Source organism: Theropithecus gelada, chromosome 13 (assembly GCF_003255815.1).
Source record: "Theropithecus gelada isolate Dixy chromosome 13, Tgel_1.0, whole genome shotgun sequence".
Classification (NCBI taxonomy): domain Eukaryota; kingdom Metazoa; phylum Chordata; class Mammalia; order Primates; family Cercopithecidae; genus Theropithecus; species Theropithecus gelada.
Genome location: NC_037681.1, coordinates 36661619 through 36733707, shown reverse-complemented (window position 1 = coordinate 36733707; position 72089 = coordinate 36661619).

Here is a 72089-nt window from a genome sequence, read left to right as displayed (position 1 = left end):
GCCAGGACACTTTTCCTCAAGAGCAGGATATTTGCTATTTTGGGTTTTGCAGGCCATATGTTTTCTGTTGGAACTACTCAAGTCTGCTGATGTAGCTCTAAAGTGGTCATAGGTGATATTTAAATGATGGGTGTGGTTAGCTTCCAACATAGCCCTATTAACAAGTATAGGTGGCTTGATTTGGGCCATAGTTTGCTGACCCCCTAGTGGTCTAGGGTACAGTCATGGGATAACATTCTCAAATCTGTTCTCTACGTGTAAGTTCAAACATTTGGCCCAATGTTTGAGTTGGAAGATAGAGCTCAAAAACTTTGGAGATGAAAAAAAAAATCAGGAAGAGTTTTTCCTGATGTTATTTGCACCAAAATCTCAGAAGTCACCACTAAAGAACTTACCCTTGTAACCAAAACCACCGGTTCTCCCAAAACTATTGAAATAAAATAAAATTTAAAAAGGAAGAATCAAGAATTCACTTCTACAGAGATCCAGTGAAGTGTAGCATTTACCAGCCTGTAGACCCCAAAGGCAGGGAATGAAATTTATTTATCTCTATTATGCCACCATCTAGCCCCAAGCTAGCACATGGTATAGTAGGTGCTGTCTTTCGTAACTACAGAGCACTACATGGTATAGTAGTGACTGTTTATTGACAGAGTGAATGACCAAATAACCATTCTCACTCTCCAGACTCATTTCCCTTGGTTTCTCAGATAAAACTGGCTCTTCTGTGCTGCCCCTTGATAAGGTACAAGGAGAAGATTTGAAGCTAAATGAAATGATGATTATTATTTTTTGCACTAAATAATTACCACCCATTGTTGAATAAAATTATTGGTTAGGAAGTGAGTGAGGCTTTTTCAATGAATTAATGCAAACTCATTGCCACTGGGAACAAACTGAAAGGATAGATGTTACTCATTGCTGAGCATTGGGATTATCTTTAGGATGAAGAAGATGATGATAGCAATGATTACGATAATGGCGATGATGATGATGGTGATGGTGATGATGGTGTTGATGATGATGGTGCTGATGGTGATAATGGTATTGATGGTGCTGATGGTGATAATGGTGGTGATGGTGGTGATGATGATGGTGATTATGGTGATGATGATGGTAATGATGGAGGTGATGTTGGAGATGATAGTTGTGAGTTTGGTGGTTGTGATGATGGTGATAATAGTAATGCTGAGGGCATTGATGAGGGTGATGATAATGATGATGGAGAAAGTGAAGGAGGAAAAGTGGTAGCTGCCACTACAACAGCTCTTATAATCATTGCTTCCTTCTGCTAACAGGCAAGGAATATCACAGAGCTAGAATCAGAAGGTTTGGATTTGAATTCCAGCCCTGTGACGTGTTAGCCCCTCATCTATGAGCTGATGACTTTGGCTTTCCAAAATATCACAGCTTCCTCATTAATATCATAGTAACAAATATAATCCTTGCTTGCCTAATAAACTCAGTGAGCAACAAATCAGCACATGCATTAAAATGAAAAGCACTGCATGTACCAGGCTCACAATTACTATCATAAGTCAGACTTTCCCTACTGAGTCCTTTGTAGGATCTCATTCTTCCTCTAGATGATTAGCTTTGAAAGAGAGAAGCTGACCCAAAAGTCACTTAATGTAGCAGCAATTATTATCAGTTCAGGTATCACTGTATAGGAACATATCATATATTTTATCAGTCCTAGTCTGCCCAGCCCCTCCTAGCAACCATTAAAAATACCTACCTGCCTGCAGACTCAGCCCACTCTGACCTTTTTGGTTTTATAGGACTCCCATAAACCTCTTCCAGTGCACTCCAGAATTATTCTCTACTCCCTTAGCAGATATTCATTGGGGTGAACTTCACCACCACACCTGCATTACCCTAAGGCCACAGCCTCCTTATCTTACTCCTATTGTGTGGCAGTAATTTCTCTGCCTGCCCAGACTTCCAGCAGGTGGCCATTTCTTGTCAGTTTCCACTTACAGCTGAATTCCAACCGTGAGCCCTAGGCTGATGAGCAGGGGCCTTCGCCTCTAATCAACATCCTGACAGCCCCTTTCCAGAGTCCCTTTCCTGGGTACGGATGGATCTTCTTGATCTATGCTTGACATAGAAATCCTTACTCAGCGCTGAAAATGGCTGGTGCCAAAAAATTCCATGCATTGCCCCCAAATATCAACTCATTGGTACTGCCACAGATTCCCATGCGCTTTGGAGATTATAAACTCCTGCCTGGAGCACAGGCAACCCTATGCCCTGGGCTACTCTGTTCAGGAACCTGCATTCCAACAGCCTTATCTCATTTCTCTTCCCTCCTGAGAACACTCCTATGCCATGGGTACAGAGCCAAGGGACCATCTGTAATGTGGCCTATAGCAGAGACCATTTCTGCTTAGCAAATATTTCATGTGCTCCCCTAAATTTTCCAGTTTCTCTTGTGATTAGAATATGGTCATATTCACAGTTTTGGTCAGAACGAATGGAAGTAATTTATATCACTTGTGGCTGAAGCTATCCCAGGCGTGTATGTCTCTTACTAGGTTGTCAAAATCTTCGATGAACTGTCCTCACATCATGGCCACAAGATGGAGTAAGGATGCTCACCCTCATCTGGTGTCCCCTGAGTGAGGAATAGCTCTTCTTGTGTTAAGCTATTTCAATTTAGGGGTTTGATTCTTGGGACTGCTAAAACTAATTATCCTGATGATCTATCCTCCATCTTAGACCCAAGGAGGAGGATGTTTTCAAAATATTTGCTCCTACCATGTATGTAAATATTTCAAGAAAATGCTCCCTTGTGAAAAAAAAAATTTTAGGACACGGTTATGTCTGCTTCTGTGAACAAAAACTACCAAGAGAATACCTGCACATCTTTTATATATCAAAGTCGCAAGCTCCTTGGGCTGCAATTCTATCAACAAATGTTACAAATACATTTGGATTCTTGATCTCATAACACAATATAAATACACAGCGGTGAGATCTTCTTCAGTGCTTTTGCAGTGCTAAATACAGTGATGAAAATAAAAATAATGTTTTTTGTAACCAGATACTCTATGTGGAAAGAATTATATTGCTTAATCATTTCATTAATGGCTTCTTTTCTTTGTCCTGGAAAACGTTGTTTTGTCTCTTCTTTTGATGTCCTTCCCCAGCATGTTTGCTATAAGACGACTCTAACCCTCCCTCCAATCTGCTTTCCTAACCAGAATTGCAGAAGAATTCTGTGCAGATGCTGAAAGGCAATATAGAAAGAGGAGGTGGTCTTTGAAACCGTGTGCCAGAAATGACCACATATCCCCAAAGCAGCATTGGGAGCCACAGCAAACATTTACTTAGCACCCACCTTATGCCAGGCACTTTGCTAAGAGCTTTATCCCTTGCCCCCATAGCAACTCTACAAATTGGGCCTGCTATCACCATTGTAAGAGAGAGGACACTGAGTCTCAGAGAGGCTTAAAAACGAAGAGCTGTCACACTCCAAAGCCATGCCTTTTCCATGACATCATGGGCCTTCCATTCAGATGCCTTTGCCACTAGCCAGATGCCTCCAAGACATCTGGCTGTTGGCCAGTCTAAGAAGGGAGTAGGGTGGGGACAGGAGCTAGCCTCCTGAGCACCTACTAAGTGCCGGGGCTGTGCTAAGTAAGGCTTTCCCCAGCTCAACCTGCTGCCTAACCTTGCGCCTGGGGATCAGATGACTCGGGGCCTCCTTCCAGGTCACACGCGCCTCCTTTATTAATGTGATAGCTGCCACTGCACTTCTTTTTAGTGAAATATTTTGGGCCACTCAGTCGGTTGTTTGGGTTCAATGAGAAATTGATGCCTCTTTATTCAAAGCTCTGTCAGGAGCTTGGAAAACATCATGCTACTTTGAAAAATGAGGGTTTTTTAAGATTAAAAAAAAAAGCCCCGATGATTTAAGAACTTCTCTGGTTGCCAGTTGGCCCCACTCCTCCTCTGGGAGCCAATCGGGAGCGACCATGGTAATAAAAGAGTCCCTCTCCCCCTTCCTGGCTGCTTTCAAGAGTGATTAGTGGAGGGGATTCATAGGCCTTGGTTTTGTGTTGTTTTGTTTTGGGGGGGTTCTTTTTTCCTTGCACTTGGAGAATAAGTTAATTATGATTGGTTAAAATTTGTGTGTTTTTGCTTTTATCCCTGAACCACAATTAGAGCTCCTGACAGCCTCCTGGCCCTCAGAAATTCCAGCTGGTATAATAATTGATAACCGTGGTTATGAATAGATTGGAAACAAGACTGTGAAAGAATGCCCAGCCACTTCAGAGGGTCATTTATAGCACGCTGAAGGGAAAAGAGAATTTCAGGCCTGGAAAGCTTAGAAACAGAACGAGTTTTTATCAGTTTCCTTGACACTGGCAGATCAAAGCCTGGGTTGCGCTCTCTAAGGGTTACAGATAATGGGGTGGCCGCTAATTCATTCGGCTGCTGGAGCTGAGGCCTATTCAGAAGGATAAACCAGGCAGTTTTCATGGTGCTGCTTTGTAGTCTTTATCATAGGACCAATGCAAGAATCACCTTTTTATTTTAATGAGACATTTGAAAAGTATTTGATTCCCTCTGGCTAGGGGCTCTTTCTCCCGGCTGAGACAGTAAGAAAGGATTGCCCAGTGGAGCCGGATTCTCTGAAAGCAAGAGTATCTGCATTCTACCCACCTGCCCCCCTTGTCAGTTTAATAATTTCAGTGCAGGCGAAAGCTGGGCACGTGGGAAAGGAACAGAATTTCAGAGAATATCCTGAAAACAGAATATTTGCACTTGCTTTTTTTCTAACAATGAGGTTGGCCACAGAGACACAAGTTCGATCCCGTCTCCGCCGTTCTCTGTGTACAACTTTGGGAGTAGATTTATATCCCTTCCTAAACCTCCTCTCCCTCATCTGTGAAATGGAAATAATGACAACAAGCCTGCCATGTTGCTGCAATGTTCAAATGTATCTAAAGCACTCAAGTATCTAAAGGATGCATCTTTGGTCAGCATTTTGTGATTGAAAGAATGAATGAGTTGTCTCCATCAAGCCTCACAAAACTCCCTTCACTGTAGTGAGTAGATACTTTTAATACTATAAACATGTGTTAAGCATTGTCATGAGCTGAATTATATCTCCCCTAAATCTGTATGTGGATGTCCTAACCCCCAGAGCCTCAGAATGTGACTGTATTTGAAGATAGGGTCTTTAAAGAGGCAATTAAGTTAAAAGAAGGTCATATAGGTGGGCCCTAACACATTATGACTGATATCCTTTTAAGAAAAGGAGATTAGGACACAGACACACAGAGGGAAGACCACGTGAAGGCTCAGCAAGGAGACGACCATCTACCAGCCAAGGAGAGAAGCCTCAGAAGAAACCAATTCTAGCCTCAAGAATTGTAGAAAATAAATTTCTGTGCTTAAAGTGTCTAACCCGTGGAATTTTGTTATTAGCAGACTAATAACAAGCATCTACTATGTTATTGTCTTTAGTTTACAAATTCTAATACTGATGGGTTTTTAGGCTCAAGGGACTTCTCTATTTTCGCACAAAGGGACATAGGAATTGCAGATAGAAGACTTGGGCTATGGTCCCAGCTCTGCCACTGTTTTCAGAGCAAGTACAACATCCTAACTGAGTTTCAGTTCCCTCACCTAAGAAACTGTGAGGTTAAATGAACAATGAACAATGTCTTATAACAGAGAAAGGCTGCACACATGTCATTGTTCCCAGGATCACCCCAGGTGGAACCCGCAGTTCACTCAGACCTCCCATCTCCTGGCCTCAGTTTCTCTTCTCAGCACATCTCACAGGCACCTAAGATGCAAAGCTCACCACTGTCCAAGAGCTGCCTCAAACTGTAAGGCATCAGATAACACCTAGACTGCTGATTTCTCAGGTTACAGGAAGGAAAAAACCCAGGGGGGTTGTAAAACCAAATGAAACTTGGTCATCTATTGCTACTATTGGAAGAGTCAGTGAGAGGTTCCACCTGCTCTGGGTGGGCAGCTAGCTGTGCCCCATGGTGAGCCCTTCTACCTCCAGGAGAAGAGTACAACCTGACACCCATGGAAGCATCATCTCTGTGTGTCTGTGATCCAATCAGGTGTAATTATACAGGTGTCTATGCCCCAACAGTTCTGAAACTGTTCCACTGAGGCGCAGCTCCCAGTAGGATGTCAGAACTTCAATGCTAGTTCCACTAAAGGTCTTGCTCAAGAATGATTTCCAGGGCTAGAAAGCATCTCATTCCCAAGGTCCCTGTCCCAGAAGTCCCTTTTCTCTACTTTTCTCCACTTCAGAACCCAGCTGCAAGATGCCTGCCAGCCAAGACTTCTGTCAACTCAACCCAGAGCCCAGCAGGAAAGATGAGTCTCCTGGGACTAGGATCATTCATAGATTTCACCCACCCATGAGATGGGAAAAAAGCCAAAGGGGAACAAATCCGCATCTTATGCCTTTTCTTTGTCATCCGCATAGTCTCGCAGCATGCTGTGTGCACAATCAGTGCTCAGTAAATATTGTGAGCTGCATGTAATTTCTCATAAGTTTGGTGTTACATGTGAAACAGCTTACTGGCATTTTCAGTTTGATTGTAAATAAATTTAAACACACAAAGTAGTTTATGAGTGTAGATACTCATAATGATTCAAAATAAATTCTGACCTCATGTGTAAAAGGCATCACAGAGTCCCAGAAATTGTCATTCTGCCTCAGAGATTGGAAACGGATTATCCTGAACCAATGCAGCTGTCCCCTAACTGTACTGTCTACCACAATCCCCAGTCCATCCCTCCAACTGCTTCTGGGAGGGGCAATGCAAAATCATAAAGCTGATCACACCATTCTCTCAGCTTAATACCTTTCTTTTCCTAGGAGAAAAGCCAAGTTCCTTATAAGGCATTGCAAATCTCTACAGCATCAAGGCAGTCAACATCTCCATCCTCATGGGCTAACTTTCTGAGCTTCTAGCACATCCCCACATACCTTTCTCTGAATACACTTTGCCTATGACCTCTGTGGAGTTGTTCATGTGCTTCTTCCAGGCTGGAAGGCAGTTGCCTACGTTCCCTACCTATCCAAATCATTCTCGCCTGTTCAAGGCTCAGCTCAAACTCTACTTCCCATTTGTAGTTCTGATTGAGAGCTTGTGCCTCCTTCTTCACTTGTTCAGATGTTCCATTCATCCTTGCATCCACCATATTGTTATGGAGTGGAAAGGAAAGGTGGATGGGGAGGAGATAAAGATGAGAATGAGACTCAGATGCTTTCTAGATAAGCCAACTGGTTCCAGGCAGGGCTCGTAAGAACAATATCATGATGGAAGATTGTCTCCTTCATATTTTGACCCTGATCTGTTGACATTCCCAGAAGAATCTCAGTGGCAGAATCAAATTAACTAAAAGTGCAAAAGGTTATAAATAATCAGAATGCAAATCCAGTCATTGATAAGTGAGGATACCTATGTGTGGGCACGAAATTACTTGAACACCTTATTGAAGATATGGCATACTTTGCCTCATCCTGGCATCCTGGTACCTTAGAATTAAAATTATTTCCACACATGTTGTTTGGTGATCCTATATTCAAAGAAGAGAAGTAGAAGGATTGGGGGAGGATATTACACATGGACTCAGGAAGTCAGACATGATGTTCCTCAAAAGGGCAACCTCCACAGTAACCTAATGGCTGAGGGCTCAGGTGCCCATCACTCGGACACTGTGAGATGGATTCTGACATTTGTCCCTCTTAATCCTGATTTTCTATGTCCATGATCTTCCTATTGGTACCCTTTCTTTAAATGTATTAATGCCACATCAAATCATAATCAAGTGACAGGTCTTGGTCTGGAAACATTCTGCTACCTCCTATTCATTGAATATTTATTTAATCACTCTAAGAATTCTAGATGTCCTCAATGGAGCTGTGTTTGGTATTAGAGTTATTTGTCAATAAGTGGATGCCTCCCAACCTTGACGGAGGGCCAAGTGAAGAAAGAGTTTGCGTTCTATTGTCTCTGTTTCATTCAATTGTTAGCTCGGTGCCTGGCATAAAGCACATGGTAAATAGACTTTGAATGAGTAGACGGCATAATGGATGGACGTGTCAGTGAAGGAAGGCCTGGATGGATGAGTGGATAGATGAGCAGATGGATGAGGAAATAAATGTTACTGGAATCCTAATTCTACCCTTGCTTTAGAAAGAGAGTCAGTAAGAAAACAAACAAAAAGCTTTGATGTGCTGCCATGATGGATGGCGTAGAATTTCCCACAGTGATAAAGTGGATAGTTTAGAAAAATCCAGTTAATGCTTTTACCCCATACCACCTAAAATTACCATACACTTACAAAACACCAACTTTCTAGTTTGACCAGGGAGCCGTGTTTCTCACTGATCCAATGAATTTTTAACAGAGAGCCATACTGGAATTACCAGAGTTCAAGGCATCCACATACAAGAAAACATGGAGCACAAAGATTACACAAAGATCAACTGACTCTGTCTCTGGAAATTCAGAAGCCCTTTCAGTCTCTTTCGAAATATGAATTTGAATCTGGAAAATCAGCATCTAAATCCTGACTCTGCTATTGACTAGCTGTGCAGCTCTGGCCAGTGTTACCTCTGTGACAACAGTTTCCCCAACTGTCAAGTGAGGGTCATAATTTCTGTCCTGTAGAGCTGGTGGAGTTAGTTGTTGAAGAGTGACATCCCTAAAAGCCCACTGCATGTGATAAAGTATTAAAGGAATGACCTTGTATAGGAGATGCATGTAGTTTACCCATCATGTCTGCCTCCTTTGGGAAAATGCCACTGTCTCCTCTGACTGCATGGTGCAAATACTCCCAGGACAGCTCTGGCTTCTCACAGATTCAGCCTTGCTGCACATCTGTGGCAGACCCAGAAAAGAACACACAGCCCATCTGGGTGCATCAGTGCCCTTCCCCAGCTTATTTAAACTGGGACCAGAGAGAGACAGATGCAGTCCCTGTCTGACAATAACATTGAGATCTGTTGGGCCTAGGGGGAGCAGTAAGCAAAATGAAGAAGGACAATTTGAGCAGCTGGAGCCTGTTCAACAAGGGAGGCCAAGAGGAGGAGAAGAAAGCACAGTCTAGCCTGCAGTGTCTGGATGGCTCATTCCAGACATCCCTGAGACCAGCTACACTGCTCTTCACCTAGATGGAAGAGGAAACATGTGTTCCCTGTCCACGTTCCAGTGAATCAAGCCATGTTGTTTCCACCCCTGAAACAAAACATCCTTCCCAGGAAAACAGGATCATTGACAATTAATCACTTATCACTTCATTTAAGCTACATGAAGACATGGACATTTGCAAATTATTTCACTCTCTATTCCCTGTGCCTGCACGTAGCAGGCACACAATAAATAATTGTTCAATAAATCATGATAGTATTATGATTGTAATAACTATTGGAATATAAAAAGCTCTAATTATCAGTAAGCAAATTTAGACAGCTTTTAGAGAACAGTGATACCCTTCTCAAAGTCTTCCTCTGTCCACACAAAGCGCCTGCATTTTCATATTTTGATGTATTGTCAATGAAAAGCAACTAATTCAAAACAGCATTAGCAGCAATGTGGCTGTGGTCCATAATTTTAAACTCAATCTCTCCATAACTGAAGTCATATTTTCACTGGCTACCATGGTGATCAGAACAAGTAGATTAGAAGGCTCAGGTTTGAAGCCCAGCTTTTCACTTGAAAAACTAGTTAAACTCTCCCCACATCTGTAAAATGGGTTTGATATCTGTATCAGGGTTTTTGCAAGGATTTGATTAGATCACAAATACTAAAAGGTAGGCAAGACATAAACTCTCTATTTTACGTATGTTACGTATGTACACATTCATATATATGTGTGTATATATTATATATGTAACATAAACGCACACATAAATATACACACATATATAAACTTATATATATAAGTTTATATATAATATATAAATATATATTATATATAGTATATATAAGCTACTATAAACTTATTATATAAGTTTATATATAAACTTTATATATTAAACACACATATAAAAACACATATAAGTTTATATATATATATATATATAAACTCTGTAGTATGTTATCTTAAGTACCTACAAGCTGAAATTTCTTCAAATTGTGTTCTCAAAGATATTTAGATTCTATCATGCACGCCACCTCCTATCACTGCAAATCAAAAGGGAACTTTGGAAAACTTTCCAAAGCCACCTGAAACAGGTTTCTTTACTGTGAGTTCCTTCCCCAAAAGAAACACTGTCAACTTGTGTCCTCCCTGTGGCCCCTTGTGTGGCCCCCAGCAGAGTGTCATGCTGAAGGGCCGTGCTGTCCCCAGAAGCAGTGCACTGGCCGTGGCTCACCACATTCAGGCCTGGCAGTGGCCCCAGTGGGGTAAACCACCAGTATCCCCAGGCTCCTTTGCTCAAGTGCTGGGAAAATCCCCTGTGTGGTTGCCAGGGATCTGATGCCTTTGAAGAGCTGGTGGTTATCTTTATGGCTCCTTCTGGGCAGAGCCTAAGAATAAGAAAGGTCACGACCTACTCGTCCAGTCTCCCTGAGAAGAGAAAAAAAGGAAATGGCCAAGAATTACAGAAAGAGATTTTAGGTTGATAAATGAAGCCACTTCCCAGGCACGCTAAGCAGATTGACAGCTTTTTGGACAGAGTTGTCCAATGGGCTCAAGCCATCCTCCCCCTCAGGGTTATAGGCCCTAATCTTGTTCTGACAAACCATGGCCTGCTTGGGATCAATTATGTGTGACACAGTTGAGGTGTCTGGCCCTCTACAGCCTTCAGTCAAGCTCGTGTTTGCGGCTGCATGCCAGGCACAAGTGTTTATATTTCCCACAGTGGGTTCTCCTAAGACATGGGCATCTGAAAATAATTTCACATTTGAAATAAATGCATATTAATATGTTTATAATCACATATATGTTTATTGTATGCATATTTATTAATGTCTCTATAGAATATTTTATATTATATTAAATCTGATTGGCATCAGATAGTAAATTGGCTTACAAACTAAATGAGTACATCTTGAACCACTGGATAGGTATATTTTGATATGCATAGTTTCTTCTTCTTCTTTTTTTTTTTTTTTGAGAAGGAGTCTTGCACGGCCGCCCAACCTGGAGTGCAGTGGCATGACGTCGGCTCACTGCAACTTCAGCCTCCCGGGTTCACGCGATTCTCCTGCCTCAGCCTCCCAAGTAGCTAGGATTACAGGTATGTGTCACCATGCCCAGCCAATTTTTGTATTCTTACTAGAGACTGGGTTTCACCATGTTGGCCAGGCTGCTCTCGAACTCTTGACCTCGTGATCCACCGACCTTGGCCTCTCAAAGTGCTGAGATTACAGGCATGAGCCACCACACCCAGCCCCAAATGTATAGTTTCTAGTATGCTTATAAAGCCATAAATAGTTTTCTTATATATATTCGAAAATATATGTATATATTATATGCTGTGCATATAAACACCCATATCTCCATACATAAATACAGACCTTACGTTTAATTAGAATCTAAAAAATTACATCTGGTTGAAACTTTGAACTCTTGATCTAATCTGTATATTTATTTAAAGAATGACAGAATTGACTATTGTAATGTGATTTTAAAATTCTTTTAAGAAACAATGAAACTCCGTGGTAACTATAATTGAGATGAAATGAATGAAATAGCTACTACCTCTTTATACTGACTTTTTATAAGTTGTGGGAACCAAATGTCTTATGAACTTATAATATTTATTGTTCACTCAATAATTATTAATTGTTATTGTTAATAATAATATGATGATAATGATACGAGAAGCTACTATGCAACATTTACTATATGCCGTACAATGCTAGATACATTATAGGCATCATATCTTTAAACCTCGCCAGCATCATAACCATTTATATATGAGAAATCCCAGTTTAAAGGTTATGAAATAGCTTCAGAGAAGTTCAGAGAAGCACACATCTACTCCAATATGCAACCAAGAGTTGAACCAAGCTCTGTTGAACACCAGAGACCTTGTTCTTCCTTCTATGCTGCACCACCCACCACCCCACCCCATTATAAACTGATTGAGCGAAAGACTGGCCACTATTCCCTGCACCTGTGAACATCTAGTCTAGTCCCTGTGGTCATTTTTCAGACGAAGGAAACAGTAATAAGTGAGGCAGAAATGCTACTATTCCTGGCTGAATTAGACTTGATTTGTTAAGAACTCAAGACAAATGTAGACACTGCTCAAAAAATGCTGACTTGGGTCATTTAATGAGTAATCCCATATTTCTAGGAAGGCATAAGAATGAGTTAGAAAGAAAATAAAAAGCAGTAACTGAAAATTCTTATAGTACGAATATGTTTTTGTTTAGGAAGATGCTCTTTAACTTAAATGACAAAAAACAGAATACGTTTTCCAAGTGGTCATATTTTATTGTGAGACAGAGCTCTATTTTCAAATATCTGCTTTTAACTCTCACCAAAATAAGAAAAGCAAACCTTCTATATCACTAATGGTGGATACATCTGGGTATAAAATGCAGTTTTCTAAATTTTGCTTCCCCAGGCAACTTCAACTTAAAAGCTTCATCTTCTGTGCAGAAGATCACTGGGAAGTGGGGGGTTAGAGTCTGAAACTAGTCACTATCCATCCAGGGATCCCTGAGCCACCAGCCTCCAGATAGTTTCACCATGTCAGGTTCCTTCCTTCAACCCTTCAGGACGTACTTTCTAGAGACAAACTGCCTACTGTGTGCCAAACATGAAAAGTGATAAAGGTGACTGGATGGGTGGCTACAAGGAGCTCACATGTGTCTGTCTGGAGGGAGAAACAGACACATAAACACGTGGTCACTAATACAGTGTGGGTGGGGCTGGAAGAGTGCTGCCTGCAGAGGGAAGTGTGGGTTTCCAAGAGGCAGCCACCCACTCAAATTAGGGATACAATATCCACAGGAAGCATTGAGTCCACCTTGAGTGAAACCTATTTGCCAAGAGAAAACAGGGTGAGTCCAAGCAAATGGATGAGACCACTCTCCATAACGTCTCACAAGGCAATGATTAGGCCTGAAGGAGCCCAACCTCCCAGGGTGGCAGACAGAAAGCAAGATACCCATCTATTCTGTACAATCCATCCCAAGACCAGCTTCTCTGAGAAGCCTTTTTCATTTCCTGGAGTGGATGTGACCTCGCTTGCGTGCAACTTCATGAGGCTTTCCTTGTACATCTCTCCTGTGACACACGGCATCGACTCCAGCTTTCTTGTGGCACTTCCTTTGCTCACAGAATTTCCAGCCAGAGATAGGACCAGAAAATGCAACTTATTTCAATGATTCAGTAAATCTTTCCTATACGCATACTCTGAGCCACGTACTGTGCTAAGAGTTGGAAATTAAAGTGCTCAGAGTCTAGTGGAGAGAACACACTCACTAATCTATATCAATTGGTATCTGCTCTATGGCAGTGGGATCCCCGTGGCATATTGGCATAGCAGGGGCACTGGGACACCAAGATAAGCTTTCACACAATAGAAGGTGATGAATTTGGGTCTGGAAGGCCCCACAAGAGTTTCTGGGCAAATTAGTTTAGTTTAAGTTTTCCAGCAGGTAAGTAAGTATTAGCTACTTCAAACATACCGGGATCACAGGCTAGGCATAGATTTTTCACAGTATGGGTAGAGTCAGCTCATGGCCACACTGCAACCCCAGGGAGTAGGGGAATGGAGGCTCAGTAGGGTGGCCAGGTGCCTTGCTGGTTGCCAACACCATGGTCACTTGGCTACTGGCCTCTACAGGCTGGCCAGGCACTACCACCAAACCTCCTTCTAGCCACATTCCCTCTTTCTCCCATCTTCATCTGACTCCCTTACTCAGGGACACCCCCAAGAATCTATAAAATAAAAATAGATTATCCTGAAAACACTGTCTAAAAAAGTTGTGGCATTGTGGAAAACAGAGAAGGGCAGAGCCCCGGACTCAGCGTTCAGGAGCACCAGTGCTCATCCCAGCGTCCCAGATCCTCTGGGAAGCGAACATGAAAAAAAAAAGAAAGAAAGAAAAGAAAAGAAAAGAAAAGAAAAGAAAAGAAAAGAAAAGAAAAGAAAAGAAAAGAAAAGAAAAGAAAAGAAAAGAAAAGAAAAGAAAGAAACAAAAGCATGCAGTTGATTTTGATCTAGACCCTACCATTAGGAAGACACCTCCTGAACCCCTTAATAATCCTTGGTAGCACATGATCTATTACCTCCTTTTCCGACGATTGCAGATATTCAAGAAGGGATTTTTTTCTACCAGTAAAAAATAAATAAAATACCCACACAGATAGCAATAAGCTCTCAGCTTTGATCTTTTCCTGCACCTCTACGTGTTTCCTGTCATTTGCTTTTTGCATTTAGCTACATTTTACAGATGGGGAACCCGAGGCCCAGATCACAGAGACTCTTGCTCAAGGCCACAGAGGAAGTCAATGATGGGGCCTGCAGTAAGGGCCACACTTCCACCATGCCTGGCCCTTCCCCACTCTCTTGGTCTCAACGCCCACTGCAGGAGGGATTTTCCCTCTGATCTGATCTCAGGTCCTGCGGGCTCTGGGGTCTGGGAAGCTCCTATGCAAATACCGACTGCCTTTTCTCCTGCACTGCCCCTTCTCTTTTCCAGGTCTGGCTCAGTCCAGGGATGCCTCCGATAAGCCAGCTTGGAGGCTTCAGGGGGGTGTCCGCACTTGGGTGTGTGCGGCACGTGCACATGACGGGTCTGTCTCACGGTTGTTTGCCTGCCTGTGTGGCCATGTTTTTGGGCACAGAGGTTGGAATATTTCTGCCCTTTGTAACAGATGAGTGTGTGTGTGTGTGTAGATGTCTCCGTGGGGTGTGTGTGTGTACATCTGTCTGTGGGGTATGGATGTATGTAGACGTCCCTGCGGCGGGCGTGTGTGTGTGATGTTCCCATGGTGTGTGTGTGTGTGTGCGCAGTATGTGCAGGTGTCTCTGTGGTATGTAGTTCTGTGGTATGTGTGTGGTGTGGTTTGTGTGTGTGCAGGATATCTCTGTGGGGTACTTGTATGTGTCTCTGTAGTGTGTGTAGAGATGGAGAAATAGATAGAGCTATGCAGATGTCTGAGATCTATGTATATGCCGACATTCCTGTGTGTGTGTCATGGTGTGTGTGTCTAGCTCTAGGGTATTTGTGTCATTATGTGTGTGTGTGTGCATATCTCTATGGTGCTGTGGCATGGTGTCTCTGTGTAGATGTCCCTCTGTGTATGTGTGGTGTGTATATCTATATCTGTGTTTATTTAGATTTATATAGAGATATGTATAGATACAGAGGTGTCTCTGGAATATGTGTGTATCTCTAAGGTGTATATGTGTGTCTCTGTCATGTGTGAGGTGTGTGTCTCTATGGTCTGCATGGTGTGTGTGTGTTTCTATGGTGTGTGAGGTGTGTGTGGTGTGTGTGTGTCTCTATGATGTGTGAGCTGTGTGTCTTTGTGGTGTGTAAGGTGTGTGTGCTGTGTGTGTGTCTCTATGGTGTGTGAGGTGTATGTGTCTCTGTGGTGTGTGAGGTGTGTGTGTCTTTGTGGTGTGTGAGGTGTGTGTGCTGTGTGTGTGTCTCTATGGTGTGTGAAGTGTATGTGTCTCTGTGGTGTGTGAGGTGTGTGTGTCTTTGTGGTGTGTGAGGTGTGTGGTGTGTGTGTGTGTCTCTATGGTGTGTGTGGTGTGTGTTTTCCTCTTTGGTGTATGAGGTGTGTTTGTATCTGTTGTGTGTGAGGTACGTGTGTCTCTGGAGTGTGTGGTGTGTGTGTGTGTGGTGTGTGTCTGTATGGTGTGTGTATCTCTATGCTGTGTGTGTAATGCGTGTGTGTCTTTATGTGGTGTGAAATGTGTGTGTGTCTCTATGGTGTGTGTGTCTCAGTGGTGTGTGTATCTCTATACTGTGTGTGTGTCTCTATAGTGTGTGAGGTGTGTGTGTGTCTGTATGGTGTGTGTGATTCTCTATGCTGTGTGTGTAATGCGTGTGTGTCTTTATGTGGTGTGAAGTGTGTGTGTGTCTCTATGGTGTGTGTGTGTCTCTGTGGTGTGTGTGTATATCTCTATACTGTGTGTGTGTCTCCATAGTGTGTGAGGTATGTGTGTGTCTGTATGGTGTGTGTGTATCTCTATGTTGTGTGTGTGTGTGTGTGTGTGTGGCATGTGCTCCGCTAGGATGACTGCTGAGCTGGCTTCTCCAGAGCGTGGGGACACAGCTGACACAGCAGGAGGCTGAGAGAGAAGCCTGGGGAGGCGGCCACACCAGCCGTTCTTGCTTACTCAGGCTGAGCCACAGAGCAGCTGCTCATGTGTTTTCCAGGGAGGAGAGGGCTCCCAGCCCTCGCTTCCCGGAACCCAGAGAGGGGCAAGGCCACTCACAGTCAGGGGGTCCTGTTGTCCGTCTGAGGGGTCCACGTCCGACAGGCAGGGGCTGGTCCAGGAGGCCTAAAGACGTGCCCTGGAAGGCAGAGGAGTGCAAAGGGCCTGGGAGGCAGAGGAAGGGAGGTGGCATTCTGGGCAGAACTGGAGCTGGGAGGCACCCGAGGCAGAGGCACCTGGGAGGCACGGGGCGGTGAGTGTGTGTGTGTGTGTGTGTGTGTGTGTGTATGCATGTGTGCTGTGTGTGCCTGTGTGCTGTGTGTGTGCCTATGTGTGTACACCCAGACACATTTACCTACAGGCTCCACATAATTTCAATTCTTTCTCCTCCCACTTCTAGTTCACCAAGCAGCGTAGCGCTTCACTTCTGGCAGGGCAGGTCACTCAGCTTCTTTCCTGCTTCTGCCCCCAGCCCTCCCCAAGAAGATGACACCCTGTTACTGTGCAGGCTGCTAGGGACTCCATCGTGCTATTGTCAGGACCCCAAGGCTTGGAGACTGTCAGAGGCCACACAATTTCCAGGCAGGCAGGCCTTTTTTCCAGGTCACTTAAAACGCTTTTATCGGTAGGTTTGCCTTGAACAAAATCCTGTTCAAATGGTACAAACCTGACGATAAACTCAACCTTTCAGATTACAGTTTAAACTCCACTGCCGCACCAGGGAGAAGAAAAAGCAGAATTCCTGTGCGTTTCAGAAAACCTCTCGGAATAATCCCTTGAGCCTCCCTACAGGGCTCCAGTCCCCTAATGGATGCTTTGATGACAGCAGATAAAGGCCAAAGGTACTTTTATTCTCTCAGAAATTGCTCCAAATAAACAACCTTGATGATTAAAGCAATAGAAATCCTCGGAAGATTGATGGCTTGGAAAATGCTGCTGAGTGAATGAATAACTTCCCCCTTTATTTCCAAGAGCTAATATTTGTCCACATTTGCTGCCTTTTAGGAAAAAAAAAAAAAGTGCAACCTTTTTTTGTGCTGAGTTTGGTCAGGGACAAATAGGCACCATCCAGTTATGACTTGAACTTTAAACCAAGCTCCATTTGTGACCCACTGAGGCTGCTTGTCAGTGGCCTCCCACTTGTCAGGCACAGGTATGAAACCTGCACACGGAAACACCATATCTGGGTGCAGACGTTTAAGGTGAGGTCAGGCACCGAAACTCCTTTAGAAGGCTCTAAAATGCTCCATGTGCTCTTCTGCTTCCCCCATATCCCCAGGCACAAGTCTGGAAGCATTTCTCAATGCGCCTCCTGTGTCTAAACAAAACCTGCCATCGAATGCCAAGAAGTAGCCTTCAGCCAACGATGGCAGCTGCTCTGTCCTGGCTGACCCAGGGGCTGGGGCTCCCCAATCACGCTGCTGAGGGCTCCACTGGAGGATGAATTGCCGCCTTCAAGGGCTGTCCCTGGAGAGCAGGTGATGGGATAGGCTCAGCACCAGGAGTCAGGGACTCTGGGAAGAATCTGGCTCAATAGAGCCCTGCAGGGGCTTGATGAGAGTGGCACATTGCCAAATTACCAAAGCCCAGAGGCCGAATCCCTGGCATACACATGTACACTCAAGTTCCCCTGCTTCTCCACACCGGAGGGATACGTGTCCACTTTCCCGAGCCAGCTGCACAGCTTCCTGAACAGCGTCCTCTGGCTGAGGAGCTTGACTCCCAGATCTCAGGATTTCTCCCCACCCTTTCCCTGAGTGACGTCAACCTAGTTCCTGTCACCTTTCCTTCCATCCCATTTCAGTCACCCATTCCCGTGACTTCAACTTGGAACTCGCATTCCCTGGAGTTGCCCCAGATCTGAAACCCTGAGTGCAGACCTGTCTGTCTGATCACAGCTCTCAAACCCATCCAGCTTTTTCTCAGTTCATCCTGCTAGCTCAGTGTTCTGCTAATTTGACTTCATAGACACCACTTATCTCAGCCCCTCTGCTTTCTCCTTGTCCATCAGCTTGTCAGGAGGTCAGCTGTTCTGTTCTTTAAACTTATCTGGAAACATTAAAACCCTGGATCCAGCCAGCCAGCCATCTTCTCTGCACCCACATCCAGAGTGTGGTGCATTCCTGCAGAAAATCACAGGGACACAGGTCGCCATTGTTACAAACTGATAGTCTCTCGCCATCTGGGTCTGTGACGTTGCCTGAAATCCTTCCATGCCTCCCGCACCTGGCCCATGCCCATCCTCCTCAGTCCATATCAAATGACCCTCTCTCTCTTTCAGACCTCCCACCTCAAGAGCTGGCCCTGACTAAGAGCAAGTGTCAGTCATGGTTTCACATACAAATTAGAAACCACCAGAAAGACAGGAATGTAAACTAGTACAACCAGTATGGAAAACAGTGTGGAGATTCCTTAAAGAATTGAAAGTAGAATGACCATTTGATCCAGCAATCCCGCCACCAGGTATCCACCCAGAGGAAAAGAAGTCATTATACAAAAGAGATACTTACATATGCATGTTTATGGCAGCACAATTCACAATTGCAAAAATGTGGGACCAACCCAAATGCCCATCAATCAATGAGTGGATAAAGAAATCATAGTATATATATACATAGTGGAATACTACTCAGCCATAAAAAGGAATGAATTGATGGCATTCACAGAAACCTACATGGGATTGGAGATTATTATTCTAAACGAAGTAACTCAGCAATGGAAAATCAAACATCGTATGTTCTCACTCATAAGTAGTAGCTAAACTGTGAGGATGCAAAGGCATAAGAATGATACAATGGACTTTGGTGACTCAGGGGAAAAGGTGGGAGAAGGATGAAGGATAAAAGGCTACAAATTGGGTGCAGTGTATACAGCTGGGGTGATTGATGGGTACACTAAAATCTCACGAATCACTGCTAAAGAACTTACTCATGTAATCAAATATTGTCTGTTCCCCCAAAAACCTATGGAAAGAAGGAAGGAAGGAAGGAAGGAAGGAGGGAGGGAAGGAAGGAAGGAAGGAAGTAGGTAGGTAAGGAGGGAAGGAAGGAAGGAAGGAAGGAAGGAAGGAAGGAAGGAAGGAAGGAAGGAAGGAAGGAAGGAAGGAAGGAAGGATGGATGGATGGATTCCTAGAAAGAAAATCCAACAACATCTTGCTGAATCCTCCGCAAACTTACCTACATCCCTGGTCTTTCCAGTCTTCCTCAAGTTTTACTAGAAGAGTCAGGAGTTCTCCTGTCTAAGGCCAGACCTTCTAGCCTTATTGTTTCCTTGAAATTACTTTCAAGAACTTCTCTGTTGCTAAGCCATCGGAGGTGTTTCTGCGGTCTTCTTCTTCCTTGAATTCTGCAGTGTTCAAAACTACTGACCCTCTCCCTGCTCGGGGTTTCTATATTCCCCACGCTCTTCAGTTCTTCCTGCTACCTATGCAAGGAGCCCTCCTCAGGCTTCTCCGTCCTTGCCCTCATCAAGGTGGCTGTCTTTTTAGTATACACTTTCTGAGTATTTTCATCTGCTTTGGGGCTCACAGAATGGGTTTGTGCTGAGGACCCCAAATAGGTGTTTCTAACTCGAGTTTCTCCTGATGCCCAGACGGATGCATTTCTGTTCTGCCCAGCATCTCCACATGGAAGCCCTGCAAGCATCTCACATCTTGTATGGTCAAAATTGAACTTTATCTTCTTCCCACCCTAAACCTGGCCCTTCTCCTGAGTTCCTTCTCTCCATGGTTGAGTCAATTCCATCCTCTTCCCGATTCCTAAAGCCAGAAACCTGGGCATGGTTTTTGATCTCTTTCTTTTCCACACTCCTCAGACTAAGCTGACACCTGTTTCTGGCATGTGTGCCCATCTCCTCTTCTATTCTCTACAGTCCTCAAGGGCAAGGACATATCTGAGTTATCTCAGCAGTTTAGCACCCAGCTTCTTGCCAGGGACTAACAAAGCTCTCAATAAATGTTGAGTGAATGAGAGAACCAGGATATTGTCACCCTCCTGATACAGATGACTGAGGCTCAGAAAAGTGAAATAGGTTGACCAAAGTCATACAGTTATCGGAGGAGCCAAGTTTTGTCTAAATCCAAAACTAAACGCTTCTTTTGTACTGTGTCAGGTTTAGGGATGTGGCATTTTCATGTGCCAACAATTCTGCCCAAATTTATGGAAAGGTAAAAGCTAAGCATATAAGAAATTAGTATTTGAACTTGGAAACAAACTTTCACTTTAATCTCTGAAGCTTTAGGATTCCATTCTGTCTCTGCCATGATTTCTGCCAGATACAGCCCAAGACCCTCCATAGCAGTGTGAAAGCTGCCTTAATTACTTCTGCCTGCCACTGGCTCCAGCTCCTCAGCTAACCTCTCCTTCATCCTTCTCTCTAGATAGTGGCTACATACCACCTGGTAGTTGTGACCATAGCCCCATATTATCAAATGTGCTCTATCTCTAAGGGAGAGCAGTAGAGCCTAGAGCTGCCACACACACATGCACGTGCACATACACACACACACACGCACGCGCACACACACACACACACACACTGGGCTGTTCTGGGTAGAGTCAAGGCTGCTGTGCCCAAGCTTCACTATATTGTACAGAAATTGGCTGGGGCCCTAGAGAGGCCAAACTGTTCTTGAGCAACCCTTATGTGCCAGGTCTTGTAGAATAGGAAGAAATGTCCAGCAGACTGGACACATGGCTCAGGGGCAAGTCTAAGTGCAGGGGGAACAGAATTCATTGGCTTGTAACTAGCAACTGCAAGCAGGAGCTCAACCAGGGACAGCAGGAAGAGTAAGAAGAAGAAAGGACCAGAGAGAGACTCCCAGGGAATACCAGTCTTGGGAGAAAGAAGACAGAGGCCTATGGAGATTGGGAGAATCGTCAGAGGATGAGAGCACTAAGATGATAGATATCATGAAATCTAAAAGATGGGAATGGTCAGTGGTGTCAAATTCACCTGGAAGTCCCTGAAATAATGATAGCAACAATTATAATAATGAGGAGGAGGAGGAGGAGGAGGGAAAAGGGAATCATTTGCAGAATTGTTATTCTGTGATAGGTCTGTGTACTCAGCAGTTCCATACATTTATTCACTGATTCTTAAAACAACCTAACAGGCACTAAGAGCTAAGCATTAATATCCCTATCTTACTGAAGAAGGACTGAAAAATATCCATGAATTTGGGCAGCAGTAAGGAAACCTTAGCAAATCGAATCTTATTAAAGGAATGTGACTGGGAGACAGATTGAAATGGGTTGAGCAGCAAATGGGAGGTAAGAGAGGAGACAGACAATAACACTCAAGAAGTCTGGGTGACAAGGAAAGAAGTGAGATCACAGCATGACTAGAAGGAAATAAAGTGTGGGAAGAGATTGTGCTTTAGCGTAGAAGGGGCTTCAACAGATTTCTGGTCTGAGAAGAAAGCAACAGAAAGGGAATTTAAGATACAGGAAGGAGTCGTTGTGGTGAGAAATTAATGCACCTGATACAGTGAAGAAACTCAGGTCAAAGATGTGAGAAGAGATGTCCTCAAGCAGAAGGAAAGGGGCCTCATTCCCAGAGACTAGAGAAAAGGGATGGAGAGGGGTGGATGTATTAAGTTAACTCAGGGCTGATAGATGGAAAGTCCAGCGAGATCTTGGAATTTTCTTTTTCTCTTTTTTTAGACGGAGTTTTGCTCTTGTTGCCCAGGCTGGAGTGCAGTGGCTCACTGCAAGCTCCGCCTCCTGGGTTCAAGCGATTCTCCTGCCTCAGCCTCCCGAGTAACTGGGATTACAGGCGCCCGCCACCATGTCTGGCTAATTTTTTGTATGTTTAGTAGAGACAGGATTTTGCCATGTTGGCCAGGATGGTCTCAAACTCCTGACCTCATGTGATTCACCCACCTCGGCCTCCCAAAATGCTGGGATTACAGGCATGAGTCACCACACCCGACCTCTTTTTTTTTTTTTTTTTTTAATTCAGAGTGTCACTCTGCTACCCAGGCACAGTGGTGTGGTCATAACTCACTGCAGCTTCAATCTCCTGGGCTCAAGTGATTCTTCTGCCTCAGCCTCCTGAGTAGCTGGAACTACAGACGAATACCACCATGCCCGACTGAGTTTTTAATTTTTTGTAGAGATAGAGTCTTGTTATGTTGTCCAGGCTGGTCTGAAACTCCTGACCTCAAGTGCTGCTGCTGCCTCAGACTCTTAAAGTGCTGAGATTACAGGTGTTACCACCATGGTAGGACACAATGTTTTTAATGAAGAAAGAATGGGAATTTTGCTTGAGAGTGAAGAGCTGGAGGAAGATAAAGACCTTGAAGAGAGAAACAAATGATGCGCTTCTTGAGGGGTGAAAGAGAGAGGAAGCAGTCCCAAAAATGAAAAGTCCCACTGATCACAGAGCACGCGAATGTGTAGTGGCTGTAGGCACATTCTGTTTTATTCCTTCAGCTGCCCAGATGCTGGTGTAGAGAGGCAAGTTAATGTCCTGATCTCCAGATGAAATACATCTAAGTGCCTTCAGTGGAAGGAACCAGATGTGTGGTGAAGATGAAATGAGAAGGCCTAAGTTGAATGCCAGCACAGCATTCGACACATCTCCTATGCTCCGTGAATACCAACCTCCTCCCTCTGCAGAGTTTTCTCAGCAATAAAATGAGGAAACTCTATAGAGAGTGCCAGCTCTGACAATTTGGATTTACGTGGGCATCTCAGAGAAGTCTAAATTCAGTGTTTCTCAATGTGTGGCCATATGGCCTCCCTCCAGCTAGAGAGTTTCTAGAAATTCAGATTTGGGGGCTGCTGCCTACAAAGTCAGAATCTTTGAGGGGAGGGCCCGGGTCTCTACATTTTAATAAACACCACCAGGGAGTCCTCCACCGAGTCAAGTTTGAGAGTTACTACTTCCATGGTGAGGTACCCCGGCCCCAACTGACTTATGCAGAAACATTATTTGCCTGTTGACTCCAGTATTCATTGTGAAATGATGACAAGAAACACCAAGACCAGGTATGGCGATTTTGATGTGCAATGATGGAATTCTGGGTAAGTAAGAATCCCAGGATGGAATTTAATATTAGCTCTTTTCCTGGGACTTTCCTGGTAAAATGTTGGGGCGGGTGGCTTGTTTATGGCCCACTGAGTCCTGGATTTACCCCTTTTCTTGGATGTGGGCATTTGTGAAAATGCCCTTTAGTCCAACTTCACTCTTGTCTGTTCTGGGGTTTTGTGTGTAAACAGCATGTCGTATTCATGTTTCTCTCCTTCCCCTTGCCTGGCCACTAGGAAAGGATCCTTAGGAAAAGATCAACACGTGTTTCCTTATGATTCTCCTTCATTCTACTTGCGTATCTCTTTAAAGCTCACAGAGTACCTCAACACCCGTTATTCTCATACCCTACCATTCTGCAACATGTATAAAGATGGTCATTTCCCTTCAGAATTAAGTTAACAAAAGTCCGAAGTGATTAGGCAGTGTGCACATTGTCAAAAGATAAGATAGTAGCAGAGCTGGAGGTCACACTATGGTTTTCTGTCTCCAAGTCTTGCGTTCTGCTCAGACAAATAATGAGTTAATTAATTAATTAATTAAAAGCAGATCAAGACCTTCTGTCACCAGACTCTGTAGCCTACATTCTCTGAAGCCTCCCTGGCCCTCACCTCCCCAGCTCCAGTCTCTTTCCCAGTCCCTCTTTAGGTTGGGTGTCAGCCTCTGGCCTGGAAGGAGGCCAATAGAGCTGTGCCCTGGCCTGGAAGGGCTTTCAGAGGAGCATCTCGGCACACAGGGGTCATGTCACCCTGGCATGGGCAACCACGATCCTTCCGGGCTCTCACTCCCCGACTCTTTACTCCGCTGGAACATGACACCTGATATTGCTATTGAGGCTGCAGTAGAGACCAACAAGAACACTGTGGGGAAGAAAAGGTCATGGCAGAAGCCCATGAACGGGGCTGAAGGAACCCCCACGGAGGCATTTGTCCTGGTGCTGAAGTGCTTTGTCACTTCGGCGGTCGGTTAAAAGGTGTTGGACTATGTAAATGGTTGCTAACTTCATGACTAAAGTTTCAAACCTAATTTTTTGAAACTTTAGAAAATATATTTGAAAAGCTCTTTAAATGGAAACTTTTTCCCTGCCAAGTTCCACCATAGCACACATTTTTACAGCCCTTATAATTCCTTGAAAAAACTCAATGTATAATAGAAGTGCTGACAGTTGCTGGGCCATAGCAGCTCGCCTAACAGCTCAGCTGTATTTATTTTTCATTACACTTGACTCTAATTGGTGCCAGTTTAACTGTGGCTCATACTAGCAAGAACCTTTTAACTCAAACATCAGCCCAGGGAAATTGGCTTTTTTCCCCGTATCTTGGCTCTTAATATTAGCAACTGCCCATATTTCTTCCTCATCAAACTATCTTTATGTTTCTTGAGAAGCAGTCAGAGTCATTCTTTAAAAAGCAAAGGATTCAGAATAAAATACGTATCTACATTCTAATCCAGGCTTTTTCATCCATCAAGTGACCTTTAGAAAGTGGTTTGACCTTTGTGAACCTCAGTTCCTTCATCTATAAATAGAAACCATAAGTTCTGTCTTGTACAGTGTGGTGAGGTTTAGATATAAACCCAGCCAAGTGCCTGGAGCATAATAGGAGTTTGATACTTGATATTATTTTATTCATATTCCATTCATATTCTATTCATATTATTTTATTCATATTCTAAAGTATGAGTATTACAATTCAGGATGATAATATTTCACATAGCAAAGAACGAACTGTCTGATTGGTTCGTGTGGTGTTCTCTGCTACTGTGATGACTTGCAAAGCCACTAACACCTGGAGAGCCACTTTGACAATCCCACACAGACCATTCAAAAGCTAGCATTCCAAGGCAAGACATGGGCCTGAGGTTCAAGGTTGCCTGGGTCTTCCCAGCTGCTCTGAGATGCTCTTAGGTGTGGGAATTCTTCAGATGACTCTCAAGTGGCCTCCTTACAGATGTTGACAGGTCCAATCAAACTCTCTTCTCCTGGGCTCAGAGATGAAAGGAAATGACAGAGGTGTCCAAGAAATTAAAAAGGTGCCCCAGATAATCCCAAGGAAGTTCCCTTGGAACAGAGCGACACACAGACCAAGTTCTGGAGTTCTCGGCGGTATATATCCTCAAAAGAGGCAATGTTCACACAAAGACTGTCTGCTCATTTAAATAAAACTTTTGAATTGAGGTCAGAGGCCCTTTAGCTGTAGGAAAGGGCCCCCTAAGGAAATCCAAAGTGGACTTACTCTGTCCACCTACCTGGGTTTACTTTATAAAAGGCAGGGGGAAGAAGAGCTTTCTCATTTAGTGGCTGCTATGCACAAACGACTTCACTTAGGTTACCTTGACTGAGCCTCACATCAACCACTGCAAATCCAGTATGATTATTTTGCTGCTGAGGATGTGAGACTTGGAGAGGTAGAGTGGCTTATGAAAGCCACACTGGAACAGAAAGGGCCTGCATTTGAACCTCGGTCTCCAAGAATGAAAGCTCTTGACCACACTCCCAGATGTGAAGGAATCGAAGGAATTCAAGAAGTCATGATAAATTTTATTCCACAAAAACATAATAGCCAAAATAGAAATTTTAAAATAAAAAACAGAATCACACAGAATTCTACCACCTTATCGAACCACTTTTTATTTTCTATGCTTCCTTCATCTTGGGCAGAGGCAGAACTGTAATTACACAGGTGAGGATGATTTCGGGAAAGATGTATTAAGCACCTACTGTATGCGGTAACTCCTGGATCTAGATGGTATATGCCAGTGTTGGATGACATGTTCTTTATCATCTACTGGTTGGGACGACATAAGTAGCCATCAGGGTCCCTAAACAAGGCAGAACACTATCTACTGATCATGAAGCACATACCTGAACAGAGAGTGTTAAAAAGAAGAATACCACTGTGGGCTATCATCATGATCTTAGAGGTTTTAAGGAGCCTGACTGCTGTCGTATGTAACTGGCAGCATCAGTTGAGCCCAAGAGTCCCTAAATTTTGGTACAGAAAGGAAGAGACACACAGAAGTGATGAAGTGCCTCTTCCAAGCTCAACACAGTGAGTGGACTTTTGCTTTTATTATGCCACTCACATTTTTCTGCTCATCAATATAATGTATATTCATTATAAAAAACTTAAAGTTTATGAAAGTATTTATTTAGCAATTTAACCATTCATAGTAACACCATCCGGAGAACAGTTGGTATTGTTTTATGTTAGTTCCTTCCAGCCTGTTTATATGCCTATTTTTACTTAGTTGAGATTATATACAAGTACAGTTTAAAAATCTTATCTTTCCAGTTAACATTATAACATTAGAATTTTCAAATGTCATTAAAATTATTTCAAAAACATTAAAAGGCTGCACAAAATTCCATGGTATGAAAGTACTGAATGTAGTTAACCATTTCTCTATGCTTAATATTTAGGTTGTTTCAAAAGTTTTACTATGAAAATTAATGCCGGCTTTCAGTCAAGATGGTCCTGTGAGTTCCCAAATAAACCACTTTATTCCACCTTTGTACTCCAGATGCATATCATAATAATTGGTTAAAAATATGTCAAAAGAGAACCTTGCTTAACAATAATACTGTTAACTCCACGGGCTGTAAATGATGAAACTATACACTGGGAAGATGAAATGTAATCTTTCTGGACCCCATAACCCAAACTGGCAGAAGAAGCAGGAATTAGACATGTTCAGAAGTAGATATGGAAGACCAGAGCAAGCAGGACTACCATGTGTGGTTGGCCAGGTGGTGCACTGCCCAACTGCTAGAGATGCCAGTCATAGCATAAGTAAATGCTTCTCACCCTCATAACTGCCCCCCAACCTTTGCCAAGAAGTCGTGTTAAGAGAGAGTTTCCTTATATGATGAACAGTAATGGAAATCTACCACTTGTGAACAGGAGGCACAAAGAGCAGCAAACCCTCCCCAAAGATACAGCTGATACTAACTTGCTGCCTAGAAATTAGGAACGAAAGAGATATCTGACTGACCAGGACACTGGACTAGCTTTCCCTTGTTTCTGAAAATTGCTTTACAGTATCTTTGCAAGATGAAAACTCAAACCACTAATAATAATACATGACCTAGTTCTGAACAAGGAAAACTACTGCACCAGGGAGAAGGCAGTATAAAACTGTCAGAAACCATAGAGAAAAGAAGAAATGAAATTCACACAGAAGACAAGTTTGCGATTGAAATTATCAAAGCACATGGAAGAAATTTGCATCATAAAAGATGATGACAATTATAAAATAACATTAAAAGCACTCATTCATTGAATGCTCCCAATAGGCCAGAGACTATCATGTTTTACATGTATTTTATCTCTTTTGGTACTAGAACAATCAGATATTGACTTGAAAATCAGAGAAACCAGAAAAACTCAGTGGAACCCAAAGCTGATTCTTGAGAAGATCAATAAAATCGATAAAGCTTCAGTCAGACTGATCACAAAAAATGATAAAAGATACAAACTACAAACATCTGAAAGAGAGGTGACAATGCCACAGACTCTACATATAATAAAATAACGAGAAGAAAATATTATTAATAAATTTATGCCAAAAAATGAGAACTTAGATGAAATGGAAAAAATTCCTTGAAATATACACACTACCAAAATTCACTTAAGAAGCAGATAATCTGAATAGCCAGGTATCTATTTTTTATTAAAACTAAATTTGTAATTTAAAGCTTTCCACAAAAACAACCTCATGCCAAGTTGGCTTCACTGATGAATTATATCAATTAGTTAAAAAAAAAGAAAAAAAAGAAATCATATCAATTTTACAACTCTCTTCCAAACAGCTGTAGAGGCTGAAAGAATTTCCAACACATTCTATGAAGTGATCATTAGCCTGACGCCAAAACCACACAAGAACGTTACACAAAAATAAAACTATATGTTAACCTTGCATCATGAACATAGATGCAAAAAATCTTAACAAAATTTTAACAAAGTGCATCTCTCAATTTATAAGAAAGGTAATATGTCATAACCAAGTGACTTATTATCATCCTGGAAATACAAAGCTGATTCAGCTTTTGAAAACCAATCAATGCAATTCACCATATACCAATAGACTAGAAAAGAAAAACTCAACAAATGCAAGAAAATTGTCATTTTGCATTTGCCATCTCAACAAATGCTAAAAAATTATTTGAAAATTTGACATCTACTGAAAACTGTCATTTTGCATTTGCCATCTCAACAAATGTCAAAAAATTATTTGAAAATTTGACATCTACTTAGGACAAAAAAGAGAGGAAAACTCTCATTACTCATTTTATGGAATTGGTTTACTTTATCCAAAACAAGATAAGTATGTTATGAGAAAATAAGAGTATATCCCAATGTCACCGGTGAATATAAATGTAAAAATCCAAGTGTTAGCAAATTGGATCCAGAAATATACTTTTAAAAGCATAATACATCAGATTAAATAACATTTACCTTGGGACTATAAAGATGTTTAATATCAGAAAAAAATCTATTAATTAAATTTGTCATAATAAATTTAAAGATACATGGTAGTCTCAGTACTTGCAAGAAATAAAATATTTAACAAAATTTAATAGTTATGAATGTAAAACAAATAAAATATCTATAAGCAAACAAGAAATAAAAAGAAACTTCTTTAACTTGAGTGCCTGTGAAAAAGTAGAGCAACATTGCATTAAATGATGAGACTCTGGTAACATTTTCAATAAAATCAGAGACAAAACAAAGGTGCTGGCTAGTATCCTCTGTTGTCCACAGTCCCCCATTATATTGGAGGTCCTAGCCAACGGAGAGTGAAGCAAAGGAGAAGGAAGAGAAGAAGGAAGAAAAGGTATATGGTGGGAAAGAAGAGCCAGGTTTTCCTTATCTGTGGACAGTACTATAGTCCACATAGACAATCCAAAAGAATCAACAAAGTAATAAAACTAACAAGTGGGTTTCCCAAAGTTGTCAATTATAAAATCAATATACAAAGTAAAGAGCAATGATCATTTGGAAATTTATGCAGAAAAAAGAAAAACATCTTATAATAGCAAAAATATATATATAAGGAATAACAACAAAACAAAAAAAATTGCAAGACCATTAAAGAGGAAGGCCAAAACCAAATACATCTTTTGCATATGTGAAAAGACATATACATCTTAATCGTTGGGGCCTGTAGGGTGGGGGGTTAGGGGAGGGATAGCATTAGGAGAAATACTTAATGTAGATGATGGGTTGGTGGATACAGCAACCCACCATGGTACATGTAACAAACCTGCACGTTCTGCACATGTATCCCAGAACTTAAAGTATAATAATACAATTAAATTTAATTTAAAAAAAACTTAATCATCTCTGATTTAATCTAGAAATTCAATGTAATTCCAATCAAAATTTTATCAGGAATTTTTGTGGAACGTGGCAAATTCTTAGGTTCAAGAAATGGCCAACAATAACTAAAATATGCATTTCCCAGATCGTACAGCAAGGCACTTAGGATGCTACAACAAACTGACAAGGGTTCCATAAGGTATTTTTAAATTTCAAGGGAAATCTAGCAACATCTATTGGACATCCCATGAACTACTCAAGAAAGAGTAGTTTCAAGAAAGTTATCAGTTTCAACACCAGATCAAGCTGCATTTCTGTACGTGATGTGATATTTGCAAAGTTGAGTTTACACTGGCTGTTATAATAAAAAGTAAGTACCTCACAAAAACAAACGTGGGACAGCAAATGAGGGTGATGGTGTCTATTCTCATTGCAAGGTTTGAGAAGCTGTACAAAGCTCAACAGCCACACACATTTCATTAGTAAGTGATTGTGGCGTTTATAGATGAAATAAAAATATTGTTTTTTCTTTTAATGTGGGTATATTTTTTCAAATGGCCACTAAGCTGTTAGTACACAAAACCTCATTAAATCGTTGGGAACTTAACTATTTAATAGAAACAATTGTTAGTTACCTCTTTTGGCCTAGGCACTGTGACAAACCTTTATCATAATCCATAAAATGCTAGGAACCTTTTGTCCAAAGAATAAGGAAAATTAAGATGAAGGATAATTTGTCCTATCTGATGTTAAGGCTTATAAGAAAGTAATAGAATGTGATAGAATGTGATTATTCTATTACAAAGATACATGCTCGTATATGTTCATTGCAGCACTCTTCATAATAGCAATTGGGTCAGTCCAAATGCCCATCAATGATAGACTGGATAAAGAAAATGTGGTACATATACATCATGGATTACTATGCATCCACAAAAAGGAATGCGATCATGTTCTTTGCAGGGACATGGATGCAGCTGGAAGTCATTACCCTCAGCACACTAACATAGGAAACAGAAAACTAAACACCATGTGTTCTCACTTATAAGTGGGAGCTGAACAGTGAGAACGCTTGGACACAGGGAGAGGAACAACACACTCAGAGACCTATTGCGGGTGCAGAGGGAGGGAGAGTACCAGGATAAATAGCTAATGCATGCGGGGCTTAATACCTAAGTGATGGGTTGATAGGCGCAGCAAACCACCATGGCACATGCTTACATAGGTAACAAACCTGCACGTCCTGCAGATGCATCCCAGAACTTAAAATAAAATTAAATTAAAATTTTTAAAAAGTAATGGAATGTGATTAAAACACCATAATTAATTAAAGCAGATAGATCAATGGAACAAAAAGAGAGTCCCCAAACAAATTCAAGTATCAACGGGAATTTAGGATATTATAGCTGTGGCATTGTAAATCAGTGGTAACAATATAGACCTCTCAGACGTTAGGATCACTGGTTTCAGTTGTAGGAGAAAAACAGATTCTTACATCAAGTCAAAAACAAAAATTGATTTTGAATGTATTCTTCTCCATTTGGGTGGCTAATACATATCTCAAACTTAATGATACTAAAACTTCTGAACTATCCACACCCTTCCTCCACTCAGCTGATGATGAGTTTATCCACTCAGTTCAGTTGCTCAAACTAAAATGCTTAGAATTATCCTTGATTCTTTTCCTTAATTTACACATTTAATTCATCAGAAAATCCTGTTGGCTCCATCTTAAAAACAGGTCCAAAATCCAACTAGTTCTCACGACCCCTACTCCCACTGCCCTGGCACAACTACCATCATCTTTTGCGTGAATGAATGCAATAGTTTCTCTGTCTCCACAATTACTCTTTTATGATCTATTATCAACAGAGGAGCCAAAACATATTTTTAAGTATATTTAACCAAGTCAGTAATTAGCTCCAAACCTTCTTCAATGACTTCCTGTTTGACTACTTATATGAGCCTACGAGGTGCTCTAGGATCTGGCTCCTGTAAGGTCTCTGACATTCACTCAGTTTGAACCCCACTGGCCTCCTTGCCATTCCTTAAGCCCACCAAGCATGGTCTCCCACTCAAGGCCTTTGCACTTGCTCTTCCCTCCAACTTGACATCTCATGGGAATCCACCTGACTCACCTGTTTACCTCCTTCAAGTCTTTGCTCAAGTATCACTTTGTTAATGAGGTCTACCCTGACCATCCTGTTTAAAAGTTTAACCCACTCAATCTGATACCCCACCTCTCTCAATTGCCCTTATTCTGCTCTAGTTTCTTTTTCTCCACAGCACGATCACTTTGTAAGTAATCTATAATGTTCTTGTTTAAAAATTCTTGTATATATGGTCTATCTCCTTCCAGTAGAATATAAATTCCATGAAGTCAGACATATTTCTCTGTTTTATTAACTGATACAGCCTAAGTATGTAGAACCGTGCCTGCATATAGTAGATGCTCAATAAATATTTGTTACATAAATGAATTACAGATTTATTGCAAAAAACAAAACCTTGAAATAATTAGAAAAGTAGAGTAATTTATGCAATTATGTAGTTTTAAATGCAAAAAATATTACATATAGCTGATATAGAGTAGTTAGAGGTATCTAAAGTTAAAAAAATTAGAAGAACATATACCAATTTCATATTAATTATTTCCTCCTTGGATAGAGTAGAATGGATATTAACATGAGAACAAATGGGATATAAACTTTACTTAAACTTTTATATTTTTAAAAATATAAAATAAATGACAAAATATTAAACTTTTCTTTAAATTTTTGGTAATGAATATCTTATTATTTTTCATATTAGTCTTTTCACTACTCTTTTTTTAAGTTAGTAAAAATACAAGGAAAAAAATTTGTAATGAACATTCTCGTCCAAAATTATTTATTTCCCTAAGATAAATAAATGGAAATGAAGCCGTAGCACTGATTCAACACATTTTAATTAATTGAGTATTTTAAACTTAATTTCACATTGCTTACCGGAAAACGTTTGCCAATTTTAATTGTTAATTATAGTGAATATGTGTAAAGAGCTATCTCCTTGCATTCTTCCCAATTTAAATAGTATCATTTTTTCACCTTTGCTAAACTATTGTATAAAAATTATTGACATCATTTGGATTATTTCCAACATTGATTTTTTTCATATATTTACATATATTTCTTAGAAATATTTAAGTATGTTTCATGCATTCATTAGCTATTTGTCTTACTTTTCTATTAACTTTATTGTTTCACACTCTTTGCTGATTTTTCTAACCAGGTGCCAGTTCTTATGTGTATAATAAAAACTTTATTTAACTTTTGCCCTATTGTTATTGCTACAATTATTTTTTCAGTTTATTGTTTGTCTATCAAGTATTATTTTATTTTACTATTAAGCTAAGCTTACCAGTTATTTGTCATGTGAATGGCATTATCACTATTAAGCTTAAGAAATGTTTCCTCAGGTTGGGCACGGTGGCTCATGCCTGTAATTCCAGCACTTTGGGAGGCTGAGGCGGGCAGATCACCTGAGGTCAGGAGTTCGAGACCAGCCTGGCCAACATGGTGAAACCCCATCTCTACCAAAAATACAAAACTTATCTGGGCATGGTGGTGGGCACCTGTAATCCCAGCTACTCAGGAGGGTGAGGCAGGAGAATCACTTGAATCTGGGGGGTGAAGTTTGCAGTGAGCCGGGATTGCGCTATTGCACTCCAGCCTAGGTGATACGAGTGAAACTCCCACCTAAAAAAAAAAAAAAAAAGAAATGTTTCCTCAATGAAAGGAAACATTTGTCTAATTTTCATGAATTTTTAAATTTAATTCCTTTTATTATATGACATAATACATTTTCTTCATCCTCGATTTTCAATAGTTTCCTATGATGGACGTAGGCGTGAATTTGTTTTATAATTATTTTGCTCAGAACTTAGGTGGTACATTTTACCAAGGGGTTATACCCATGTTCAATTCTGGAAAATTCTCAGGCATTGCTTTGCCACTATTTTCATTAGGTGCATCCTGGAAGTGTGCTTCATTAGATGTGATTCATTATTTGCATTCTAACTTGATTATGTTCTAACAGTTAACCTTTTGGCATAATATCATTTATTTTAAAGCTCCATCCCGTCAATGGTCTTATGATAGAAGCTTTATCAGGATGTATTGTGATCACCTCTTTCATTCTATCCATTTATCTCCCTTTTCCTGCGTCTGTACCGCACTATTTTAACTATAGAGCTTATCCCATACTGACTTCACAGCTCTTTCCTCTGTAATCTCACATTTCCATCTGATATTTTTCTGCTGCATATGGTAGTGAAACAAGACAAGTTAAACTCAAGTGTTGGCCTCAGGGGTTAACTTGAAGTAAGAAAATATAAACAATATCCATGCAACAATTAATGTTAATTAAATGCAAACTGTTGTAAAATTAGTCAAAAAAAGCATTATCAGGCCAGACGTGGTGGCTCATGCCTGTAGTCCTAGCACTTTGGGAGGCTGTGGTGGGTGGATCATTTGAGGTCAGGAGTTCAAGACCAGCCTGACTAACATGGCCAAACCCTGTTTCTACTAAAAATTGAAAGAAAAAAAAAAAGCCAGGCGTGGTGGTTTGTGCCTGTAATCCCAGGTACTCGGGAGGCTGAAGCAGGAGAATCTCTTGAACCCAGGAGGCAGAGGTTGCAGTAAGCCAAAGTCGTACCACTGTACTCTAGCCTGAGCGACAGAGTAAGACTCCATCTCAAAAAAGAAAGAAAGAAAGAAAGAAAGAAAGAGAGAGAGAGAGAGAGAGAGAGAGAGAGAGAAAGAAAGAAAGAAAGAAAGAAAGAAAGAAAGAAAGAAAGAAAGAAAGAAAGAAAGAAAGAAAGAAAGAAAGGGAAAGAAGGAAGGAAGGAAGGAAGGAAGGAAGGAAGGAAGGAAGGAAGGAAAGAAGGAAGGAAGGAAGGAAGGAAAGAAGGAAAGAAAGAAAGAAAGAAAGGAAGAAAGGAAAAAGGGGAAAAATAAAGCATAACTAACCTGTTTGCCAATTTTTTCGAAACGTTTTGCAAGTATTTTCTAAATTTCTGCAGTGGTATATATGGCTTTCTACATGACTCTTTAAGGTTCTAGAAAGATGCGAAGAATAGCAGCAGAAAAGGTAAATTCTGGATAGGTGGAACTACATGAACAAAGAAAGGACTGTAGGAATAAAACTGCAAAAGCTGGGGAGAGTGCTTTAGAAAACAATAGGCCCCAAGGTCAGAGAAGTAATGGGTTAACAAAGACTCCATCATAGCAACTTTACCAGGTAGATGGTAATTTCCTAGATTGGGATGTTGATTATCCCACCTATTTCCATTTTTCCAGAGCTATTCCATTCATTTATTTACTCCGCAGAGTTGCAGAGACCCTATTAGGTGGTACTGATACAGAAAGGCATAACGCTTGACCCCAGTCATCAGGGTCCCCACAGTCTTGTTTGCAAGGTGACACCTACACTGATGACCAAAGATGTAAAAGGCAATCACTGGAGGCAGCTCCAAGAGTAATGTGGGCAGAGGAGAGGGAGTGATCATGAAACTCAGTGTGGGAAGGTTTTCTAAAGGAGAAAACATTGAGCTGAGTCTCTAAGGTTGAAAGAAACCCACTATGCAGGGAGAAAAACAGTGTGTGTGAGTATTGCAAGCAGGAGGAAACACATAGGAAAAGGAGCAGAGGTGTGAAATGTGTGGCAGGCTCAAGAAGTCCCCAGTACATCCACCTCAGCAGTAGCCCAGGAGAAACAGGCAGCGAGAGTCTCCTTCCACTCAGCACACCTGGAGGCTTGTGCCCCGGCTTACATCAAGGAGATAGATCATGGTGATTTTTGAGCAGGAGAGTGGCCATCTGAAAACAACATCTAGCATATGATGGAAACAACAGTACATGATGGATTGGAGCTAGAGAGAAGCCAGATGAGAAGATTAAGAACATCACTGTCCAATAGAAGTAGAATGTGAGCCATGTATGTCATTTAACATTTCCTAGTGACCATATTTTTTTAAATAAAAAGAAGCAGGTAAGTTGATTTTAGTAATGTATTTTATTTAACCCATGTATTTCATGTATTTTATTTACTCAATACAAAAAATCGCCAATGAAATATTTTACTTTGTTTTTGTTTTTGAGGCAGAGTCTCAGTCGCCCAGGGTGGAGTGCAATGGTGTGGTCACAGCTCACTACAGCCTCAACGTCCTGAGCTCAAGCAATCCTCCCACCTCAGCCTCCCTAGTAGCAGGGACTGCAGGCCTGCACCAACATACCTACCTAATTTTTGTATTTTTATTTTAGAGAACAAGTCTCCCCGTGTTGCCCAGGCTAGTCTAAAACTCCTGGGTTCAAGAGATCCTCCTGCCTTGGCCTCACAAAGTGCTGGGGTTACAGGCATGAGCCACCATACCCAACCTTACTTTTTCATACTCATTCTTCAGCATATATTTTACATTTACAGCATATCTCAATTTGGACTCACCTTATTCCAAGTGCTCAGTAGCCACATGTGGCTAGTGTCTATGAAACTGGACACTGCAGAATGAATGAGAATGAAAAAGAACAAAGCAGACAGAAACGTTAAATGTAGGCCTATCTGATTTGTTGATAAGTCATAGAAATTGGTTGGAAAGGCAAGTATTGAGCTTCCTAGGCTTACAGGGAAGGAGAAACCAGAATCATTGAGATTTAGGAGCAAACAGTTTGGATAAGAGAATGCTTTGGTTGAAAGGACTTGGGTGAAAATGAACATCCTCAAGAATTTTTCACCACCAGTTCCATTAGATTATTTTCATAAACAGGGAAAGTACTTTTAAGAAGCAAAGGAAGTCAAATGCATTCAGGGAACCAAATGAGCCACTGCTATTTAAATCTGATCACTCAGAGCAATAATGCAAATAAAAATAGCCAATATTTGTAGAATGCTTTTTGTTGAGTGGCAGGTACAGTTCCAGCACCTGCATTAATTAAAATAAATTTATCTTCATGCTAATCCTATATTATTATAGATAAGTTATACATAGGTATACATAGGACATAGGTATGTATGTTAGCATAATTCATATTTTGCAGATGAAGACATAAGTCAGAGAGACATCAAAAAACTTGATCAACCTCTCACAACAAGTTAAAAGCAGAGCTGGGATTCACCATCATTATTTTATTCAATCGTTGCAATAATTAGATAGTTATTAATAGCCACACTTTACAGATGTCCAAACCAAGGCTGCAAGAGTATGGCATACAAATAGAAGCTAGATTTAAATTCTAGTCTGTCTAATTCCAAAGCCCTTGCATTTCTCCAGCACCATTTTGAGATATTTAATATAAAGCAGGCCGGGCGCGGTGGCTCAAGCCTGTAATCCCAGCACTTTGGGAGGCCGAGACGGGCGGATAACGAGGTCAGGAGATCGAGACCATCCTGGCTAACACGGTGAAACCCCGTCTCTACTAAAACGTACAAAAAACTAGCCGGGCGAGGTGGTGGGCGCCTGTAGTCCCAGCTACTCCGGAGGCTGAGGCAGGAGAATGGCTTAAACCCAGGAGGCGGAGCTTGCAGTGAGCTGAGATCCGGCCACTGCACTCCAGCCTGGGCGACAGAGCCAGACTCCGTCTCAAAAAATTAAAATTAAAATTAAAAAATTAAAAAATATATATATAAAGCAAACTTAGTCCATAAACACGTTAAAAAAAAAATAAGATTATTTGTTAGATTCTTTGGACCATGACCCAAGTGGACCTTTTTTTTTTAGGTAGACTGTTTCCACCTGAGTTTCTAAGAGTTTTCCAAGAATTTAGAAGAATCCTTCTGGAAAGAGTCCAGATGCAATAAGGCATCATATTTCCAGCCAAGGTTAGAATTGCATCCATCAGAACCTTAACTGTATGTAATAGTGATATTGATGATACCTTCAAGTTACAAGGAAATTCGAATAACTATTTGAACGATAAGAAGTCACCAAAAGAAACAACTTCTGCTTTTCCTGTAGAAATGGGAAAGGAGTGCTCACTGGATCCTGCAAAACTTGACTGAAGGAGTTAAAAAGCTGGAAGAACATTGACGAGGACAAGGGCGCCTGCCTGCCCGTCCTTTTGTGTCAACCTGAGCACAGGACTCTTCAGCAAGATAAACTCTGAAAGTCTCAGGCCTGCTCATGAGTAAGTGTCATATGCCTTGGACTTTGGCACCATGTGACTCTGGTTTAGGTGCTATATCAGCCCTGTTTTTGTTTAGTTTTTAATTATTTGAATTTAACTTATATATCATGTCTTCTCTATTCACCAATGGGATAGCCTAGAACTTGGCATCTAGGAAAAAGTTGCAAAATATACCTTTCTGGAGACAAGGAGTTGTTTTTGCTCAGAAGTCATGCTTGCATGTTTGCGTTGTTCTTATTTATGTTGTATGTGGTCATATCTCACCACTGAATTATGGGCCTCTGATTTCAGGCTATTTCTTGCTCATCACAGTATTTCATTCATGTCTGGCAATGTCCTGCATGTCATGGACTCTATAAAACGCTGATAAATAAATGACAAATTTGAGATAATGAAAAGATGAGATTTGAAATTTAAAAACTCGAGTCCCAGCCCCAGCTGCCACCCTGACTGAGCCACTATATCCACCCAGGTCTCCTAAAAGGTAAAACCTGAGGCCAGGATGAAAGTGCTGATACTCTATGTGGAGTTGGAAGGTCAGGGTAGTGAGAATGAGGAAAAGGATGGAAATAAAGTAAATAAGGTGCAGGGTAATGTCATGTGATGCTTCACTACCCTGCCACCCAAGGCTTTACCCAGATTTGTTAGCAAACATAGCAGCTCACTCTCAGCAGATGTGCTTGACTCCCATGGGGTCTTCTCCAGAAGCGTGTGTTATGGCCTGAATTGTGACCCCCCAAAAAAATTCATAAGTGGAAGCCCTAACCCTGAGTAGCTCTGAATGTGATTATATTTGGAGATGGAGCCTTTAAACAGGCAATTCAGTTGAAACAAGGCCCTTTCAGTAGGCCTAATCCAATCTGAGTGGTATCCTTCCAAGACATGGTATGCAAAAAGGGACTCCAGAGATGCTAGTGCATAAGGAAAGACCATGTGATGACACAGTGAGAAAGCAGCCATCCACACGCCATGGAGAGAGCCCTCAGGAGAGACCAACCATGCCGACACCTTGATCTTGAACTTCCAGCCACCAGTATTGGGAGGAAATAAATTTCTGTTGGCTACGCCCCCTGTTCTGTGGTATTTTGTTAGGGTGGCTCTAGAAAACTAATACAATTTGGTAGAAAATCTGCACCCCAAAGCTGTATACAGAGAGGAGAAAGGATGAGAAAGCTGTTTCCTGCCAACTCTCATCTCAGTGGTCAAGATTTATTCTACAGGGAGCAAATGCCCGCACACGCTGGGGCTGTGTCCTCTGACGTCTAGGTGGCTGCACCCAAAGCCATGACACAGCTCGTTTGTGTGGCATTTCACCCAGGTCTGGAAGTGGAAAGTCATGAAAGAGGCCGTTGAGAAAATGTGGAAATATGAACAAGGTTTGGTTCCTATAATCACTTTCCCACTCTGAATTTCAGTTTAATATAGTATAATAATGACAACTTCATAATGTTATTGAAGGCATAAAAAAAAATCATGATGTAAAAGGGTTTTATAAACCATAAGCTATTCATTGGCCACCAGCATTATCTAGTACCAGGTAAGCTATTTCTCATGCTTGCTTCTTGGTTTTAAGAGTCTAAGGCAGCTTGTAGAGCCTCAACTTAATTATAATACACTAAATTAGAGCTGATTAGTCCCTAGATGCCTCTAACTTGGATAGTCCATTTCAATCTTAAACAATATACTGGTGCTGGATAAGGGTACAACTATAACCTGACACAGTCCTTTGAGTTCAACCTGGTTGGCTTTGAACAGATGCAAAAATTACATCTCTGCTTCCACCAGTGGAATGTAGACCTATGAGGGCGTACAGGAACAGTAGACCACCTTCCTCTGTGGCTTGCCTTTCTGTCCATCAAGAACAGAAGGGGAAAAAAGAGAATCAGAGAGTAAGATTTGAAAGGAGAAAATAATGACAACAATTCCTGGCATTTCTTAGCACCTATTATGTGCCAGGCACTGTGCCAGGAAATATGCAACTTATTTGTAAGTCTCACAAAAACTCTTCAGTAAACATATTATTAGCCATATTTTAAAATAAAGATAACATGGATAATTGAGGTTACATAGCCACTAAAATCATCCAGCTAATAAGTGGTAGAGCCAAGCTTTGAATCCAAGTTTGAAAAAAAGGGAAAGGAGAAAGAGGGAGAGAAGAGTGAAGATTAAAGAGAAGAAAAAGAGGGAGAGGGGGAAGGCATGAGAGAGGAAGGAAGAGGAGTTGGAAAGAAGGAAGAGACGGAGAAAAGAAAGAAGGAAAAGGAAAAATGAAACAACCAGATATGGATCTGGATGACAGAGAAAAAAAGAAGGACCACTTAGTAAATGTGAATCTCCCTCTTGGGAAGAATATTCAAATGGGAGAAGTCTGTTCTTTACTGGGCCTTGGCTCTCATTCTTATAGAAGAAAGAGACTCTCATTAGAATTTCACTGTCACCAAAATAATCTGATGTTTCAAATTCACTTATGCTCCTTCCCAGGAAAACAGATGTTCAAGATCACAATTCTCAAAAGTCTATGCCTTTAGAAAGCAACTGCCCATGCTCCATGGCGCCCAGTGGTTCTAAGGATGCCTGGACTCCAGGGGCCTTTGCACTGAGATGTTGTCTAAGTAAAATCAGGGTTTCTGAAGTTTTGGCAGTATAAGATGAGCCCTGAACTTATAGGATAAACTGTCAAGACCTGTATTAGGTGTTCACTACAGTGCAAAATTCAAGGTACTTGAATATATGAGGCAACTTTGATTCTACAAGTTTAAGGAAAGTTACAGATCTTATATTCTATGTAACAAGACTTTGTTTTAACAGAAAGAAAGCTTTGCTGGAAAAAATAATAATAATAATAAATGTGACAAATAGAAACACAAAATAAAGCAGAAGAAAAAAACACTGGTTAGGCATGGTGGTTCACACCTGTAACCCCAGCACTTTGGGAGGCCAAGGCGGGAGGATTGCTTGAGTCCAGGAGTTCAAGACCAACCTGGGCAACATAGTGGAATTCCGTTTCTATGAAAAAGACAAAAAATTAGCTGGGCATGGTGGTGCACTTCTGTAGTCTCAGCTACTGCAGGGGCTGAGGCAGGAGAATCACTTGAGCTCAAGAGGTCGAGGCTGCAGTGAGCTGAGATCAAACCATTGCACTCCAGCCTAGGTGACAGATCTTTTCTCAAAAGAAGATAGGTCAGTTGTCACAATAGATCTAAAGAAAGAACTAAATTCTCTAGTCTGTATGCTGAGATAATCATTCTTTTTCTTTGAGAAATTTAGTTACATAATGATTACAAGAAGAGATACCTTACAATATAGAACATTTTTTACTATAAACTATAAAGCTAAAATAAGTCAATGGATGTTCGATGTAAGAACCAGAAGTTAGAAAGAGAAGTTATACATAAGCAAGAAGTGTAGAACTAATCCTGTGGCACTAGATTAGAATTGGGCATATCAGCATGAACTTACGCTTAGTTTAATATAGATACAGATTTATATGTAAAGAGAAATAATTATAGATATATGTGCATACATGGGTTAGTATACATACTCACATTTTTTAGCTCTGTCCACTGAAAAGTCCTAGAAGCAGTTACACCCCAGTAGCAATAAACACAGCCAGCACCCACATCTTGGTTTCTAAATACCATTTTCTAACAAAAAAGAACCAGAGCTTTTTGAAGAAATGGCTGGTTCTTTAATTCCATTCATCTCTACTCCAACAAAAAATGTAAGTTAAGCCTGGAGCATGCCATAGTGCCAGAAAGTATGGAAGTGCTCAAAAAACAAAAAGATGAGAGCATGTCAAAGAAGCACAGAAGTTAACCTGAAAGAGCTCCCAATGGCCAACGCTAATACAATCTGAGCAACAAAATAAATAATGTACTTGGGTCACAGAAGAAATCAAAAGAAAATGTAAAAAGTATAAATAAATAATGTGATATTGAATAATAATCCATTTCTAACATAAAGTATAAAATAAGTGTATATTAGATCATACCAATACAAATAGATTATGGAATACATTAATAAATGGGAGGGGGGAGAGAGAAAGTTTCCTTATGGAAGAATATCACATAATATATGTACGATACTCCCCATCTGGGAGGTGGAGTTTAACCTTGTCCGCCTCCCAGGGATGGGCTAGATTTAGTAATTCACTTTGGAAGAATAGAGTAGAGAAAGGGAAAAATAGTAACTCTGTAGTAGATAAGCCTGGAAAACACCACCTTAACCAAGTGATGAATGTTAACATTACCAGCGATGTCATGTGGATCTCATATGCCCTCTAATATGATATGAAGTGAGGAGCACATCACCCCTGTGAGGTTCTTCCCAAAACTCATATCTCAATTCTAATCACGAGAAAAGCAACAGACAAACCAAGCTGGGGACATTCTGCAGGCTGCCTGGCCAGTACTCCTCAAGATTATCAAGATCATGAAAAACAAAGAAAGACTGAAAAACTGTTACAGATCAGAGGAGGCTAAAGTCATATGACAAATAAATACAATGTGGCACCTTCAACCAGATCCTGCAACAGAACTGGTTCCTTCATTTTGCAATCATGCCTTGGCAATGTAAGAGATTCACAACAGGGGAAACTTAGTGTGGAATATATAAGAACTGTCGTTACTTAGTGATGTCTCTGTAAATCCAAAACTCTTCCCACAAAAAAAAAATTATCTTAAAAAATGTAGAGCACAGAAAAGAAAATAATAGTCTTTAAAAATGTAGAACACAGAAAAGAAAATTATAGTCTGATCTTACATATCAGTAAAATAAAAAAGAGATCAAATAGTAGCCTATAAAAAAAATCCAACACAGAATAAACAATAACAATACATTCACACATGTATACGTAACACACACATCACAGCCAAGCAGGGTGTTTTAGTAATGTGGGCTGATGTAATAAGAGAAAAGCTTTTAATGTAATTAAAGGTAATCTTATCATCATCTCAACTGTTGCAGAAAAATATTTTTTAAATTTGATACCATTAAAAACAACCACCACCAGAGTCTGGGAAGGGTAGTGGGTAGGAGGAGAAAGAAAGGGGTTGGGTAATGGGTATAAAAACATAATTAGAAGGAATCAAATCTACCATTTGGTAGCACAATAAAGTGACTATAGCAAACAATAATTTATTATGTATTTCAAAATAATGAAAAGAGTGGAATTAGAGCATCCCTAACACAAAGAAATGATCAATGTGTGAGGTGGTAGATACCCCAGTTACCTTGATTTTATTGCTACACATCATATGCTTGTACCAAAAATCACATGAATCCCATAAATATGTACTAATTGTACATATGTAATTGAATATGTAACATATTCATAATAATTAAAAATGGAAAATTAACCACCAACAACCTCTTAGCAAATTAGAATAGACACAATTTTATTAACTGCATAAAATATTTTTTCAAATACTTACAGTGAACATCATGTTTAATGGTGAATTATTAGAAGCAAGAATAAGATAAAAATGCCCACTATTAACATTTTGACTTAATATTCATTGGAGGTCTTAGCACAAAAAGCAAGAAAAATAAATGGTACCACAATGAGATACCATCTCACACCAGTTAGAATGGCGATCATTAAAAAGTCAGGAAACAACAGGTGCTGGAGAGGATGTGGAGAAATAGGAACACTTTTACACTGTTGGTGGGATTGTAAACTAGTTCAACCATTATGGAAAACAGTATGGCGATTCCTCAAGGATCTAGAACTAGATGTACCATATGACCCAGCCATCCCATTACTGGGGATATACCCAAAGGATTATAAATTATGCTGCTATAAAGACACATGCACACGTATGTTTATTGCAGCACTATTCACAATAGCAAAGACTTGGAATCAACCCAAATGTCCATCAGTGACAGATTGGATAAAGAAAATGTGGCACATATACACCATGGAATACTATGCAGCCATAAAAAAGGATGAGTTTGCGTCCTTTGTAGGGACATGGATGCAGCTGGAAACCATCATTCTTAGCAAACTATCACAAGAACAGAAAACCAAACACCGCATGTTCTCACTCATAGGTGGGAACTGAACAATGAGATCACTTGGACTCAGGAAGGGGAACATCACACACCGGGGCCTATCATGGGGAGGGGGGAGGGGGGAGGGATTGCATTGGGAGTTATACCTGATGTAAATGACGAGTTGATGGGTGCAGCAGACCAACATGGCACAAGTATACATATGTAACAAACCTGCACGTTATGCACATGTACCCTACAACTTAAAGTATGATAATAATAAATAAATTAAAAAAAAAAAAAAAATTTAAGATAAGAAAACTAAACTGTCATTATTTGCAAATATTTTTACTGTTCATATAGAAAAGTTAAAACAGTAGTTAAATTATGAAACTTAATAAGACAATTTAGCAAGAAAATAAAGTTGTTATCCAAAAATGGATTTTATTTCTATATGCTAACAGGAAAAGTCAGAAAATATCATTTTAAAAATATAATTTATAAAAAGCAACAAACAGCTTTTGAATATGCAAAAGACTTACATGGAATATAAGAATAAATTTCAAATATATAAAAGATTTATATGGATAAATGCATTAAATATATTGAAGAATAGTAAATAAGACCTAAATAAATGGAAAAACATACCAGAGCTGTAGATGGGAAGAACTAGTATCATAAAGACCTCAAATGAGAAACTGATTGCAATTCTAACCAAAATCCTAATGGCTTTTTCATGGAACATAACTGATTTAAAACTTAAAATATAATGCAATGGGCAAGGATGAGCCAGGACATGCCTGAGGAAGATCAGTTTGGAAGGAATTGCCCTAATTGCTATCAAAACTTAAACTAAAGCTATAATAATTCAGAAACTATTTTTTTTGTTCAGAGATTAATGAATACATGAAAGTGATAAAGTAAACACCTCAGAAATTGATTCTGATCCTCACTTTGCTGTCTGGTGGGGAAAAGGGTAGTCATTTAGTAAACAGAGCTGGGAGGATTGGTTCGCCATGCAAGAAAAAAATTTAATTTGGATCTTTATCTCATGCCACATACAAAAATCAGTTTCACGTGGATTAAAGATTTTACTGTGAAAGACAAAACTAGAAAACATATGAGGACAGGTTACAATACTATTATTATAATCTCAGGGTTATATAGAAATAGAGTAACCAAAGGAATAAATGTTGAATACACGGACATGGATTTCACATAGGCAATGTCCAGCCAACATGAAACTGACAAAGTCTACTTTCCTGAAAAATGTTATGAAATTTCATATATGTTGTATGTAATTTGTAATATGTAGAAAGATATCTTAGTATAACAATTTAAAAATAACTATAAAATAAACACCTAAGTCCCCAACTTATTCAATTCATGAAACAAGAGGTTGGTGCGTTCTCTCATTCAAACCCTTCTGTAAATGGTAGATATATTTACACACTATGGTTATACAACATATTACCTAAAACACTATTAATTCTGTAGTGGTTAAATAAAACTGGCAAAGTTTCTGCCTTCACAGTACAAATTCTTAATGTTTTCAGTAATGACCTCCCTTATAATAGCCAGGATGCGGGCATCAACCACACTCCCACGACTCCACCCCACAGGCACTGCACTTCCTTCACTGTGGGGTCAGCTATTGCTAGGGTGGCCATAAGTCTCATTTGTACAAGGCAGTCACAGTGTATTCCCAGAGCCCAGGATTAATCATTAATAATGTCTTCTTTCACTCTCAGAATAATTCCAATCACCCTAGTTGTTTCAACCTCATATCCATGTGCTTCATTTATTCTGAAGCCATCTGCAAGACCTGGCCAATGCTTCCTTTTGTTAAAATAACACATTTTGCCCTTCTGTCACTTTATGTCTTTTGTTCTCTACCTTTCTACAAGGCCCTCCCTTCCCTGGGACTTCTCATAAGACCATTGATGCACTGTGGCTTTACTCTTCCCAGTATGTACAACTTTGCAGGTGCAATGTCATAAAGAGATGACCTAAAGTAAAGAGACGCAGAGACCAAAAATAAGGTGAATTCCAAAGGAGGTATGGTCTTGTTATCCCTAAGACCCCTTTATGGACTGGCAGCTGAGTTAGAATTTCTTCCTCCAAACCAGAAGTCTATCCTCTGCATATCTAGCTATTGAAAACCACAGCTTGCATATACCATGCTTGGCAATGAACATGCATACACCCTCAGTAAAGGGGAAGAAAGCTAGCCAGTTGTGTAGAGCTGGCAGGGAAAGGTCGATCAAGACCAGATCGTGCCCTTACTCTTAGCTCCTCCTTCAGCCTTTCACTCTAAAGCTCTCTTCTTTTTGCGCAAAATTTGCTATAATTTTATCCAAAATTAGGAACTTTTCTGCGCAAGACATTGAAGAAGTGATTAATATACATAGTAAACTACCCTCCTCCTTGACTTCTTCTTGACTCACCGTTAGGCTAGAGACATGATTGTCAATAATTTCATATCAACTAAGAGTTACTGGTTTTAAATATACAACTGAGAGCTCTTATTGTTTCTTTGGAATGACCTGAGACTTTTTTGTTTATTTCTTATTTTTTGTCTGTATACTGCTCAGGAAAGTTGCAGAAGAGTTATATTCTGTAAATATAACCCTGTAAGTATAATCAAATGATTCTGTTTCTAATCAAAGTGTTGGGGACACTTTATAGGCACTTGTTTATTAATTGAATTGATACTTGCATTTTTTCTCTTTCCTAAGAATTCTTGTTCAAGTCTGTATTTATGTTTATATTTAAATAAAAGAGGCATTCACTAAGCAAGGATTTTGTCAAAAGACAAATTTAAAGTAATTTAACTCAACATAGGGAGATCGCTTTATGATATATTGACAAGGACATGTAAGTTTAGGCAGCAAATTGTGCTAAAAATGAAATAAATATTAGAATAAGTTATTAATCTTACATTTAACAAAAGGTTATAGCTGCAGTGAGATAAATCTTAGAATTTGAAGGGGCATTGTTTTTCCAAGCAAAATTGTATCACAGTATACTATGACAATTTTCAATTCACATTTGGATTGTACTGCATCATAATAAAAATCACATATTTTTAGAAAAAAAAATAACAGGGAGGGACTTCATTAATTTCTCCAAGGGCTTTGATGTTTAAATCAACCTCCTTCGAAAACCTATCCTGTCGCCATTATTTTTTAAAATTTTCTCTTCTATGTTTCAACTGGATAGTCTCTGCCAGTTATTGATATGCCAACAGCTTTGTGTATGATCTAAGTAGTATCCAATATTAATCTTATGTCTTTTACAAAAAGACATCTCACTTTGTAATTGATTTGGATAGCATGGTTGGTAGTTTATAACAAATATTTGATATCTAAAGGATAGCAAACAACTGATAGCTACTGAAGCAATGGGTAGGAATAGATGTTAATGTTAAGTGGAGAAGGGTATTTATAGACTAATTTATAAATGATCATTACTGTTTCAAAGACTGTCACTTCCTTTTGGAACCTGATAACTATAAGACCCAGATAATGTACTCTGGTCCGATAATGAGAAACTTCTACTTACATGATACACAGAGTATACATGTCAATTCTACTTAATGAAATTATCTTAGACTGTATTTTTCTGATATTTCATTCCTATAGTTGGGCATTTCCTAGACCTTGAATTTCATCACTTCAAATACATTTTCAATACTGTTCACATTATTGAATTTACCAGAAAGTGTGCGCCAAATTTCATTTCTTTTTTGAATAGCAGTACGTGTGTTATTTAAGACATTTGCTCCGTTGTGTTATTTGAGCCACAGACATAAGTCTTGGGAGAAAAACATAAAATAAATACATTGATGTTATATGTCCTGAACATAACTCTGAGACCTTCTGAACTGTCCTAAAACCTTACTTTCCTTTCTGGTTAGTAAATTTCTTTGGCTCCATTTTGTTATTATAGTGTCAGTTACTTTTCATCAGAGCAAATAAGGCACTATATCAGAGTGGTTAAAAATGTAAACTCGGGAAGCAAGCGATTTTGATTAAGTTGTGTATCTGAATGCCTCAACTTCCTCATCTCCAAAAGTGAAAACAACAATAATACCTACTTCAAAGGATTGTTGTGAAGGTTCAATGAGTCAAGACATACAGAGTACTTAAATAGTGCCTGATACATAGTAAGTGCTTTACAGATACTAGCACTTAGGGTATCTAGTTGCTGTTAAAAGTCTGCTAAATCTTTTAATAACCATTTTGAGGTGAAGCTAAAAACAAAGACAGTACCGAGATAGCAAATGAGCAGGAATAGCTGATTCTTCACGCGAGGTTACTCTCAAAATCTCAGGGAGAAATGTTAAGAGAGGGTGTGGCTGCAGTAACAGCTGGCAGGTAAGAGCTCCATCTCCAATCTGTGTGTGGCCCCAGTTGACTCCCTTGCTTTTTCTGAATCTTCTCCCTCAGCAAAATAAAGAGCCTGAATTAGTTGGCCCTAGTGGTCATTCTTCATTCTGGAATCTCATAGCTTAATCTGCCCCCAAATAGGCAAGACCAAAAGAGTGACAACAAATGTGGTTTAGCCAAGGACCTGTACTAAGTAACTGTAGTGTTCTCCCTGTTCTGTGAGGGATATCTTCCCATTTGAGGCCATCCTCAGAAGACTGGAAATGTCTGATCTTTTTTTAATAGTGAGAGTGGTAAAGCCTATGCTTAGTGATCTGGGGCCTCAAGAGAACTGAAGTCCTCACTGGTAAAAAAAAAAAAATAAACACCCCTACAAGGAAGAATATATTTGGAGAACAAACTATGGGAGCAGCCTGCAAAGTCTCTTCTTGCTCTCATCTTAGCCACTTGCAAGGGAGGGGAAAAAAAAAAAAAGCTGTTATCTACTAATTGCCTAACGTGTGCCAACCACTGTGCTAGACATTTAATAGATATGACAAGAGCCATAAAAGGTGGAGTTTATTTTTCCTGTTTTACAAATGTAGAACTTAAGGCTCAAAGAGGGAAAGTGATTTTCTAAGTATACACAACAAGTAAATGGAAGAACCAGAATTTGAATTGCAATCTTTCTGGTGTCTGCTCTTTTCACTCCAGCAGGTTGCCATGGGCTCCACCTTACCTACTCCCATGGCCAATGGGAACAAGACCTGATGGTATGTGACTATCCAACCCCACCAGCTGGTAGGTGGCAGAATGAGTCTGTGGCCCAAAGCCCATTCTCTGAATGCCAGGGACAAGCCTACAGATGCTTGCATATTTCATCTTCACTCTGTGTTCCAAAGCCTGTCTTCCAACTATAAGAAATGCCTAAATTAAATTATAGAATTATTCTTACATTGATCTTAGTCCAGCTCCAATTCTTAAAGATGTGAATTAATTCAATTTGGACGATTTAGAAAAACAATATAATATAGTAGAAAGAACACAGAATTTGGATTCATATCCTGGCCTCCACCACTTACAAACTGGATGAGACTAAACAAGTCACACAATCTCCTTGAGCTTTGGTTTCCTCATATGTGAAGTGTGGATAATGATGCATGATTCAGAGGTTATTGCCAGGATTAAAGGATAAAATGCATGTAAATTGCCCAATACAATGCTTGATAGATTCTAGGTAACTGCCAATGCCCCTTTTGCACCAATTATGAGCATTTCATCATCCTGATTCTCTTCCTATATGGAAATTAAGGTCCATAAGGGAGCGAAAATGAGAACACAGAAACAGATCCATTTATATACGGAATTTTCACATATGACAAAGGAGGCATAGAAGAGAAGAGTGAAAAGGCAGAGACACTGGTCTGAAAAAAATATTTTTTTACATGCAAAGATTAAATGGAATGCTACCTCACACAACACACAAATAGCAAATTTGGATCCAAAGTTAAGAACAAAATTGCAAAATTTTTGGAAGAAAATATAAAAGTAAACATATTGAGCCTTAGCATAGATCAAAATTTCTTAAAAATGATACATCAATGTTAACCATAAGATAAATTTGATTCACTTGACTGCATTAAAAAATAAAAATTCTGTTCATGAAAATCCTCCTTTAAACTTTTTTAAGAAAATTAACAAACTGGAAAGACACTTATCATGACATATCAGACAAAGGGAAAAAAGTATATAAAGTACTTTTTTAAAAAAACATAATAAAAAAGACCAAAGTCAATTGAAAAATAAAGATGGGAGCAGACATGTCAAAGAAGAGGAAAAACCAATAAAAAGATGAAGATGCATTGAAATTCATTCTTACTCAAGGAAATGAAATCGAAGCCACAATGATATATCCCTTCTGACTGACAAAAATTGAGTAGTTAGACAATAAAAAGTGATGAGGAAAATCTGAAACAATGGCTCTCATATATAGCTAGTAACAACAATGATTTGGGGCTATCTCATGAAGCTTAACTTTTACATGCTTTATGGTTATGCAATTACATTTCTATACCTAAGGAACGTGTTTCACATGTGCCCAGGAGAAATGTACAATAATGTTTGTAGAAGTACTTCGTGTAATAACAAAAAATTAAAAACAAACTATATCAATCAGGGTCCAGTCAAGAGACATAAATCACACAGTAATTTGAACAGGGACTTTTATACATGAATAAAATATTAATAATAATGGGGGATTAGAGTAACAGGGAATTGGTTATTCAGAGGTTAAGAGAACCGTAAAGGATATAAGAATAGAAGATATAAGGTACAGCCAGTACCCCTAGAGCTGAATTAGAGCACTAAAGAAAAGAATACACCTAAAATAGTACCCCTTCCCCAAAGTTAAGATGCAGACACCACTGGAAAGGGCTCTGCTGTGGCTCACAGGATAGTAGAGAAGTGCACTGAGGTGTCCGATGGGAATCCACTCTCTAGGATGCTGGTAGAAACCACTCACAGGGAGGCAATAGTGTAGCCACCTGAGGGGTACCACGGGAAGCTTCCTAAACAGGAGCTCCACACGTTGCCAGCCCCATGTGCTGCTGCCTACCATGTACTACAATAGCCAGCACTGGAGCTGGCACTGGAGAAGCCTTCCCGAGGAGCACACTGGCACTAGAAGAGAAGTCTTGTGTTGCCATCTAGTACCTATCACTGACAAAGGTGAAATGTTTACAGGGGCTGTACCCATTGTCATAGAACAGCAATGAAGTGTGGCTCTGGAACAGAGACAATGAAATAATGGCTGACACACATCCCAAATGCCCGTTAAGGAGAAAATAAGGACGTTCGCATCACAGAATATTATCACCATGGAAATGAATGAACAACTTTAAGCAACAATATCCATAGCTAGAACATGGGTGATTCTTAGTGACATAAAGTTAAGAGAGGTGAAAAGATAGCAGATAGGATCGTGGAGGAGGCCTCAGGTAGTTGTAATGGAATTGATCTGATTCCTGGGTTGGGTGGTGATTCATCAGTGTTTATTATAGTATTATATCATATCATTATGTAAAATGAAAGATGGTCATGCATGATGCTGAGACTGCGTCATAAACAATAGGTTATGAAAAACACAACTCACGTCTATGTATGTGAGGTACCAAAAATGTTTAAAAAGATAAAAAATTAAATAATTAGAAATATGGTCTGACAAAATTTCACATTATTACATTACTCTGTGAGTACCATGTCTTTCAGTTTGTGCTATAACTGCAAAGAAAAAAATTTAACAAATTTCCCAATTTCTCTAGTATTTCCTAATGCAGTGTTTCTCAAACTGTGTCAAAGGACCAATTTGTTTGCTTGTTTTTTTGTTTTTCCCAATCGTGATGTGCTGATGCTTTTGTACCACTACTCTGTTCAAAGCAATGAGTACAGTGATCATGATCTTATTTGTAGGGGCAATGTCAAATTGTTATAATGCTTCAAATGGTTTCTCTTTGATTCTGTACTCATCTAGGATGGACCAGTAACAAACAGTCCCAAGCCTGGCACAAGTCCTTTATCTAATGGTTAGAAACACGTGCTTCAGAATCAGATAGGCTTAGGTTTGATTTCCTCCTCTATCACTCACGACCTACTTGAATGAGCAGATTAGCTCTCTGGGCCTTTGTTTCTTCCTCTGTAAAATGAGAATGAAAAATATTTGAGAGGACGATTAAAAGGAAAGTCTGGAACAAGATGAACCAAGCACTCGCTCTCAGGGTCCTACAAGTGCAGGGTTCACAGCTGAGAGTGAGGCCTCTCAAAACTTTGCATCCTAGGTGTCTTGCTTGCTTTACCTAGTCTGTGAGGGCTAAATGAAATTGGGTAAATAAAGTGCTTAAACAATGTGTGGCACAGAGTAAGATCTTATGTAATGGTGTTCATAATTATGATTCCAATTTACTCTTAATACTATTTATACTATTTTTGTTGTGTTATTAGTATCAACTGGGCTTAATTTCTTAGCTCTCCATTTCTGTTCATTAAGCTAGAAATATAAGGAAAATCCCTTTGGAGGGAAAATGTTTATGTAGAAAAAGCAAAAGATTAAACTTTCCTCTTCCCTCATCCATTTATTCATTTGGCAACACTTTATACAGTGCCTAATACATGTCAGAACTATGTTGTTTCCTGAAGATAGAGAATGAATAAGGCACAGTCTGTGTATTCTCAGAACTCACAGGCTAACGTCAAGTGGGGGTACATTTAGGGAGTGATGGCAAAATGGCAACTGCTATAACAGAGGTTAAGTTGGGTCTAAGTTAACCCAGAGGAGGAATCACCTATGTTTGGTGAATCACTGCCAGAAGGCAGTGATCATGGTGGACTTGAGTCATGAAAAATGAGTGATACTTTTACAAACCTTCCAAAATATAATGGTTTGATTTCCCCCCTGTGTGTTCTTCCATACAGCAAAAATGCATAACACATAGAGGAAAAAAAATAACACTTCTGAGATGAAATAGATTGCAGAGATCATCACGTGCCAGTGGTGATCAACCAGAAAAAGTATCGCCTTCTAAGGGGCATTTGTAAACATGCTGGGGTGTGTTTAGTTGTCATAACTGCGGTTGGGTTACTAGCATTTTGTGGGCAGGGAGTTCAAGATGGTAAACATCCTATAATATACAGGACAGTCCAACACAAGGAAAAATTGCATTTACAAAATACCAATAGTGTTTCCTTTGAGAAGCACTGAAGATAGTTCATGACTTATAGATCTACATGAGGTCACATAGGGGGAAACAAAAATGCCAAAGCCATTCACACAATTATGTGTACCCTATAGTGACAACGGTCTTCCTGGAGCTAGTCTAAGCCTTCAAGCATCCTCTTGTTTGTGAATCACAAACACTGCTGAGTGCACATCAGTGATTATTCAACATGGGCCTTGGTCCTTTTTTCTACAAAGTATGGCCCTCCTTGTCAATATGCCGCCAAGTTGGACATTCCAAACCATGTTGACTGGCAATTTTACACGGTAACAGACAAATGTATTGTGGTTTGTTAGTTTAGTGTCCCTGACACCTTTCCTTCTTCCACATCAGTCATTCTTTCCAAGCTTCAAGAAATACCTTTCTTTCCCTTCTGTCAATATCCCATTCCTTCTCAAAGATCCACATTTGTGATGATCTCTATGTTTAAGATGAAAGGTTTTAAATTTTTTATTTTCTTTTACTGAAATTCAAAAGTTATTTATTAAACCAGGAGGAATTAATTTTAATTTTGTTTTTAACATGTTCTATTGCATGAATAGCCGGTTTTCATTTAGCTAAGACCCACAACGCACCAGGAACTTTCATACAGGAATTTAAGGAATTTTACTTATACTGAAGTATGACCATAGGAAGTTTTTACCTAGAAAATGTGCAAATGTTACTAGACAGCATTGAGCAGTATTTTCCATATTTATCTACAAATCACCAATAATCTTTATGACTGCAAAAAGTTTACATAAAAGGTATTATAAAAACTAACTCAATGAAAAACCCAGCATGTTCAACGTATTTTTTTATTTCTGGAATAAAATAAATAAAATCATTTTTTTAAAGTTTTGCTACTTTAGAATAAGTCCGTAAATTTTTAACAATATGCACTACAATGTTTGTATGTATATTTTACCAGTTGTGTATACTTCCTGGCTTGGCAAACACTGGTATGATGTATAGAAATTGTTGTAGTTTGTGTCAAAGCAGCAGTCCATCAGATCTGTCATTATGCGTTTTAGATCTGATTCTAAAGATTCGATTGTATAGTCATTGTGGCAAGACCTTGTTTGACAGCCACTGGAAGAAGAAAAGCCAAGGTGATGATGACCTGCCCATAAAATTGGGAAGCAGATGGTTATTGCTGTGGCTCTAAGAATGAGTCTAGCTTTCTTTGTAGCTTATCACAAATATTTCTACAAAAACATGGTATTATAGAGCTATAAGAGACTCAACTTCATTTCAACTAGAAAAATTTGTTTTCCAGAACTGGAAGACACCATGAAGATTTTCCAAATACACTTCCTATATGGATAGGGAAGCAGAGACCCAGTGATGATACTTCATTTGTACAAACCCACATAATGAGATAATGGGAGAGCCAGAATAGGAAATCACATTGGTCTCAATTGAGACATATAGACTCAACATTAGAAAAGCCCTGTGGGTCATTTGGTAACCAGCACTCCCCATCCCCACTGTCCACTGCTTTCTGACTGCCAGGCCAAGGATGTATCAGCATTCTGTGACTTCCCAGAGACCCACACTGATGATGATCTCTGTACATAAATTGAAGAGATTTAAAATGTTTATTTTTCATTACTGAAATGCACAAATTAAATTCTTTCTTATACCTTGAAAAAGCAAGAAAATATCTGAGCATGCCAAAAATGTCATTAAACTCATGGTCATAATTAACCGGACATATTCCAGTCTTCTATATGAAGCCTGTCGATATTTTCTTTCTGCATATGTTTACTAAACAGATCAATCAGGAAGAAAACACTAGAAGCAAGAGTTGATAACTGAAAATCTGACCATGAGGACTGAGACAGAAAAATTGAAAAGATAGAAATGAATTTAAGAAACTTAAGTATGATCATTAAGAGGTGGAGGCATTCATATCCCAGTAGATGTTTGTAAAGTAGGAGAGAAAAGGTCTCAATTATCTGGGCCATAAGCTTATTGGCACAGGAGCCACACAGAATTATTGTCAGTAAGCTCATCTCCATTTTCTTGATTACACCTAGAAAAGTGTGTTTTGCCTGGCCGGGCACGGTGGCTCATGCCTGTAATCCCATACTTTGGGAGGCCAAGGCAGGTAGATTACCTGAGGTCTGAAGTTTGAGACCAGCCTGACCAACATAGAAAAACCCTGTCTCTACTAAAAATACAAAATTAGCCAGGAGTGGTGGTGCATGCCCGTAATCTCAGCTACTCAGGAGGCTGAGGCACGAGAATCACTTGAACCCTGGAGGCAGAGGTTGCGGTGAGCTGAGATTGCGCCATTGCACTCCAACCTGGGCAACAAAAGTGAGATTTCATCTCAAAAAAAAAAAAAGAAAGAAAAAGAACTGTATGTTTTGCCCAATGGAGACTAAAGTCACTAAAAAGAAATATTTAAGTAAGTAATACAGATACATTTGCCAGAAATAGAAAAAGGCGGAAAGACTTCAGAATGAAAGAAGAGAGATGAGTGGTGAAAACTAGATCAGGATATATTATAACGAAATTAACAATATCAAGAGAAAATTATAAAAGTTTCAAAGGAAAAGTACAAATTATTTATGAAGGAACAAGAATAAGATGACATTTGGTTTTTTTCAGCAGCAATACTGGTGCAAGAAGATAATGAAAGTAGTATTTTTAGAGTACTGAAGAAAAAGAACTTAGAATCCAAAATGTAATTTCTAGCCAAACTGTCGTTCATGCATGAAGTCATGATAAAAATATTACCTGGCATAAAAAGTTTCAAAAGTTTTTCTTCACAAGGGCACACATTGAAAAGGGATCTAATATTTGGTAAAATTTGTAATTATCTAGAAAATAACTTAAGAATAAAGGAAAGAGAAATATAACTATAATAATCCATAGTTTATCCACAGTTAAAAAATGTAGGCACTATCAACATGGTGGGTGTCAATGGGGCACTCCAGGGATCTTGAGAGGCTGCTAAGTTCTTATTTTACATAGATAGATAGATAGATAATAGATAGGTAGATATTGAAAAATATAAAACAAGAGTTTTTAAATTTCAGTAGGTTTTTGGGGAACAGCTGTTGTTCGGTGACATGAATATGTTCTTTAGTAGTGATATCTGAGATTCTGGTGCACCCATCACTCAAGCAGTGTACACTGTACCCAATCTATAGTCTTAAAAAAGGAGTTTTTAATCATAAAAGGTGGGACACATGGAAATAAATCTAGTAGAATGGCAGAAACAAGCCCAAATATATTAATAATTTACCTAAAATTAAATTGATGAATTCATCAAAGGAAAGAAAAGATTATATTGATTTTATAAATTCATGATGTTTACCAAAGACACGCATAAAACATAAGATTAAAATTAGGCTGGGCGCAGTGGCACACGCCTGTAATCCCAGCACTTTGGGAGGTGGAGGCAGGCAGATCACCTGAAGTCAGGAGTTCAAGATTAGACTGGTCAACATGGTGAAACCACATCTGTACTAAAAATGCAAAAGTTAGCTGGGCAAGATGAGGGGTACCTGTAATCCCAGCTACTCGGGAGGCTGAGGCAGGAGAATCTCTTGAATCCAGAAGGCAGAGGTTGCAGTGAGCCGAGGTTGCATCACTGCACTCCAGCCTGGGCAACAGAGTGAGACTACATCTCAAAAATAAATAAATAAATAAATAAATTTTAAAGATTAAAATTAAAAAGATAAAGTAAATACAAGACAAATGCTAACTAAAAGAAAGCTGCTTTAACTAAGCTTTTTAAAACCTACGTTAAACAAGTAAAACTAATTTTGAAGTGTAAAACATTACTAAGAATATAGTGAGTTATTTTCTGATGATTGAGCCATCCTTGCATGACTAGAACAGTCATTTCAATTAATTTAGAAGCTACAGCAACTTTTATATATTTTAACCTTAATAAAAATGTGTCGATATAAGTGAAGCAAAATATACAAAGAGAAGTGAATAAATTTCCTATTATATTTTAAGATTTCAACACATCTCTCTTGATTATTGATCACACAAGCTGAAAAATATTAGAAAGGATATAGAAGAACTGAAAAATGTCTCAGTTGTATAGTCGTTGTAGCAAGACCTTGTTTGACAGGCACTGGAACAAGAAAGCTAAGATTATGATGGCCAGCCCATAAAATTGGAAGGCAGGTGATAATTGCTCTGGCTCTAAAAATCGGTCTAGTTTTCTTTGTAGCTTATTATAGATATTTCTGCAAAATCATAGTATTACAGATAATTAATTAAGAATCTTGACTAATGAGCAAATATAAAGTCTCCTTCCTATAGTTAGATAATACCTACTTTTTTCAACTACAGTATGGGTCATTTAGAAAAACTGAGCAGGTAGTTGGGCACAGTGGCTCATACCTGTAATCTCAGCACTTCAGGGGACCAAGGTGGGAGAATCTCTTGAGACCAGGAGGTCAAGACCAGGCTGGGCAACAGAGTGAGACCTCATCCCTACAAAAAAAATAATAAACAAATATTAGCCACACATGGTGGCATGCACTTGTAGTCCCAGCTACTCAGGTGGCTGAGGCAGGAGGACTACTTGAGCTCAAGAGATCAAGGCTGCCATGAGCTATGATCATGCCACTGTACTCCATCCTGGGTGAAAAAGCAAGACCCTATCTCTAAAAAAAAAAAAGAGAGAGAGAGAGAGAGAAAGGAGAGAGAGAGAGAGAGAGAGAGAGAGAACTGAGCAGGTATTAGCAAAAGAAAGCCTTAATAAATTAAATTTCAAAAAGAATTATACAGGCCATAACTTTTGAACACAATATAATAAAATTATGTTTAGAAAATGTTTTAAGTTTCCATTTTAAAATTTTAATATAAACACTAAAAAATTATATGTTACTGAAGAAATCATAATTAATTTTCTTACTATTTAAAACCCAACAATAAGGAAAACAAAATATATCAAAACTTGTGTGAGATACCATAATATATTTTTTAATACAAGCCATAGATAATATTAGAAAGGAAGAAGGTCTTAAAATTAAGGAGCTAAGTGTCCCTCTTAAGAAATCAGAATGAGAGAATAAAACCATGGAGAGCAGAAGCAGAAAATAATAAAATTAAGAGCAGAGATCAACACAATAAATACAAAGATACAATTAAAAATATCAAAAACTCAAAAGTTGGAAAAAAACAAACATGACAAGATCGATCAAGAGAAGAAGATAAAAGACACAAGTTAATAATGAAAAGTGGGGTATAATTTGGGCCATAAAGACAGATAAACAAGAGATTAGAAAGGACAAAAAACGAATATAACAACTATTTGTCTGCAGCTTTGAAAACTTAGGCAAAATGGACAAATATTTTTGAAAAATATAAACAGAACTAACTCAAGAAAAAATTAATTGGATAGTCTTATAATTATTAGATAAACTAATGCAGCAATTAAAATCTTCCCACAAAGAAAACACCAGAGCCAGATGATTTTACATTCAAGTTCTACCAAACTTTAAACAAATATATTCTCTCTTAGACAGCAGAAAAAGAGAGAATGACCCAATTTCTTCAATGAAGCCAGTGTAACCTTAATCCCCAAAACAACCATTTATTTTACCAACATTTGGTAAAATTCATACTCATTCTTTTTTTTTTTTTTTTTTTTTTTTTTTAATCGAGATGGACTCTTGCTCTGTCACCCAGGCTGGCGTGCAGTGCCGTGATCACAGCTCACTGCAACCTCCACCTCCCAGGTTCAAGCAACTCTTCTGTCTCAGCCTCCCAAGTAGATGAGATTACAGGTGCCTGCCACCACGCCCAGCCAATTTTTGTACTTTTAGTAGAGACGGGGTTTCACCATATTGGCCAGGTTGGTCTCAAACAGCTGACCTTGTGATTGTCCTGCCTCGGCCTCCCAAAGTGCTGGAATTACAGACCTGAGCCACTACGCCTGGCCTCAACACTGTTCTTAATAAGACTCTTAGAAAATTTGAAATAAATAAACCCAATAAACAATGCACATTAAATATTTAAAGCAAAACTTACCCTATATGAAAAATTGTTGGAGGCATTCTCTTCTAAGTTAGGAATGGAAAAAAAAATTATTCTATTGCCACATTTAGGCAACAATGTATTGAAGAGTTTTGCCAGGGCAATAAAACCAGAAAAAATAAAAAGATACATAAAAACTTTTAAAGTTGATAAAAAGCTGTCAATACTTGCAGATGATAATGCTTTTTTACTTACAAAACCGAAAGGACCTACCTGTACATGATTAGAAATAATAGGAGAGTTTGCTGGGTGCGTTGGCTGACACCTGTAATCCCAGCACTCTGGGAGGCCAAGGAGGGTGGATCACCTGAGGTCAGGAGTTCGAGACCAGACTGGCCAACATGGTGTAACCCCATCTCTACTGAAAACAGGAAAATTAGCTGGGCATGGTGGCAGGCGCCTGTAATCCCAGCTACTCAGGAGGCTGAGACAGGAGAATCATTTGAACCCAGGAGGCAGAGGTTGCAGTGAGCCAAGATCGCACCACTGCACTTCAGCCTGGGCAACAAAGAGAGAGACTCTGTCTCAAAAAAATAAAAAAGAAAGAAAAGAAAAAAAAAATAATAGGACAGTTTGGCAAGGTAACTGGGTGCAAGATCAATATAAAAATGTCAACTGCTGTTCTAAACACAACCTGAAACATAGAAAACACGAAGAAAAGACAATAAATTACAACTGTCAGAAGATGTTTCAAACCTCTATAATTTTTTTGGTTTACAGAGATATTAAAGAAAATATATATAAATACAGAAATATATTCATGAGTAGACTACTTACATGTTATCAGTTCTCCCCAATCAATCTATTGATTCAAATGGATTCAATGCAATTTAAATAAAAATCCCACCTAGGGTATTGTTAAATGAATTTTAATAGGATGATTTTAAAATATATATGAAAGAGTTAAGGGCTAAAAGTACTCTAACAAGGATACTTCTGAAAAAGAACAAGAATAAGGAACTTGCCTTACCAAACATCACCTCACTATGAAGCTATAGTAATTAGGTCAGTCAGGTATTGATGCAAGGACAGCCACATTGACCAATGGAATAGAAAAGAGAGCTCAGAAACAAACGAATGCATGTAAATAACTTTATGATGTGACAGAGGCACCATGTCCTATCAGAATGGAAAAGAGAAACTACTGGAGGATATAGGATACATGTACCAAAGTACCCATTACAGCAATGTTCTCATGGCAAAAACAATTAGAAACAACCCAAATGCCTGTCAAAGGGAGAGTAAATACAGTGTTACATATTCTCACACTTGTATATTATACAGCAGTTATAAAAGAAATGTAGAGAAATGTAACAATATGTATTAATCTTGAAAATGTAAAGTTAAGTCAAAGAAGTAAATCTCAAAGGATTACATATGGTATAATATCCTTTTGGTAAAAATAAAAACAACTAAAGTGAATATGTTTGCATTTACACACAATTATATATAATATGTACATACTGTACAATATCTATACACAATGTGTTACATAGAGAAGCAATAAAACTTTATAATAAAGGAAGCAAGTGAACTAACACAGGCTCTCAGACATTGGTTGCCTTGTGAGAGTGAACAAGGAGGCAGAAGGATGGATTGGTTTTTGGTGGGTTGGGGAGAATCTCATTGTTAGACATAGGTTATGGTCAAGGTCTTAGCTTTTGTTTTAGATGGTGTTTTCGAGAATACTTGCTGCATTTTTAAAAATAATTAAGGATAAGTAAATAAAAGTCACCAATAATGGACCAATAATTAGTGCATATCAGGATTATAATTAATCCAAGTCTATGCAATCTGAGATCCAATAAAATAAAACAATAAAATAAAGGGTAGACCATTGTAGAAATACAAGGCCATGTTAGTAGTACTAATCCTGTTGCAGTTTTTCTTTAGAGACTTCCTTGGTCCCAGCGTCAGGATGGGGTGCCATGGTTATTTGCTTGTGTCCCCATCCAGTTCTTGTGGAAGCATTTTCAACAGGATAGTGAGCCATTCCTCTGGTCAAAGCAACAGTAACATCAGCTCCTCAGACTTCACAAGATGACAGAGCCCCACTCATTCCCAGATCAGGGCTCCACATTGATCCTATTATTTTCCAGGCCCTGGGGTCACTTTCTAGCCCTTCTCTTGACCCAGGAACTTCTTATCATTCTCCTTCATCAAGTCAGTTAAACATCTCTGCATGTCAGTTGCACCTGCATTGGTCACTGGTTTTGTTTTGAGTGGTTCATTCCATGGATGGAGGACTCAGTTTCCCCAGCAGTCACAACTTAATGAAAATGGCAAATGAGTTAAACTGGCTAGATATCACTCAAGAACAAAATTGACAGTCATGGTCTGACTTATCCACTATTCCCCTTTCAGTCAGTGATGTCCATGTGTATTTGTTCATTCTCACACTACTATAAAGAACTACCTGAGACTGGGTAATTTATGGAGAAAAAATGTATAATTGACTCACAGTTCTGAAGACTGTTCAAAAGTCTTCAGGAAACTTACAATCATGGCAGAAGGGTTAAAGGATGTCCTACCACAGTGGAGCAGAAGAAAGAGAGCAAAGGGGGAAGTGCTATGCACTTTAAAAAAAACAATCTTATGAAAACTCACTCACTATCATGAGAACAGCAAGAGGGAAATCTGCCCCCATGATCCAATCATCTCGCACCAAGTTCCTTCCCCAACATTGGGAATTACAATTTGACATGAGATTTGAGTGAGGACACAAAGGCAAAACATATTACTCAGTGTCTGGTCCCCCCCAAATCTCATGTTCTTCTCACATTTCAAAACAAAATCATGCCTTCCCAACAGATCCTCAAAGTCTTAACTCATTCTAGCATTAACTCAAAAGTCCAAGTCCAAAGTCTCATCTGAGACATGGTAAGTTCCTTCTCCCTATGAGTTTGTAAAATCACAAACAAGTTAGTTACTTCCAAGACACAATGAGGGCACAGGCATTGGTAAATGCCCCCATTCCAAAAGAGAGCAACTGGCCAAAACAAAGGGACTACAGGCTCCATAGAAGTCCAAAAACCATCAGGGCAGTCATTAAATCTTAAAGTTAAAAAATAATTTCCTTTAACTCCATGTCACACATCCAGGCCACACTGACGCAAGGGGTGGATTCCCAACACCTTGAGCTGCTCCAGCCCTGTGGCTCTGCAGGGTAAAGCCCCTGCAGAGTGCCTGCAGTTTTTCCAGGTGGATGGTGCAAGCTGTCAATGGATCTGCCTTTCTGGGGTCTAGAAGATGGTGGCTCTCTTCTCACAACTATACTAGGCAGTGCCCCAGTGGGGGACTCTGTGTGGGGACTCCAACCCCACATTTCCCTTCCTCATTGCAATAGTAGATGTTCATGAGGGCTCTGCTCCTGCAGCAGACTTCTGCCTGGACATCCAGGCATTTCCACACATTCTCTGAAATCTAGGCAGAGGCTCCCAAACCTCAACTCAAGCCTTCTGCATACCCACAGGCCCAACACTACATGAAAGCCACCAAGGCTTGGAGCTTACACCCTCTGAAGCAGTGAACTGAGCTATACCTTGGCCCATTTTAGCCACAGCTGGAATTGGAGTGGCTGGAATGCAGGGCACCATGTCCAGAGGCTGCACAGGGCAGCAGGACCTTGGGCCTGGCCCATGAGACCATTTTCCCCTCCTAGGCCTCCAGGCCTGTGATGGGAGGGGCTGCCTCCCTGAAATGCCCTGGAGGCATTTTCCCCATTGTCTTGGCTATGAACATTTAGCTCTTCTTTATTTATGCAAATTTCTGCAGCCTTGAATTCCTCCTGAGAACATTTTTGTTGTTGTTGTTTGTCTTATCACATGCTCAGACTGCAAATTTTCCAAATATAAGTTCTAGTTTCAGGTAATTTATTTGTTTATGCAAATGAGCATAGGCTTTTAGATGCAGCCAGGCCACATCTTGAACAGTTTGCTGCTTAGAAATTTCTTCTGCCAAATACCTTAAATTATCTCTCTCATGTTTAAAGTTCCACAGATCTCCAGAGCAGGGCACAACACTACCAGTCTGTTTGCTAAAGCATAGCAAGAGTGACCTTTATTCCAATTCCCAGTAAGTTCTTCATCTCCATTTGAGACCATCTCAGCCTGGACTTCACTCTCTATATCACTATGAGCATTTTGGTCACAACCATTTGACAAGTCTCTAGGAAGTTCCAAACTTTCCCTCATCTTCTTGTCTTTTTCTGAGCCCTCCAAACTGTTCCAACCTCTGCCCATTACCCAGTTTCAAAGCCACTTTCATATTTTCAGGTATCTTTATAGCAATGCCCTGCTTCTCTAGTACCAATATTCTATATAGTCCATTCTCACTGGAAGCATGACTGAAAGGTCTCAGGAAACTTACAATCATGGCAGAAGGGTGAACAGGAACCAAGCATCTCTTACTATAGCAGAGCAGGAGAGAGAGAGAGCAAGGCAGAAAGTGCTACACATTTTTAAATGACCAGTTCTCATGAGAACTCACTATCATGAGAACAGCAAGGGGAAAATCTGCCCCCATGATCTAATCACCTCCCATCATATCCCTCCCCCAACACTGGGAATTACTATTTGACATGAAATTTGGGTGGAAACACAGATCCAAATCATATCCCCACATAATCTTGCCCTGGTGTAAGAGACACCATATGCAATGAATGTGCAGATTAGAAAAGGAGTCAGACTAGGAAAACCTCCCATGCATTGATTGCTTTGTTTCCTCACTTTTATTATAGCTTACCCATCCTTCCCTACCTCCAGAGGTATGATTTTGAAAACTAAATCCAAAGAAAGCCAAAAGCTAATGGTGGCTCCCACAGATGGTTGTTTCTCAAAGGGTTTACAAAACCTGATTGATTATCAGAGCCATCTGAGGAGAGCTTTCAATGTGGAACAGTGGTTCTCAAGGGGTGGTCCCTGGACCAGCAGTATCAGCATCACCTGGGAGCTTGTTATGAATGCACATTCTCAGATGACACCTCAGACTCACTGAATCAGAAACTCTGGGGTTGAGTCCAGCCATCTGTAGTTTTATAGGTGATTTTAAAGGAATGTAAAAATTGAGAGGCCCTGAGAGCATCTCAAGTCCTGCTACTGAAGAGTTGGGAGTTCTAGAGGGGCCCATGTTTCAGAATGTTAACAAGATCCCCCTGGTAGATGCTAAAGACTACCAGATGGCTCTCAAGAGCCTGAAGCCATTTGTCTTTCTTTCTAGGAATATAAATGACAAATACACCACTAACTGATGAGGATCTCTCCTCCTACCCTGCTCTATTTTCTGCCTTGTTGATCTCACTCTGGACTCAAGGCAGTTGAATCTGTTCCCCAAAAGTCTATTTCTGTGTGATGTTCTGGTGTTAACAGAGGATTGCACATAGTTTCTTGGTGGGAAAAAAAAATGAATCAAATTTCTGCTTTTTCAGCCTAAATTATATATTCTTTTTAGACACTATTTTCCAATTATCAAAAACAAGCTTCGCACAATTGTTCCAGATTTCTCACTTTGTCGACAGAGGTTTCATGAAGATATTTACAAAAGCTTTGAGAAAGATTAAGGCCATAGCAACCTGGTCCAGGGAATACAACTTGGGGTTGGCCACAGGCCATGGGAGCCCTGGTGCACAGGTGGAGATCAAGGTTCCTCTGAGTAAGACTGCTTGCCTCAAACCCACATCCCATGCCCCTGCCCTGTCTGTCTCAGTCTTGAAAGCTACAGAAATAACACTACATCTTCAGACTAAGATTTGGTCTTTTGGTCTTAGAACTCTCCCTACAACAACCCCTCTGCCTTTTCTTTTTTTATTGTAGTAAAATATACATAATGTAAAATTTATCATTTTATCTATTTATTTATTTATTTTTACACAGGGTCTCACTCTCTTGACCAGACTGGAGTGCAGTGGTGCAAGCTCAGCTCACTGCAGCCTCGACTTCCCTGGACTCAGGTGATCTTCCCATCTTACCCTCCTGAGCAGCTGGGACTATGGGCATCTGCCACCATGCCTGGCTAATTTTTATATTTCTCACAGAGACAGGGTTTCACTATGTTGCCCAGTTGGTCTCAAACTCCTGGGCTCAAAAGATCTGCCCTCCTAAATTTACCATTTTAACCAGTTTTAAGTTTACAGTTCAATGGCATTAAGCACATTCATATTGTTATGCAACCATCCCAACCATCTATCTTCAGAATTTTTTATCCCAAACTGACATTCTGGACCCATTAATCACTCATTATCCCCTCCTCCCAGCTCCTGGCAAGCCCTAGATTACTTTCCTTCTATATGAACTTGACTATTCTGGATATCTCTTATAAGAAGAATCATACACGCCAGGCACAGTAGCTCATGCCTGTAATCCCAGCATTTTGGGAGGCCTAGGCAGGTGGGTCACTTGAAGTTAGGAGTTCAAGACCCACCTGGCCAACATAGTAAAACACTGTCTCTACTAAAAATACAAAAATTAGCTGGGCATGGTGGCGGATGTCTGTAATCTCAGCTACTTGAGAGGTTGAGGCAGGAGAATCGCTTGAACCAGGGAGGCGAAGGTTGCAGTGAGCGGAGATAGTGCCACTACATTCCAGCCTAGGAAACAGAGCAAGACTCTGTCTCAAAAAAAAAAAAAAAGAAAGAAAGAAAGAATTATCATACAATGTTTTCCTTTATGTGTTTGGCTTACTTCACTCATTTAGCATAATGTTCTTAAGGCTGATAGAAGTTGTAGCATCTATCAGAATTTTGTTCTTTCTTAAGGCTGAAAAATATTCCATGGCATATACATACAACATTTTTTAATCCTTTTATTTTGATAGACATATGAGTTATTTTCACTTTTTGTCTATTATAAATAATACTGCTATGAACATGGGTGTAAAAGTATCTGTTCAACTACCTTCTTTCAGTTCTTTGGAGGTATATATGTAGAAGTGGGACTTCTGAATCATGTGGTAATTCTATGTTACTTTTTGAGGAACTGCTAGACTATTTTCCACAGTGCTGCACCATTTGACATTCCTGCCAGCAAGGCACAAGGGTTCCAATTTGTCCACATCCATGTCCACATCCATCTTGGGGCATTTGTAAAAGGTGTTTACTACCCGGCAACAACATAAGGAAGAAACAGTGTCTTGCTCATGTCTGTCATGCTAGCAATGAGTACAGAGTCTCATACAGAGCAAGTTGAGTGAATATTTTGCAGATTGATATGGATTGAGGGAAATAACACCCATTTACTCTTTCTTTCATTAAATCCCTAGAAATCCCCGCCCATGGGGTCGCCCTACTTTTTGTATTCCCACAGTAATTTACACTTCTCTAAAACTGCACATCACATTTTACTTTACTCAATTTTCAGAGTCATGGGACTTCCATCTTATTTTTCTCTAAGACTATGAGTCTCTTTAGGGGAGAATCTGAAGATAGGCTCTCCTTGAGCTGTTCACATCTTTCCCATTCTTCAGGACTTAAGTCTTCTTTCCCCAGAATACCTTTTTTAACCATTGCACTCAGAGAACTTTTGCCCGACAGAGTAATAGTTTTTATTTAATTGGCCTGATCATTGACAGCCTCAATCAATATCAAGTGACTCAATGAATCAAAAACTAAGGGAAAAAATGAGCAAACAAATAACCCATTTAACATAAATTATTCTCTACGTTAACACAAGTTACTGACTACCCACCATGTGCTAGGTGCTTGGGAATATCAGAGGAATAACACACCATCCTTGCCCTTCAGAAAAACATCTAATATTTATTTATCTCATTAATAGGAGGCAGTGCAGGTAACCATAAGAGTGCAAAGATACCAGACAGTGTCCTAAATAAGGGAATAAGATGCAAAGTGTATAAAAGTCTTCATGGAGTAGATACTTCTTGAGATGAATCTTTAAAACGTAGAATTTTCTAAATATACAAAACAGAGACTTTGCATTCCAAGCAAAAGGAATGGGAGGAGGAAAATACAAAACCATAAAATAGGCTGACCTTGTTAGAAGCCTACAAGTGGGGCAGCCTTGTTGAAGTGGAGAGGTGGAGAGTGAAAAGCATGTGTGGCGAGCTGTGACTTCCTTATCCAGACACATCTCATCTGGCTGATACACATACCCATATCCCTGTCACATTGGTCACTGTGTTCACCAAACATGCAATGTTTGCCCCTGCCTCTGTTTGTGTCAACCCCACCTTCCTACTTGGAATACTTGTCCTCACTTCCTTTTTCTGGATCCATGAGTATCTAGTTTTGTGACCCACAAACCTAGATATAGTTTGATGAGTCAACTAATTATTCAGGACAGAGAGTGATCACTGAGAAAAAGAGGAGAATAAAAGTCAAAAGAGATTCTGAAGATTATGGAAACTACTTTGATTTGCTCTGCGTTTGAGTTATCAGTGTTATGACTAGAGATTCATACAATGCTGAAGAGACAAAGAAATATTCTAACACTTCCATTCAAGATGGTAGACTGAGCATATATACTACCTTCAGCTCCTTCCAGAAACTCCAGTAATGTATCAATAAACTGATTTTTTTACAAGAACAACAACAATTGGTGAAAAGGACAATTGCAACAAAATTTTGGCAGCTCTGGAGCAGGAGGATCAGTGGATTAGTGACTTGGCTAAGTCCAGAAAACTGTATCCTAAGCCAGTGATGGAGAGAGCTTCCAGAAACAGAAGAAATCTCAAAAGGTTCTGGAATTTGTGGCTCTATGTACATCTAAAAGTGAAGATACAGGTGAAGTTAAAAACAGGAGGATCAATTAAAATTATATTTGATGCTGTAAAAGATTTCTTCCTTCACTTCGGCAGAAGAATAAAGACTTATTCTTTGTTGATTGCAAAACAGAGGCTCCCTTGGCATATGAAGAGAAGTATAGCTGAGAATAAGTGGAAGTTGAACCCCCACCCCTAACCCTACCACCATTCAGCTGTCTTCTCTCACTCAGCCTCAGAAACGGAAGCCAAACTTACAAAGCTTAGCAGGAATTTGGAAGAGTCTCCTTTGGGGAAGTTGACCAGCCCAATAATAAACCTAGAGGCACTGACAAGAAGGGTTCCTGCAACATAAAACTCAACAAGAGTTGCACTCTAAGAGCAACCTGAGTTGATAAGCCTTATACTCCCCGTACAAACACCAACAGCTACCAATGAACCTTTTGGTGCCCCATTCTTAAAAATAAATGGAGAGTTCAGTGTCACTACTGTCTTGTACATTTCAGCTTTGATGAACTTGCAACATTTTGATCAGCTGTAGCCTCCTTCTGGCCTGCTCAGATTTGCATAGCAAAGAAACATTTCAGCCACCAACTAGTCAGTACATACAGGCAAAGTGTCAATGTGATGAAATCAATAGGCAGAAGCCATTTTTGCATTTGAGGTCGGAGTTAATACTCTCTGTATCTTTTTTTTTTTTTTTTTTAAATTTTGACACAGAGTCTCGCTCTGTCACCAGGCTGGAGTCCAGTGGCACGATCTTGGCTCACTGCAATATCCACCTCCCAGGTTCAGGCAATTCTCCTGCCTCAGCCCCCCAAGTAGCTGAGACTACAGGCATACACCACCACGCCCAGCTAATTTTTGTATTTTTAGTAAAGATGGAGTTTCACCATGTTGACCAGGATGGTCTAGATCTCTTGACCTCAAGTGATCCACCCGCCTCAGCCTCCAAAGCGCTGGGATTACAGGCATAAGCCACCACACCCGGTTGACCCTCTGTATCTTAATGAGAATGGTGGTCTGAGAAGTCACAGAGCTGTAGTCTAGAAGCTGTGCTTTTGTGCAATCTCTAAAACAATATTTAACCTTTTTTATTTTTTTTAAATGTTTATTGCTACATAGTATTTTAGATATTCATGGGGTACATGTGATATTTTGTTAGATAGAATGCATGCATAATGATCAGGTCAAGGTATTTAGGGTATGCATTACATTGACTATTTATAATTTCTAGATATTGGGAACATTTCAAGTTCTTTCCTCTAAGAGCTACTTGAACTATACAATTCTTTGTTGTTAACTATAGATACCCTACTCTGCTATCAAACATTAGAACTTATACCTTCTATCTCTCTGTATGTTTGTGCCCATTGGCCAACCTCTCTTTATTCCCCCTCTCACCCACACGCCCTTTGCAGCCTCTGGTATCCATCATTCTATTCTCTACCTTCATGAGATCAAGTTTTCTAGTTCCCACATATGAGTGATAACGTGTGAAATTTGTCTTTCTATGTCTGGCTTATTCCACTTACCACAATGACCTCAAGTTCCTGTAAATGACAGGATTTCATTCTTTTTTATGCTCAAATAATATTTCATTGTGTATATATGTCATTTTTTCTTTAGTAATTCATCCATTGATGGACATTCAGATTGATTCATATTTTTGTTATTGCGTATAGTCCTACAATAAACATGCAAGTGCAGATATCCCTTTGGTAAGCTGATTTATTTTCCTTTGGAAATCCCAGTAGTGGTATTGCTGCGTCATTTGGCAGTTCTACTTTTAGTTTTTGAGAAATCCCTATTTTGTTTTCCATAATGGTTGCACTAATTTATATTCCCACCAACAGTGCATAGGAGATCCCTTTTCTCTGTATCCTCATCAAAATCTGTTTTTTTCTCATTAGTAATAGCCATTCTAACTAGAGTAAGATGATATCTCATTGTGGTTTTGATTCGCATTTCCCTGATAATGATGTTGAGAATTATTTCATATACAAGTTAGTCATTTGTATGTCTTCTTTTGAAAAGTGTCTATTCATGTCCTTTGCCCACTTTTTAATGGAATTACTTGTTTTTATACTATTGAGTGGTAAACGTATTCTAGATATTAGTCTCTTGTCAGGTGAATGGTTTGCATATATTTTCTCCCATTCAACAAGTTTTTCATCATTCTACTCATTGTTTTCTTTGTTGCAAAGAAGTGTTTTAATTTAATATAGTTCCATTTGCCTATCTTTGTTTTTATTGTGTGTGCTTTCAAGGTCTTAGTCATAAAATCTTTGCCTAAACCAATGTCCTGAACTGTTTTCTGTATGTCCTCTTCTAGTAGTTTTATAGTTTCAGATCTTACTTTTAAGTCTTTAATCCATCTTTAGTTGATTTTTGTTTATGATGAGAGATAGGGATCCAGTCTCATTCTTCTGCATATGGACATTCAATTTTTCCAGAGCCATTATTGAAGAGTGTGTCTTTTCCCCAGTATGTGTTCTTGACACCTTTATCAAAAATTAGTCGGCTATAGACGCATGGAATTATTTCTGGATTCTCTATTCTGTTGCATTGATCTGTGTGTCTGTTTTTTATACCAATACCTTTCTGTTTTGCCTTGTAGTATATTTTGAATAGTGTGATGCCTCCAGCTTTGTTCTCTTTTGCTCAGAATTGCTTTGGCTATTTGAGCACTTTTTTTATTCCATACATATCTTAGGATTATTTTTTCGATTTCATGTAAAAAATGGCATTGGTATTTTGAAAGGAATTCCATTGAATCTGTAGATTGCTTTGGGCAGTATGGCCATTTTAATAATATTAATTCTTCTGATACACGAGCATGGGATGTCTTTTTATTTACTTATGTCCTCTACAATTTCTTTCATTAGCGTTTTGTTGTTTTTCATGTATAGATCTTTTACACCCTTGGTTAAATTTATTCCTAATCATTTTATTTTATTTTTGTAGCTATTGTAAATGGGATTGCCCTCGTCATTCCTTTCTCAATTAGTTCAGTATGAATGTACAGAAATGCTACTGATTTTTGTATGTTGATTTGTATCCTGCAAACTTACCGAATTTATTTATCAAACCTAAGAGTTGTTTGGTGGAGTGTTTAGTTTTTTTCTGGCTGTAGGATCATATCATCAACAAAGAGGTACAATTTGATAGCTTTTCCAATTTGGATGCTTGCCTTTTATTTCTTTCTCTTGCCTGATTGCTCTGGCTAGGACTTCCAGTACTAGGTTGACTAGGAGTCACAAAAATGGGCCATCCAGTATGATGCTAGCTTTGGATTTGCCATATATGGCCTTTATTATTTGTAAGTATTTTCCTTCTATGCCCCATTTGTTGACAGTTTTTATCATAAAGCAATGTTGAATTTTATCAAATGCTTTTTCTACATCTTTTGAGATAGTCATATGGTCTTTGTCCTTCATTCTGTTGATGTGACGTATCACCTTTATTTATTTCCATATGTTGAACCATCCTTGCAACCTGGGGAAAATTCCACTTGATCACGGCACATATATACATATTTTTTATGTGCTGTTGGATTCAGTGTGCTCAATTCCTGAGAATTGTTGCATCTATGTTCATCAGAGATAATGGCCTGCATTTTTTTTCTTGTCATCGCATTCCTGTCTGGTTTGGGTATTAGGGTAATGGTGGTCTCATAGAATGAGTAAAAGGGAGAATTACATCCTCTTCGATTTTTTAGAATAGTTTGAGGAAAATTGATGTTATTTCTTCTTTGAAAGTTTGGTAGGATTTAGCAGCTAAGTCATCTGGTCTTTACTTTTAGGGGAGATTTTTTATTACAGATTCAATCTCATTATTTGTTATTGGTCTGTCCAGATTTCCTATTTCTTCCTAATTCAATCTTGGTAGGTTGTATGTGTCCAGGACTTTATCTGTTTCCTTTAGGTTTTCTAGGTTGTGCACATGCATTTGTTTGTGACAGTCTCTGATCATCATTTTTATTTCTGTGATATCAACTGCAATGTCTCTATTTTTATTTCTGATTTTGTTTATTTGGGTCTTTTCTCTCTTTTTGATTAGGCTAGCAAGTGGTTTATCAGCTTTGTTTATATTTTTAAGAAGGCAACTTTTCATTTTGTTGAACCTTTAGACTGTTTCAGTCTCTATTTCTTTTAGTTCTGTTCTGACTTTTTGTTGTTGTTGTTGTTCCTTCTATTAATTTTGGGTTTGGTAACTTCTTGCTTTGCTAGCCTCTTCAGGTGCATTGTTGATGGTTTACTTGAAATATTTCCACTTTTTTATGTTGACATTTATTGCCATAAACTTCTCTCTTGGGATTTTTTTGCTATATCCCATACATTTTGATATGTTGTGCTGTGATTTTCATTTGTTTCAAAAATGTTTTTCA